The 70,662-nt window shown below is 49.7% G+C and overlaps 3 protein-coding genes and 1 long non-coding RNA gene across 8 annotated transcripts; all 4 read left to right on the top strand.

Annotated features, from left to right (window-relative positions):
• The first annotated feature begins 13,344 nt into the window (after nt 1-13,344).
• LOC122385142 (protein-L-histidine N-pros-methyltransferase-like) lies at nt 13,345-27,333 on the top strand. Of its 4 annotated transcripts, none has more exons than XM_043373189.1 (7): nt 13,345-13,481; nt 15,011-15,119; nt 15,521-15,711; nt 25,186-25,395; nt 25,677-25,858; nt 26,233-26,342; nt 26,697-27,333. In XM_043373189.1, the coding sequence occupies exons 2-7, from the start codon at nt 15,018-15,020 to the stop codon at nt 26,862-26,864; spliced, it is 963 nt and encodes a 320-aa protein (XP_043229124.1). In that variant the 5' UTR covers nt 13,345-13,481; nt 15,011-15,017; the 3' UTR covers nt 26,865-27,333. The 4 variants fall into 4 exon arrangements, with proteins under 4 accessions (XP_043229124.1, XP_043229125.1, XP_043229126.1 ...); XM_043373190.1 differs by having other exon boundaries at nt 13,385-13,638; XM_043373191.1 differs by having other exon boundaries at nt 13,413-13,481; nt 15,017-15,119.
• Nucleotides 27,334-28,318: 985 nt separating this feature from the next.
• On the top strand, nt 28,319-42,209 carry LOC122385163 (calpain-7-like). Its single transcript, XM_043373239.1, has 15 exons — nt 28,319-28,498; nt 29,552-29,794; nt 30,007-30,167; nt 30,489-30,738; nt 31,050-31,324; nt 31,796-31,942; nt 32,385-32,591; nt 33,774-33,896; nt 34,263-34,367; nt 34,687-34,931; nt 35,464-35,536; nt 36,132-36,261; nt 37,333-37,538; nt 37,958-38,104; nt 40,860-42,209. The coding sequence occupies exons 2-15, from the start codon at nt 29,566-29,568 to the stop codon at nt 41,082-41,084; spliced, it is 2,523 nt and encodes an 840-aa protein (XP_043229174.1). The 5' UTR covers nt 28,319-28,498; nt 29,552-29,565; the 3' UTR covers nt 41,085-42,209.
• A 435-nt stretch (nt 42,210-42,644) lies between these two features.
• On the top strand, nt 42,645-44,559 carry LOC122385162 (cubilin-like). 2 transcript variants are annotated; one of them, XM_043373238.1, is made up of 3 exons: nt 42,645-42,749; nt 42,939-43,768; nt 44,437-44,559. In XM_043373238.1, the coding sequence occupies exons 1-2, from the start codon at nt 42,671-42,673 to the stop codon at nt 43,718-43,720; spliced, it is 861 nt and encodes a 286-aa protein (XP_043229173.1). In that variant the 5' UTR covers nt 42,645-42,670; the 3' UTR covers nt 43,721-43,768; nt 44,437-44,559. The 2 variants fall into 2 exon arrangements, with proteins under 2 accessions (XP_043229173.1, XP_043229172.1); XM_043373237.1 differs by lacking the exon at nt 44,437-44,559 and having other exon boundaries at nt 42,939-43,891.
• Nucleotides 44,560-46,518: 1,959 nt separating this feature from the next.
• On the top strand, nt 46,519-48,565 carry LOC122385139. The gene is made up of 2 exons (XR_006257166.1): nt 46,519-46,718; nt 47,868-48,565. It is a non-coding gene; the product is annotated as an uncharacterized LOC122385139 (long non-coding RNA).
• The last annotated feature ends 22,097 nt before the right edge of the window (nt 48,566-70,662 follow it).

Here is a 70,662-nt window from a genome sequence, read left to right as displayed (position 1 = left end):
CTGATAGGAGACAGAGCGCTGCCGACCTAATTTCATGATGAGACGCCGTCTTCGTCGCGTTGCCCCGGGCGACATCTGGGAGAGCGAGCCACGCCTGATGCTCTTTAATATCGCGAACTGTTTTGGTAGGGATATTTTTCATTTGACGGCAGCGCTGCCGTTACTAGGCTATCTCAGCCGCTCTGTCGATTGGTGCGGTAGTGATGGTGGTGAGTGGTGACGGTGAAGATGGTGATGTCGATGGTGACGTTGGTGAAGGTGGTGGAAGCGATCCTTGAAGCGGTGTGAAAGGTGACGCTGTAGTGTGACAAACCTTGATGCTTTAGGGCCTTGGACAAACCCAAGACAAGCCTAAGAAAGAACGAATTTGAAGCGAAACCGCTGTTGATGCACGTGTCTTTATATTGCCTCAAAATACTTATATTTGAGAATACCTATTTTCTCACGGCTCTTTACACACATTTTCTCCGAACTATACTTTTCCGGTGATCGAAACACGTGCCAAATTATTTAAGCACTTTAAAACTTCGTTCTTTCTCAGGTTTGTCAGACTATAGAAGCGGGATCCTTATTAGCGGTCGGGACGGGCGCTAAGCGGTGCAGCCGTCGCCGGTGACACGGGAGGAGACGGTAGTCCATTAGGAACCGACTGCACCGCGGTGGCAAGACGACCGCTGGCTGTCCTGCCACACCCCTCGTCACCGCAGCGAGCACTCTCAGGCTGTCTGAGAAGCCGGCACACCTGGGCAGGGGCACACATTCCCTGGGGTCCGCAGTAGTTCACTTTTGGGCCGGCAAGTAATTCCTTTACATACCTGCAGTGTGTCAGCTACACTTATTGATTAAAGAAATGAATACCGATGAAATGTGTCCAATCAAATATATTGAACTAATTACAAAATAGCATATTACCTACGGACGTCATTTAATTGCGTCCCAGAAAAGCTATTTCTGGCACCTAAAAGCTGACTCGCCCCAAAATTGGTCCTCAGCACCTATTTGGTGGATACCAGCACCAATGATGGAAAATGACCTTAGTTAGCTGTTTCTGGCACCTATTCATCGGTACGCCTTACTCTTTTTTCTGAATCTGGCACCTAAATGCTGAGCGTAGCACCAATCTAGTAGAAAAATGAACTACTGGCTGGTAGAATCATGTTGTTCTGGTATAATGACCCCTGGAGTCTAGCCTAAAGGTTGTCAGTGCAGCTACACTCTAAGACAGCCCCGTAGTGATCTCAGCATTGTATATGACGTTTAAGTAAGCGAATAATATTGATTTGTTTGAAAAAAACAATGTCATTTAAATATTTTAAATTATTTATTTGCAATGCTTAAAGGGAAACATTTTTGTGAGTAATTGTCTCGATTTTGACCATTACAACGGGTATTGTATTTTTTGACGTCATCAAATAGCTCCAAAAAAGAAATGTAATGTTTTCATTCCGTTCAAGGCCGCTGAAGAAACGCGGGATCTTGCGTGGGACATTGTCCGTTGTTTGCCGCGCAGAGTTGTGCCGTGGTTGTGCCTTTTTCATCCGTTTCTTACTTATGTGTGCATGAAGCTTTGATTTTGTTTTTGGTTATTGTGTGGCCGGTCAGTCAAACGCCCCTGTAGAAACCGGATGCTGCGTTTGATCGAGATGGAGTCAGACGATGATTGCAGAAAGCTAATAATATTGAAAAGAGGGCCGGTTGCGTGGCATGTCTGTTCAGAGTTGACATTTTGCTTTACTCCAGTTTATGACCTGAGAGCCTGGCTGGAAGTGACGGATCCAAACTTTTCACGTTAAAATGGCTGAGGGTGCAATAATCTCTACATAGCGGGCTGGTATAGGAGCGTCTTGCTATGCTGCACCATAGCTGGCTAATGAATGATTCTCTTTTGGCTAGAAATGGCATTAATCATTATCTCCACTGGCGAAAATGGCACTTGACATCACCGAATGCAACGTTCATGTTTGTTAGGATACATAAAATCAGGAAGATTACGCGAATTAGGTAGGCAAACGTGGAATAAAATAGGTGCTGGATGTTTTGGTTTTGGTGCTGAATCAGCAAACAGCAAATACGGAGTTCAACTAGACGATCTGGCAACTTTAGGCTGTGTGGAAGCAATTAGGTGCCAGATTCAGATATTAGGGTCGAATAAGCATTTTGGGGCTGATCAGCAATTAGGTGCCAGAAACAGCTTTTTAGGGACCAGAAACAAATATTCCCCATTACCTACCTACCTTACAGGAGAGGGGAGGATAACGAACTACCTTCTCATACTCTGGCACCATCAAGGCGCCAAAACTTACCTTGGTAGTGTCGATCTCCTGCGTCCATATTCTATCGACATCCACCAGACCTGAAAAATAATAAAAATGGCGATCATCAGACTATCTGCCCCGCTACCGTCCGCCACCTACCGGCCCTATCGGGAACCACCGGAAGACTGCAGTTACGCATAGAAAGGTAACCCAAGTGTATTGCGGGACAGTCTACATCCGCAGTAAGGAGTTCAGCTCCAGTCCGTCAGGAAATCGTATATACGAAACAGTCCGAGGCCTGAGCCGTCTATCATCTACGCAAAACACTTGCTAGTTTCACGCACATTATGCATATATTGCATAAGTGTACAGCAAATCGTCTGCCGACATTTCCCTCAGTTTGAGACGCCATCGGTCGGGCAAAATATCGCATGAGCCGTCAGGAAGCATTCGAAATTGCCCATATGCAGGTGATGTGGACAATGAAACATAACGTCACTAATGGGAAGTTCGGCTTCCATTGAGCGGACAAGGAACAATGAACTAACGCTGTGACAGATAACTCAATGGAAATTGCAATGCGCTTACAATGATAGATGGAGGATTCTGCTCCAAATGAAGCAAGATCATGAAAGGCGATGACCAGAAATGGTGAATTAGGTACCTGGCACGAATACGGACACCGCGATGAGTGCCTTACATTTTGGGTAGAACCCCCACTGGCGGATCCAGGGGGGGGGGGGGCATTTGGGGCAAATGCTCCCGCAGCGCCCGAAATCGACAAAAATTTGTCGTTTTGAAGAATAAAATGAAAACTAAACAACTTTTATAAGGACAAGTTTGTCTTAAACTGCGCAGCAGTGCTTAAGGAATCAAAATCCGATCACTTTTTGGAATTTGGAGAAACTTTTTTGGGGTATGCCCCCCCCCCCCCTCCGCAGCGTCCAAGATTGTCTTTCTGGATCCACCAATGAGAATCCCTGCGCGGTAAGCCCATCTACCCTTTTATCTACCAAAAGTTTCAGAGAAGAAAGCAGGGAGAACAAGATGGGTCACAAAACACAGAGCAGAATATTATCAGCATTAGCATTATCTATATATTCATGCCTACCGAAACTGGAATGTGCAGGGAGTGGTGGTAATGGTCCATTAGCGATGGATTTTATTGAACGGGATGCAGAATGAGCCAGGTTTTTCCCAGACGTATGGTCAAAGTGCCTTACACTGAAATGATGTGAGCATAAAGGAAATTTACGAGCGTTAATTGATAGCAGGAAGAAATCTGAATCCTATGCACAAGATAGGTATATGCAGAAACTTTTAAAGACAATAGTTTCATAGTGTCACGCGGGAGTCAGACTTTGAACCCGGGAGTGAGCCACCGCGCTTCACGCTCCTTCACGCCTCCGGCCTCACGAGGTCGATTTTGGCTATCCCAACTGTCTCTTAATCAGATATAGAACGCAAGGCGCTTAGGCATAACAGTCTTAAATAAATATGTAATTGTCGCGAAACATCCGACCGGCTTTCGAGACGTCATCGATCACCCGTAAGTGTCCTCGCTACCATTGCCGCTGTTGCTGCGGTGCAGCCACCGTTTCCTCCTCAAATCCAGCGACCAGCTTTACCAGCTAGCGGTTCTACCTCAACCCCAGCTCCAACTTTTCGAGCTAGCAGGTTCTTCCAGAACTTCCACTGTACCGGTTCTACCCCAGTTACAACTTAGCTATCTACCGAGTTCTACCTCTACCCCAGCTCCAACTTAACCAGCTACCGGCTCTTCTTCGGTCTCCACCTTCACTCCGTCGCCGGTGACGCCGGTGGACAGATTGATGAGCTCAGTTACGGTGCCGTGGCCAGCACCGTGAAATCGACCGCCCGCTCCCCGGGGGCGGCCCGCCGCCGGCGTCACCCCGCCCGCCGCCGGCGAGGGGCGCCCGCGGACCGCCGCGACAGACCCAGTCGGAGCCGACACTGCACCGACGCCTGTAGGTGGCGCCAGTGTAGCGCCGGCGCCGCCTCGACGGTACGGCTCGCGGCGATCGCTGACGGTGGACTGGAGCCGAGGTTCATATATCAGAAGGGGTTTTTGTTGATTCACATTCGGATTCCTGCTCGGGATAGTTGAAGCTACGACAGATCTTGACGAAATGTTAAGCAAGTTTCGCATTTCGTTACATAGCGCATTGCAAGTCGGCGCATCGGTGCATCCTGCCATCGAATCGTTTATCGTGCCCTTTATGTAAACACCAGTGCCGTCTAGCAATTTTAGGCACTGTACTAATATGAGCATACGGTACTCACGAGTTAGGTAACACACGGGAACATCAGGGTTAGTTTTAGTCAAATTAGCGACCATCTTTTTATGCGCTGGCTCAGGGGACTGGCTAGATCAAACAGGTTTGCAATGATAAATCACTGCAAACATGCAAGCCTGCTATCTTACCGGCACCCATTCATTTATTGACTGCCCGCTCTCGACTAGCTGTCGCCCGCCGGCCGGCTGATACGAACTCTTCTGAAGAATCATTTCAGGATAAGTAATCCATCAGGATTTGCCGAGCAGGGCTGGCCGACCGGCAGACTCACCCTCACAATTTCAGGTAGGTAGTTAACAAAAGATGACCCAGCGGAAATCTTAAGCGGATTTGCATCCGATGTATCAATGCAATTGACATAATAAATTAGAGGCATGCCATCAATTAAGTGTCTTAATTGTTCAGTGTACAACAATAAGACTTTGACTGAAGTGCTAATAGAGTCAGTCACAGACTTCTCTAGGTATATATATATATATATATATATATATATATATATATATATATATATATATATATATATATATATATATATATATATATATATATATATATATATATATATATATATAGATTAGAGAGAGAGAGAGAGAGAGAGAGAGAGAGAGAGAGAGAGAGAGAGAGAGAGAGAGAGAGAGAGAGAGAGAGAGAGAGAGAGAGAGAGAGAGAGAGAGAGAGAGAGAGAGAGAGAGAGAGAGAGAGAGAGAGAGAGAGAGAGAGAGAGAGAGAGAGAGAGAGAGAGAGAGAGAGAGAGAGAGAGAGAGAGAGAGAGAGAGAGAGAGAGAGAGAGAGAGAGAGAGAGAGAAGTCTGTGAGCGAGTCAAACAAAACCGGAAACTTCTTACCGGATTTTAAGCACGTATGCATAGCAGGCAGGATGCACGTAACATAGGTATCCGGTCCCCAGGATGTTCCGGGTCTCAAGACCAAAAAGACAACCATCCTTCCTCTGATTGGTCCATGCCGATTGGCGAAGAGAGGGGAGCATTCATTCTGGCCAGGGTTCATAATGTCCAGGGTACGTTATGCCCAGTGTCGAAATGGCCAGTGCCTTAAATGGGCCAGAGTTCATAATGTCCAGGGATTGCATGGTCCAAATGCGGCCAACTGGCTGCAGAGGGTGCGTATTATTTAGGCCAGGGTTCATAATGTCCAGGGCACAATGTGTCCAGTGCTCGAATTGGCCAGTGCCTTGAATTGGCCAGTGTTCACATTGTCCAGGGATTACATGGTCTAAAAGTGGCCAACTGGCTGCAGATAGGGTAAATTCAAAGAGGCCAGGGTTCATAATGTCCAGGGCACGATGTGTCCAGTGTTCAAAATGGCCAGGGTTCATAATGTCCAGGGCACGATGTGTCCAGTGTTCGAAATGGCCAGGGTTCATAATGTCCAGGGCACGATGTGTCCAGTGTTCAAAATGACCAGTGCCTTGAATGGGCCAGAGTTCATAGCGTCCAGGGATTACATAGTCAACCCAACCCAACCAAACCTAACCTAACCTAACCTAACCTAACCTAACCTAACCTAACCTAACCTAAGGTAATGATGTTTGCCTACCAGGGATAAGGAAATAGTTTCTCGCATGAATAGATTGCAAGCAATAGTAAATCAAATATTTTTAGGTTAAGTGGTTATGCATCAGGCTTCAGGCCTTCGGCCTGAAGCCAGATACATAACCACTTAACCTAAAAATATTTGATTTACTATTGCCTGTAATCTCTCCTAAGGCATTGCCTTCGGCACTGCACTGCTTTGCATTGAGCCGATTCCGTGTTTTTTACATAATGACGTCACTTTCAGTGACTATGTAATCCCTGGACATTATGAACTCTGGCCCATTCAAGGCACTGGCCATTTTGAACACTGGACACATCGTGCCCTGGACATTATGAACCCTGGCCATTTCGAATACTGGACACATCGTGCCCTGGACATTATGAACCCTGGCCATTTTGAACACTGGACACATCGTGCCCTGGACATTATGAACCCTGGCCTCTTTGAATATACCCTATCTGGGGTGCGTATTATTTAGGCCAGGGTTCATAATGTCCAGGGCACAATGTGTCCAGTGCTCGAATTGGCCAGTGCCTTGAATTGGCCAGTGTTCACATTGTCCAGGGATTACATGGTCCAAAAGTGGCCAACTGGCTGCAGATAGAGTAAATTCAAAGAGGCCAGGGTTCATAATGTCCAGGGCACGATGTGTCCAGTGTTCAAAATGGCCAGGGTTCATAATGTCCAGGGCACGATGTGTCCAGTGTTCGAAATGGCCAGGGTTCATAATGTCCAGGGCACGATGTGTCCGGTGTTCAAAATGGCCAGTGCCTTGAATGGGCCAGAGTTCATACTGTCCAGGGATTACATAGTCAACCCAACCCAACCAAACCTAACCTAACCTTAACCTAACCTAACCTAACCTAACCTAACCTAACCTAACCTAACCTAACCTAACCTAACCTAACCTAACCTAACCTAACCTAACCTAACCTAACCTAAGGTAATGATGTTTGCCTACCAGGGATAAGGAAATAGTGTCTCGCATGAATAGATTGCAAGCAATAGTAAATCAAATATTTTTAGGTTAAGTGGTTATGCATCAGGCTTCAGGCCTTCGGCCTGAAGCCAGATACATAACCACTTAACCTAAAAATATTTGATTTACTATTGCCTGTAATCTCTCCTAAGGCATTGCCTTCGGCACTGCACTGCTTTGCATTGAGCTGATTCCGTGTTTTTTACATAATGACGTCACTTTCAGTGACTATGTAATCCCTGGACATTATGAACTCTGGCCCATTCAAGGCACTGGCCATTTTGAACACTGGACACATCGTGCCCTGGACATTATGAACCCTGGCCATTTCGAATACTGGACACATCGTGCCCTGGACATTATGAGCCCTGGCCATTTTGAACACTGGACACATCGTGCCCTGGACATTATGAACCCTGGCCTCTTTGAATATACCCTATCTGCAGCCAGTTGGCCACATTTGGACCATGTAATCCCCGTTAGGCGGCACGGGCGGACATCGATAGCAGCGCCTCTATCGGTCACTAGGGAAAGCTGGGCTGTAGGCGACGAAATACCGGCTGACTTGTCACAAGTTAAATAGGTTTATAGACATCCGTCTTGTGAAAATGTTGAACTTTTGCCTTCAATATTTCTACAGGCAATTTTAGAAGTGCTCTCACATAGATTACAAAACCGTTTAAATTATTTTATTCACTTCAAGCCTTCCCTATTGTTCTCGATGATGCGGGAACTATTTCTAATTAGTGTTTCTAGCTTAGTAAAAGAACATATTGTGCAAACGATGAAAAAAGCATAAATGGAAGATTTTAAATGCAATTTTCTGTAACAAATAATGGTAAATTCTCTACACATCAAGGAAAAGGTGCATGCTAACTGATAATTTAAAGTTCTTAGGGCCAGTTGGTTTCTTCTTTTCTTACGTCGCCCCAATGGCCGCGAATACACTTGTGATAACGCCTATCGCTGGACAATATGAACACTGGCCAATTCAAGGCACTGGCCATTTCGAGCACTGGACACATCATGCCCTGGACATTATGAACCCTGGCCTAAATAATACGCACCCCGAAGAGATTAGGGAGGACAAGTGGGTAGGCAGTCCTTGGAGTGGACACTGACCTGACCTGGCCCGGCTGACCTCACCAGCCTTGTCGGAACATGGCTTCGGACCGGGTCCAGGAGAATGACCGCGGATCGCATCGCGCTACCCTTCGGAGCTCCGAAGTCCCGAGTCCGAGCCAAACGTTTAGGTACCTAAGTTATGTGAGGAACAGTGGTAGCACTCTCTGCTGCCGGCATTACAATCGAGATCGTTCGCTCATAACCTTCATAGCGCCATACATAAAGCATTACATCGCATGTTGCTATTGATGTTCAAAACAGCAACTCGTGACTTGAAGCAAAACAGGCGGCTAATTTAGTAGGGCCTATAGCGAGCAACGCCACTGCTCCGCAGACGACACTCATGCTTCAATATCCGAAAGATCGTATTCGGTGATCCCTGACTTGACCTCGGCCTGACCTGATCCAGATCACCAAGGGGGAACGCTGGTCAAACGCTCCGACCCAAGGCTATATAGAGGAGAGTCCAGGCGCAAAGCAACATGGACATGTTCAACGGCACGGTGCACCCAGAAATAGGCCGACTATTCGAGCACCGAGAGTTGAATCACCATTCACCTGGCCTGGCCGATCTGCCCCGTGTCGGTGGGTGCAATGGTGGGACGATGATATTTATAAGGTAATGTCTCGGCACCGAACGTTTCATTTTCCAATCGATAAATACAGGGGCGTCGCCACGGATTTTTGAGTGGGGGGGTCGGGTTTCCGGTCTTCGTCTTGATGGGTAGGGGTGTTTTTAGCCACACTCCCGGTTTTTTCGTGTGCCCGGAGAAAAACCTCGGCGCGCAGCGCCGCGAAAGCAGCGGTATATCTTATTGCACATCAATTTTGCATCGTGCATAAAAATCAAGCAGAGATCACCTGAGGTCAGGTCACAATGTCATGTCAAGTTCAGTTTTAATGCCTCTTAAAACTGCAATCTTGTCATTCCTATAGATTATCTCCTGACTCCTATAAGTCTGAAATTTGGTGTAATGAATGGGATTATAAGTGCCAACAGTTCATGAATCTGGGATTTTACATCTGAGAAGCGAAGTCAGGTCAAATAGGTATGTGACCTCACCAATCATGATAAGATATGGGAAAAAGCACGATGCCCTCTGCTTTGAAAGAATATGCTAAAAACGCTAGATACTTTTGTAGCCATGGCACCTTGTTCATTTTAGAGATAAGGTGCAGCTAATGACCAGTGGTGACTGAAATGGTCAGTCATTAGGTCATCAAAGGTCTCTAACACATTTTCGACAACAACTTTTGATGGAGACGTTGTAGAGCGATGACAGCACCTGGAGTGTGTTCAGCTCAGTAACACAGATCGATCCATATGCAGCAGGTTCTTTCCGGTCAGGTCATGACCTTTACCTGATGTCAAGTTTTCTATTCAAGTTTTTAAGTTCAAATTGTGAGCCATTCGACGTGTTTCGACGAAACAAAAACGATGGTGATAACATGAATATCATACACATTCACTGAATCATGGGTTGTTACAGAACAAATGTTTCGGCAAAATCCGTCCGCTTAGCTGTTTGGACTCTATGGTACACAAGCCATAGACTCGAAGTCATATCTGAGGCGAAGTTGGCGAAAGAGCTTTAAAAAGCTATCGAATACGCTTTCTGTGTTGCTGTAGCTCTTATTCGTATTTTGCGGGTCGCTAAGGTAAAACGTTTACCAACGTAACGCATAAGGCATATGCTTTCGGCCCCTGATCGAGGTAGAGTTTCGCAGAAGAGCGAAAATGCTGCCCGTGATGAGTGAAAGCCGATGATGCCCAATTTCAAGGTCTTGGCCGGGTCATCTTAGGTCAACGCCCAAAAGTAGGGAAAATCTGGCCGCCTGCTAGAACTTAGTGAGCCGTAGCTGTTATCCGGGTCCCGAGTACGAGTTCGATGTTAGTCTTGAACAAAGATGATGACTCCATGCATTTTGGGTAGATCGGGTCGGGTCAGGTCAGGTCGACCAGCAGGCTTCCTGCCGGCCATCTAGAGTGGGTGACTGACAACCACCAACGATAGCTTCGTAGCATGTTACATAACCATCATTTATCAAAACTACTTCAAACGGTTCAAACGGGCGCTAAACTCGAAATCAGCCCCAAAAACCACACTTGAAAGTGGAAGCAAATAAAACTCAAAAAAGTTAACCAAGGTCATCCATATTCGAATCAGGGCCAATTTTTTTTTAGAATAGGTGTAAAATTCATTAACTCGAGGTCACTGGAAGTTTCGTTGCAATATACTCCTTTTTGCGCGTCTTATTAGGAAAGCCCCAGAGGGATCCACCATCTGACCCCATTTCCCCTATGCAGGCAGGTCCGAGGGTAGCAGGGCTGAGGCTAGCCAGGTACCTCGTAGTTTCTGATACGTCATCCGACGAATCGACTGCAACCATTATTTTGACAATCAGACGAACGCTTGGGTCAGTTTTGACGCGCTCGCTCATTTGAGGGATAAAAAGGGACTAAAATAATATTGTCATGCTGATGTTCTAGCCCACAGCTTATTGACCTATAAGCAATAGGGACTATAGGGAGCTCTTGAAGCGATTCTGAATCTGACGATGTATTTGTTGATGTTGCTGACGCCAACTTCCCTGACATGATAGCTAAAAAAAGCATACTCAGCATCGCCAAAAGTGGGGGGGTCGAACCCCCCGGTTTTGACGAGTGGGGGGGGGGGTCGCGACCCCCCCGACCCCCCGTCGGCGACGCCCCTGGATAAATAAGCTCAGTACAGTATGTAGGTACACTCGGGGGCAGATTGATGTTCTACAACTCTTTATCCACCGGGTTCCTATGCCTCAGCATTGGCAGCAGCCGCCTGGTACCGGTAGACTGTGCCGCTTCACTTACTTGTCAAGCGGCACAGGCTACCCACACCGTATGCCACCGGTCTGGGTCGGTGGCTGGAAGGCGATGTGGGCCGCCTGTGACGTCAGCGCAGCGGTGAGGGCCGAGCCCGGCCCGGAGGCATGGCTCGGGTCGGCGCGGCGCGGCGGCTGGCGAGGGCTGGCCCCAGCGCTGGGGAGTGAGGTGGGGTGGGAGCACGGACTTCGCGCGGCTGAGCGAGTGTAGTTAACTTTTGCGTCTCAAGGCGCCAATTATTCTACATAACAATTGTGCTAAAGCAGTTGTTAAAATGTCCTATCCCCAAGACAGCGCCTATCATCATACTTACCATGCACATTACGACACACTTAAGCGCGGCAATGGGACAGCCGATAGAACTTATGCCACTCGTGCCTCGAGGTGCGGAGCTATATTTTGTATAACATATTAGTATTAAGGCCTTGATTGAGCAGATTGTGTTTATTGTTTCGCACGGCAATCATCCAGAGACGTGGGAACTGGGGGCTATGAGTAGTGCCGCAGCCAACGCCCCAATTTAAAGCGATTATTTCTGTTGCTCTAAAGTCTAATATGTGGTCGCAGGCCGCAGCCCCCAATAGCAAACCGTTCCAACTAGGTGCCAAACAGTCGGCCACTCAGGGGGCTTCGAACCGGGCTTCTCCCACCGGCCAATTCACGACACGAGCGTTCATCCACTGAACTACCAAGAATGGTCCTCGTCTGCACAAAACAAAATGACATTCACCCGCTGATCGCCAATTACAGTATTGTGACATTTGATCGCGTTTGACCGCGGCGGGTGGTCGCTGGTTTCGGCAGCTCAGTGGATACACGCTTGCGTCGTAGGGTGACCGGTTGGAGAAACCCGGTTCGAACCGTCCCAGGTGCGCCGACTTATTTGTTCCTAGTTGGAACGGTTTGCTTTTGGTGGCTGCGACCACACATTAGAGGAACAGTAAGAGTTGCTTAAAGTTGGGACGCCGCGCTATCAAAAAACCCCAGTTCCCACGTCTCTGGACGATTGCTGTGCGAAATAATAGACACCAATGAGCTCAATCAAGGCCTTAATACTTCTGTTATAAACAATGTATAGCTCCGCAACTCGATGCACGTGTGATATAAATTCTATCGGCTGTCCCAATGCCACGTTTAAGCGTGTCGTAATGTGCATGGCAAGTATGATGATAGGCGCTGTCTTGGGGATAGGACATTTTAACAACTGCTTTAGCACAATTGTTATGTAGAATAATTGGCGCCTTGAGACACGAAAGTTAACTACACTCGCTCAGCCGCGCGATGTCCGTGCTCCCACCCCACCTCACTCCCCAGCGCTGGGGCCAGCCCTCGCCAGCCGCTGCGACACGCCGACCCGAGCCATGCCTCCGGGCTCGGCCCTCGCCGCTGCGCTGACGTCACAGGCGGCCCACATCGCCTTCCAGCCACCGACCCAGACCGGTGGCATACGGTGTGGGTAGGCTGTGCCGCTTGACAAGTAAGTGAAGCGGCACAGTCTACCGGTACCAGGCGGCTGCTGCCAATGCTGAGGCATAGGAACCCGGTGGATAAAGAGTTGTAGAACATCAATCTGCCCCCGAGTGTACCTACATCCCAATGCAGGTGATGACTAATGACCACTAGAAGCGGATCTAGCCGGGCTGAGAGCATACCTATTTTAAATTAGGATAAACGGTCATGGACGTAGGATCCCATTCCCTCCACTGGCTCCACTCGTCTCCAGCCCCCACCCGGCACCCCTAACCGGGCCCTAAGCGACGGTGAGTGGTGACCATGGTTGTTACTTGTGTAGTGGCCAATAGGTATCTGCGATGGCCGATGGCTGCAAGTTGGGGATGGACGTGAATGTGGCGGCACTGACCTGCACTGATCCAGTTGCCTTCATTTGTTCGGTAGGGCTTATTCTCCTCCTCCTACGAAACTCCAAAACACACAGCCCGCAGCAGCAAGGCGCAACCTGGGTCCTGGTGCAACCGAGCCCCGAAGCAAATGGCCCGACCCTTTCCAGATGTCAACCGGAAGTCAGAGACTTGAATCGGAAGCAGGCGGTGATCAAGACAGAAGCGTTGGCAAAGTGTTTTTATGGCGATATACACAAATGCTGGTTGATTTTTTGTAACATTTTATTTTGTTAGCATGATAAAAAATTGACGGCTTTCAATAGATCAAATGGGGTAGGAATACCGGTTAGTTCCTAAATTAGACAACAGATGGCAGGACCATACAGACCGGGAGTTTATCAGCTGATGGTGCTCTAAATCTCAAGACGGTTATGCCGCATTTGCGACAATTCTGGTGTTTACATTCCGCCAGTCTGCTTTTGCAATGCAATTAGATAAGTTTGCAGTTTTGCACGCTTTGCAAGCTCATATGCTATTTTAGCAGGTTGGCATTTGTGCTCATAATTTTGCTGATTATCTGCTTTATAAAGAGGGCAAGATCCCAGCTTGATTCCTTGAAACCCAGGCGCATTTAAGTTAAAGAATATGACCTTCCTAATCCCACAGTGTATATAAATACCTAATCCTATATTACGCAAAAGGTGAGGTGTAATGAGTTGAGCTTTGTCAAGTTATTTTGCCTTTTTTACATTTGTGCGTCTTTATATTTTGGTGACATGTAAGGATCATATCTTGATTAAGGATGTCAACTAATGGAAGAAAATGTAAAATTTACCTTTCATAATTGAGTCAATCCTGAGACCTGAAGTGAATATTTACCAAGCAGTGTGGGACGGACGCCGGTGAAAACAGGGCGCCGGAGGGCATATTAGTCACGTGACATTTGGAACTTCTCCCCCTTTGTCGGCCTTCTACATGCTAAACGTCACATGTGAATTTCACGAACCTTGATCAAATTGCCCCAGGCGCCCTGTTTTCACCGTCGTCCTGTGGGACGGGTCCTAGCAGGCACTGTGCTTAACTTGAACTGCCATGCTGGCGTACTTTTGTCCAAGAAATTGATGCATAAGAGACACAACAGGGCTAGCCAGGGAATAATTAGATTACAAGTTTGAGGTCTTGTTTGGTGAATACTGAGGGGTGGTACGGGTTTCCCGTCTCAGTCTAGTTGGTGTGGGCTGGTGCAGACTGCAGATCTTCCACCCTAGCTAGTGTGCCTTGTAAACTGCTGCCACACCTTGTGGTATGGTGCTCAGTGGCAAGACATTGTTTGAACTGAAGGCTTATCACATTGTAATAAGTACTTTCCAATACCTAATTGGTGTTGTCAAATGGTGTTTAATTGGCAAAATAATGCTAATCAATGAGAGGGTCTACTAATGTAACCCAAGCATATGGATGACTCCAGATTATTTAATGAAGTGATGTTTTTATAAGTTTGTTTGCATAACTTTTGTTTCACTTATGTCTAAAATTGATGTATGAATCCTCAGATTTTCAGAGCTTAGCTGGTTGATTTCAGTACCTAACTTTGAATTGATATTTTTCTGATAGGTGATTTCTAAGTGTAATCATTTTTTCAACCATGTGCCAATATTAACTATATTGTCTGGATCAATTCCAGATCTTCATCACTATTGACTTGACCTACCAGTTACCACCTTCACCTTTTCTGCTGCAAAGTATTCCTTGATAAATACTAAATAGGTCAACATAGTACAGATTACTGATGTCTTTAGCTCACTAATGTCCAAGTAAGGGGGACATGTGGTTGTTGCAATATATGATATGGCATTAAGACTTGCAGTGCTATGGTCCTGATTAACACTAAACATGTTTACAATTTTGTAAACCACACTTACTCACTCTAGCATTATAGGTACTCATTTGACTTGAACTATTCCTTAAAACTCTGCTTATACCTTTCTGTTAAAATGCTTACTCTCCACAGGACAAATCACTACACCATCTGAATATAAATGAGTATCCTAATTTAGCCTGACATTTGTTCAGTTTCAGGATGGCCTCTGGAGAAAGAGTCTACTTGAGAAGTACTCTCAGCAGAGCTCTTTATGATAGAATCAAAAGGGATGAGGAGCTGAAGACATTTGATAAAAGCCAGGTGAGTTTAGTTCTTCGAAGAGCTTCAAATAGCTCACTACACAGGTTGTATTAGTAGTCGCAGTGTCCAATAAATAATGCTACTTTGGATAATTGGATTAGTTGTTGTGTCAACACTGAGCAAACTGTCAATGCTACTTTGGGTAGGTCTTATCATTTAACACTGCCACAGTTTACAGCTGTGGCAGCACACTGGCTTGTGATGTGTCTTTTGTCAAATGGCTGACTGTCCTTAACTGTGCACTTTGGACAGTGAAAACAACAATAACTGTAATCCAACCGTCTGCGACCCTTCACTACTTTCAGAGGTAGCCTGTAAATGAGCACGACGAGCAGCAGCACTGCACACACAGCCACTGCACAGTAACCTTTAACACCATCGGACTCCTCCTTATCTTTCAGTGGTACCGAGTAGACATGACTCAGGTGAACCCAGAGCACTCTGCACTGTTCCTGCCGCTGTCGGCTGACTCCCAAACGGAGGAGTTTCTGGCGCAATGTCACGAGAAGTCCGACTGGCTCTTCACACAGCTGTGGCACACGCTGGTCAAGTCCATCCTCACGCTCTTTATGACCCAAACTTCAGTGAACGGGTGAGTACCGATTGGTGGGGTGAGTCTTGGTTCACTTACGCCGGCTTTGAATTATTTTATATATTTGTGGTCTCTGCCAAATTGGTCAGTGGTCAGTGGTCACGGATGTAAGATGTTATGATGGTCACGGAATGTTCCAGCTGACCTCTTTGGGACACGATGGGGGTTTTTGTTTCTGGGCATGTTGGATGAGTTTTGCGAGCATTGCAGCACGCTCGCTTTTCAAAGTCGACTCTGGGTCGGATCATTGCATGAACGATAACCCTGACCTGAAATGAGAGGACTGTAGGCTAGAACCGAACAGCACTGACAAACACTACAGTGAAATCCGATTCCGAAAGCAGTAGCACTATGGAGATCAGGAAGCTCTGCCCATTTTGAAGTAATTGTGTTAATTTTTACTCAGTTGCTCTTACTAGCTAAAGTGCATATTTGCCGGTGTTTTATTTTACGTAAGAACTTCGTTGTTAGGTATTGGTCTTGGCTGTGATCAGTTTCAGTCTCATCTTTGCCGTCACCGACTATCTGTGACTGTACACCGTCACCTAACGAGTTTTGTTGAGGAGGGTTCAATGCGGCCCCTGTTCCACGCCGAGTGGCCCCCGGCCACAGTGGAATCGCGCATTGATTCTACTGTGCGCAGAACAAACATATTAGCACCCCCCAGTCACGAAACCAGCCGACCGTAATGAATTTAGAATGTCCCCGGCCGCACCGCGGTGCCTATTAGAAACGCGACGCCAATAGCTTCCGAGCCCAATAGGAGTCCAACGGTGTCGTTGCGCGAGTGAAATAGCGTTTGCAGGGTTAATGAAGGAAGATAGACGGTCTGAAGGGGAGGATTTGTGATTGGTATGATGGAAACAGAAGTGAAGTACAGGGTGATTCATAGCCATGTGACCTATTTAGTTGATCTCTCTTGAGAAGAGGATTGCATATTTTCGTGTGAAATTTCACGTGCTAGTAGAAAATTTTATGAAGTTTTGTTCTATCTTGGTCTGGTCTGTGTGTATCGCTCAAGATGTACACAGCGCAGCAAAAAGTAAAAATGTGTAATTTGTATAGGTTAACGCAGTCCATCAAGCAAACACAAAGATGTTTCTGCACGTCTGAGGGCTTGCACCCAAGGGAAACTCCAAAGAAGATAACAAAGTCATAGAATCGTTAATCAATTCAAAGCAGAGGGCACGGTTCAATGTTAAACACGGCACAAAAAAAAATGGTAAGCGAACCCCGGAAAGTTGATTACAAAGAGCGCTGAGGTCAGGTGGGCGCCACGCTCGCCGGAGCTCAGCGTCGTGGAATTCTTCCTCTGGGGCTATGCAAAGTCCGAGGTCTATGAGGAGAGTCCCCAGGATATTCTCGGGCTGAAGGATGCCATTGGAAGCTGCTTTGGTTCTATTTCCTTAGAAATGTTGTGCGTCCGCGCCATCGCCAACTTTAGGCTCTGGCGCTGGAGTGCATCAGTCGCCGAGGTGGCCATTTTGAACATCTTGTTTAAAAGAAGCTTGTGAGAGTCGAACGAAAAGTATTTGTGACTGATGCTATACATGGATCAAAACTTCAGATTTGGCTGTTTGATATGGTACTTGGCAATGGCATGTAACACGAATGCATTTCCTGTAGTTTTCATTTATTTTCGGTCACACGGCTATGAATCACCCTGTACTAGGCTCCTTTGGCTTGGAGTGAGCATTAACCGCCACAGTCAGTGCACTCTATTTCATTGTTAGTCTTTTCGGGTGCCCAAGTCTCCATTAAGCCAGCTTCCCCTCATGCAGCGTCGCGTCTCGTTCTTTCTTCTTCCGTGAAGTGGATCACGAGGAGCGACAACATCCTAGTCTGGAACTAACGAAAGACAGTCGAATGCCGTGAATTACTCGTTGCACGGCTGGTTTTGTGCGCCCGGGGCGGCCGCTGTGACGGCCGTCGGTTCTGCTGACTCCTGCCCCCCTCCCCTCCCCCCCACCCCCTCCCCCTCACCCATCGGCAGCGCTTCTGGACGCCTCCAGGCGCGCGCCGAGCAGACACCCAGATTTGCGCCGGAATCAGTCGAGAGAGCGCTCTCAATAGATTTTTTAGCCGGGAGCGGGCGCGCTGAATAATCAATACGCTTGAGGCGGCGCTGCCGCCGGCGGAGACGCCCGATGGAGAGCAAGAGGTGCGGCTGAGGTGGCGAGTGAGCCCGCGGCGGCACGAGCGGGGCCCGTCTGGGAGACGGACGGTCGGCCGGAGTCGGCGGGCCGCAGCCCGGGTGCTAACTATACCCCAATCACGGGCGGTTCGCCGACAAGTCCAGGGTTGATTGATGACAACAAGTTTTAGTTGAAGCAGGATTACTGGGACATTACTAGCAAGATTACTAGCGTTTTGACGTCATGCTTCTGCGATTGTGTCGTTTCTTTGGCGTAGTATTGCGAGACAGCAGTAGGTATCTATAATATCTTAATATGCAGCATATTTTTGTACCTATTGCTTTGGTCCCGCAACACCATAGCAACGGTAGCACATATGATTGTAGTTAGATGGCTTCTGTCGTCCACAATACCATATTGGAAGTTGCCTTCCCGATATAACTTACCTCGTGACTCTTCAGCCAATGTTTTGCCTTTTGCCCAATATTCGGTTGGGCAAAAGGCAAAACATAACCAAAACATAATATATCGTACGACGTACATCTACTATGCACGATACTTTGTGGAAGTGGAAGGGAATATAATTCATCTCCAAATGACGATGGACTATGGAGGGGGACTATCAATGAACGGTGCGATAATAACGGAGTAATCCTCCGTCTGAATGTGTCCGCTTTGCACACCGTTTTTCCTTGTTTTTGTGTATTTGCCAGTACCTCATTGTTCCGCCTCCCGTCACGAGTATCTCCCATGCCCGTCTCCCGCACTTCCGTTGCCCCATCTCCTGTTTCTCCGTCTCCCCGTCCGCACCTCCCATGCTCGTCTGCCGTGCCAGTCTGCTTCTCTGTTTTCCCGTCTGTATAAACCTACCTCCCATGCTCTTCTCCAGTACCAGTCCGCTCCTCCATTTGATAATTAGCGTCGGCTCGCCCAAACGGCCCAGCCCGTGATTCATCGCCCGGCCGAGAATTATCATCCCCGACGTCGGTGGGAACCGATCGCAAATGAACAAATTATACATGCGGCCATTTTTGCTTAATACGGCGTAAGAGGCACCCGCGGCGCGCGGCGGCCGCGTGCCGTCGACCGATACGTCTTGGCCGCCCCCCGCCGGCCGGGACGAGCCGGCGAGGGGCGCGCGAGCACCGGACTCGGACGGTCAGCTCGTGGCCGGACTGGGTGCGGGTGGTCGAGCCGAGGGTGGGGTGAGATTGTGTGTTTGTTTTGGTGAATAGTGAGGATGAGATCTGAGGAAGGGCTATGAGCGCTGGTGTTGGTGGGGTTTGTGACATTTCATAAGAGTGAACGCTTAATGGAATTGACTGCGGGATATATTGTTACTTGTCCAACATTTACCTTCCGAGAATCGTTTCCATGTGTTCTGGATTAGCTGTTTTAACCCTGTATCGTGTGTCATCTGACACTGTCTTTTTTCTAACTATTTGGAATTAAAATGCGGTTTCTTATTTGGACGAGATTAAAGTACGCCACACACGGAAGCTCGTTTCCACGTCACAGACGTAACATTCCAGTGGGATGTTCACACCATTGCGCTGAGCACAACACGCATTTTTATGCAGATCAACATGTATGAGGCGGGTTGTGAATATGCATTTCTCAGCGAACCAGCATGGAGCGGAGAACAGGATCCATCGTTCATCAGCGGCTAAAGCACCGGAAAATTTCTCTGGCGTCCGGGCAGCGTCAACAACTAGCCCAGCACTCGGGTTATGCGGGATACTCAGGAAGGGAGCTGCCGAAAGAACGCGATATATGCCCTCAATAGTAACGAAAGTGTTCATGTAAAAATACATCCACGTCCCTAATTTTAACTAATTTCCCACGTTTTTTTATGTAGGTAGTATTTGGCCTCGGGCACTCGGTCGTATCCCGACATGCTTGACATGACATATTTTGCCCGCTATACTGCGATGAGCTGTCAATAACGATCGGCATTTTACCGGATCAGCATCTACCACTATTTTAGTAGCATCTTTTTTCCTCTCTCTCCCTTCCTTACCCCTCTCTCCCGTTGACTTTCTGATCACGTTCTGCTGGCGCTCCCCGGCCAACTCAAGCTCCTTTGGTTCCTAGACGCCTTTCATATTCACTCCTTAGCAAACATTTCTATATTTTTTCTCCAATTTTCCGCAGCTCCCAATTTAATTTCTGCGGCGTCGGGGCCTGATGGAATGGCAGAGGCGCGCTCAAAAGGGCAGGTTGGGTGGGTAACGAAGCTTTCTTCACATACGTCTTCGTAAAACTGTCCGTTCTGTCTTTTTCTCATTCATGGGTGACATGGTCGTCCCGATTCAGAGCAGATATCTGCCTCCCGACACTTTGTCCTGGGACCGCCACTGCTCGGCCCGCTTGGTATCGACCGATGCCGTCGCGGCGTGTGTTCAACCCTTTCTTTCTGCGTCTGTTTAGCATTCCTAACTGTATAACGATTCGCGCGCGCCAGCCAGAGCCGACGGCGGCCCATCGGAGCCGACAGCCGCCATTAGGTCCGAGAGAGGGGGCGACAACCGACGGAGGGGGGGGGGGGGACGGGCCGAGAGCGGCGCTGCTGCGAATAACCGCGCTGAAGGCGTTTGTGGAGTTTGGGGGATTTGTGTTTGTGTTGGCCCCATATATAGGTGAACCAGTTGATTATACATGCACTATACAGCAATGAATGTTTTCATGAGCTAATTGCACGGTGATTGCGGGATTCATCAAAGCTTAGTTACATTACTTTCCCAAATTGATACGCAATGCAGTATAATTTGGAGGGAGAACTTTGGGAAGATCTGTGGCTTTCGGCAAGTTTGCTATTACAAACTCGGAGGGATGTTTGCTTTTTCTGATTAGCCTTCCTGTTGATTTTCAAATCAACCAGCCGCTTCCACTGGTTTGGCTTGTGCGCTGCTTAATTCAAACTTTGAAACTTCTGATGAAAATTTCCGCGAAACTCGTTCGGCTCATATTGGATCGTAAACACGAACTACCGCCTGTGTTGGCTTCCACTTGACAAATCACAATTTCCCGCGATGTCGGACGGCTAGTTTTGATGACACGGTGAATGACTGGGCGCGTCTGTCTCGTGCAGTGGCGTGTCTCCGCTGTACGGAGGACGAGGACGGCAGATACAGGCGCTCCGGCACCTCTCAGTGGGAGGATTGCGGCGCGAGCTGATGTTGAGAACGTTGCAAAAGTTGCGGGAGCCTTTGTCCTATTCCTGATGAAGCATCGAACTGCGAAAGAATGTGCCGACAACGTTTTTAAATATTATTCATTGTTGCTTTGAAAATACGATATCGACGTCCAATATGTCGGCAAACACGTTCGGTTCCAAGATATCAAAACAACAAACTATCCTTCTTAAAAGCTGAAACTCTGCTTGAGGCTCATAATGAATAATAATAATATAAGAATAACCAGTCCTCATAATATAAATCAGAAAAAGGGGCCAAAAAGTTTTATTTAAAATTATCCAATATTTCGCTTTTGGAGCTTTGTCAGCGATAATTACAGAAAAAAATAACCTCATAATTTATATTATGAGGTTACTGGTTATTCTTATATTAACAAACTATTCTCCCGATACACATTCATACTGAAAAGTACTCTTCCGACCATCTTCCGACCAATTGCAACCTCGTAATAAATATTATCAAGCTTCCCAGCTATGAGGATACTCTGCTTACTGCTGATATTTGAGATGCGTCCCAACTGGCCACCCTGCTCCCTCATTTGTAGCCGGCACGTGCCTGGAGGGCCTCGGCTGACCACGAGCTCAGCTGGACAGGCTGTTCGGGAGTATTGTTTTAATTCGTCCCACAGAACAGCCCCCGGCTCGGCTCACTTGGAGCACGGAGTTATAGCCGTGGGAGGACTTCGTTGGATGGCTTATACAAACGGATATGATGTTATTGCAAGCGTGTTTAAGACATTTTGAACTAATCTGCATGAGTTGCAGTGCATTATATGCCACGTGAACTTGAACAATGAAGTTGCAGAGCTTTGGATGTGGTCATTAGGTACCTATCATGGTCATGATTAACTATAATTCTGACAAAGAGAAGCATGATGCTCAAGTGGACTGTGCGTTTTATAAGGCGCAGAAGCTTCCAGGCGGTCCGCGGAACACCTACACCCCAGTGATGCCCGTCCTTTGTGTCGGTCGGGGTCTACCGTAGAACACAGCGGTTCGTCAATAGGTACTCCCGTCTTACCGCGGCCCGGGGGCAAAGTGGATAAGACAAATTATCTCGGCGTCAACACGATCAACACCTTGTTTGTTGTAGCTATTATAAATCTTAAAAAACTGCTTCGTTTGTAATGACAGGAATTCAAGTTACGGATTCGTCCAGCGCCAATACACTGTCGAATATCCAATGTCGTCTGCCTAAAAAGAATGCAGTTTTCGAGCATCTGCGTCCACGTCCATTGTTGCTCACACCCAGGTCCGACGGTTCCTTCCAAGTGATGGAATAGACGTCACGATGTCACCTGGTTTGTTTCGGATTACCCACCACCACCCCTTTGTGTCTGGCTCGGGTGCCGGGCTGGGACCTCCTCCGTCCGCCCCCTCGAGCCGACCGCTGACTGGTGAGACACGTTCTCACCGGTCGAACCGCCGACCGGCGCGACCACCGCCAGCGGATATCGCATTCATTACCACCCAACTCCTCCAGATAAATGGCCCAATCTATATTGAAAGCGCGGACGGGCTGACATTAAATCTGTATAAAATTCCCCTTAGCGGCGGTGTCCCGCTGCTCGGACCGCCGTCTAGCACTGGCTAATTGCCGCCGGTGAAATGGGTGCTGATAGCGGCGAGCTGGGTTCGAGCGGCGGGTGGGGCCCGCTCCCCCGGACGGAGCAGCGCCCGGCGATTTATGGAGGAGATGCCGCCACGGCCGCCACGGCCAATACCTAACTAATTGACCTCCTTGTCGATGAATGACGGGGCGAGGCGGGCTCTTCCCATGTCCCGAGCTATGTTCGCGGTGGGACCGCCGCACTGTAGGCCGGCAGCCTGAAAAAGCGCTAGAAATTCCCCCAAACTGACTGTCCGCAATATGAACAAAATAGGTATTATTTGATCCCAAATTGATCAAAGAATACGATTCCGATGCTAGTTTTGCCGTAAGGTCAAAATTGAGGTCGTCAGTTGTCACCAAACACAAGACAATTTAGAGTTTAGACTCTCTATAGGCCACCACATTTACCGATTTTAATGATGAACTTTAGTGGTAATTTATTAGTTGACCAATCGTCGTTTTGAACGAAATTTCCTGTCAGACTAGTTCAGGGCACTGTTGTTCACTGTGCCAACATCATTCTGGCATATTGCATCGCTTTTCTGCAAGATAAGCTAGCTGTTTGCAAGCAGCTGCAAGACGTAATTTAAAATCATATCCAATTTTTTAATTAGACTTTTATAAAAACGTTATTTCGAGCGGCTAAAAATGAACATTTTATACTAGCCTCTGATTACTCATCTTTTGTTCCATATAGGTGCTTTGCTGCTTTTCCCTGCTACTTTTCGAGATATGCGCCAGTAAACCACATGATGTAGGGGCAATTGTCACCTCGCCGCTCTACTGAAGGCCCGGCGCTCTTTAAAACGCTGGAAGTTGTGAAAAACAAACGCTTATAATCTAAATAAAATATATGTCCCTGAGCTCAGAATTGATCAACGCACACAATGCTGTCAACATTTCTGGGCCAAACTCAAAAATTCAGTCATTATTAACCCCTAAACACAAGTCAGTGATAATCAACAACAACTTGCTCTTTAGTTAGACTTTTTGAGAAATGTTATTTCGAGCCGCTAAAAATGGCCATGCCATACAAACCACCAATCATCTTTCTGTCATGCCCTACTCGCAATTTTTGCTAATGCCTGCTACTCTTCGAGGTCACGTGACCTCACCATTAAAAGTGAATGGGGAAATAAGGAAACTGTTGTTTTTGCGCATGGAATGATTTCAAACTATCTCAAGCACACGGAATCGTGATTTCGTGCACTCCTTGCAAGATCCGTTGCTTTACTTTTGCATTTTTTACCTTCCGTGACGTCATTTATGACGTCACACCGGTCATAGGAGTTTCTCGTCAATAACTCATGATCAAATTGAGCCAGCGACTCGGGAAAGCCACCAATGGACTCGGGAAGACCTCCCGAATCGAATGATATGCTCCTTCGATTAAGTTCGTGGCCTGATGGGCTCTGAACTGACCTTGACTCGAGGTCAATACCTTAAGTTGACCTCACCCGAACAAAAAGTATACCATTCGACGCGCCTGAGCCAGGCGAACACGATAGTGCCAAAATCGCTGCTCTACGGCCATTTTTTGCGAAATTGTTTGCCAAAAACCAAACCCTACCTTGGGCTTTTTGACTTCACCTCAGAGGTTACCGGTTGACCTGGGACCTTAAAATCGGGTATCAATCGTTTCGCCTTGAAACGGCGCACACGCTTGTTTTTTCCGCGAGGCTCTAGCTCCATTAGGGGCGAAACGGCAAAAAGGGGTCGTACCAACCCTCCCCCCTCGGCCGGCCGAGGGGGTAGGGGGTCCGACAATAGGTCCGGCGAGGGTTAAGCAGCCCCACTTCGTTTTTAGCATGTTTGCTTGTCACTGAGATCAACAACTCAATCACAAATAATTTCTAGCACTTTTCCGGACCCCCGGCCCAGTGTGCGCCGTATCGGGTGTCGTGGAATTTGCTAGGGCTGCCAGGTGAACGTATAAACTTCACCAGCGTTAGATCCGGCGTGTTTTTTTTTTGTGAGAGGGGAGCAACTGTAGAAGCGTTTGCTTCTTTCCATTCATGAACATTTACAATTGCACCTTTCGGGGGACGATTCCGGGCTCCTCTTGATCGTCCAGTGGCTGAAAGTGAGCAATTTGTGTTGGACGGTACCGAGGTGCGTTAGTGAGCGCGCTGCTATCTTTTGCTCAGTGACAATCCTTATTCCGTTATGTGCTAAATCCTGACCTTTCAGTTCCGTTTGCCAGCTCACGGCGGCTTCAGGTATTCTTACCTTCCGGTCTCGTACTTTCTCCGACATCCGATTTGCTGACACGTTGTTTGCAGTGTCGGTGTCTTCATCTTCCCTCTAACCTCCACCCCCCCCCCCCATCTTCTGTGCCAATGTACTGCACTGTGAGTTGTGACACTGCAAGCAATGTGTTCTTATCTATGCTCAAACCTCCCCCCCCCCCAGCCTGCTGCGGCGCGGCTCCATGTTCAATTCCATTCTAACCTCCCCCTCCCCCCCAAGCCTGCTGCGGCGTGCTCCATGTTCATATGTTGTGTGTTCCATTCTATTCTTACCTCCCCCAGCCTGCTGCGGCGCGGCTCCATGTTCGTATTCTCCCGGGAGCAGTTTGTGCGCCTGCTGGGTGTCTCCAGCTCGTGGCGCGCCGACCGACTGCTGGACCTGGGCGCTGGAGACGGCCGGGTCACAGAGGTCATGGCCGGTCACTTTGGCCGGGTCAGCGCCACTGAGGTGTCCGGCACCATGCAGAGCATACTCAGAGACAAAGGATACAGGTGGGAACGGGGAAATGGCAGATGAGCTGTGGTGGTAGGCGCCGGGGATAAAGCGGGAGTAAAGGTGGTACGCGCCCGGGGATATAGTGGAAGTAAAGGTGGTAGGCGCTCGGGGTCATAGTGGGAGTAAATATGCATCGTGAGTGTGACCGAACATTCTGTGAAAGCGTCAGGGGAGGAAGCATGATTAGTGGGCTCTTTCATGGCGTGCGCACGCCTGTTACAATGATAAGCTAGCGTCCCTCTCCGCGCCCTGATCACCCCGTGCCTCCCGCTGGCAGTGTGCTGGACGTGGCCACGTGGCACGAGTCGGAGACGCTCTACGACGTCGTCACGTGTCTGAACGTGCTGGACCGGTGTGACCGTCCGCTGACGCTGCTGCGGCAAATGCGGCGCGTGCTCCGACCGGACGGCCTGCTGGTGGTGGCCCTCGTGCTGCCACTGTCACCCTACGTCGAACACGGTGGGTTAGAGGGGACGGGCAGCTCCATAGGGATGAGGGAGTTATGGGAGAGGGATAGATGACTGACAGTTCAAAGTGAAAGGCCTTGTGCTCAAGGAATGGCGAGTGGTCGTAAGGTGCCGTGTATTGGATGAGGTGGTGTGCCGTGACGTTGCATTGATCTAGCGTCGGCATGCAAATTTGATGTATTTTCTTTAGAAAAGCGCGATTGGCCTTAGCATCGTGTGAATTTTATTAAACCTGTTACTGCCTAGCCAAGAAATATTGACCTAAAATAGATCCTGGTAGCGATGGATAGGATGCAAGGATTGGATGGATGGATGCATTTTCCCACCACGATTGACGTTTCGCGTCGCTCGCCCTGCCCCCTGTAGGCGAGAACCGGAACCACCGTCCGGTGGAGGAGATGTCGCCAGGTGGCAGCACCTTCTCCGGTCAGATCTCGGGCGTCATAGACACCGTGTTCCGACCGGCGGGACTGGAGGTGAGCGCTGGACGAGGGTTGTTCGACCACGGGCGTAGAACGTGGGATGGGGTATGTGGGATTTGTGCTTGTTCTAGTCTGGGGCTATCGAAGTGTTTTGATTGCCACAATTATTACTTCGCACCAGAAGCTAGGCGGCCAGTCAACCGCGGCTGGATGCAGAGCGTGCTTTTATTTTAATTCTAGCATTTCATGGATGATTCACCTTAAAACCTTTTATTGAAATATCAGAAATCCAGGTTTCACCTTTTCATAACCACTCAGCAGCTATTTTGATGCATTTCTCTGACAATCTCTGAGAGTCTGGTTGTGAATCTCTTCACTGTCCCGCCTGTTTTCTCTCGTGCCCGCCAGGTGGTGCGGTGGTCGCGGCTGCCGTACCTCTGCGAGGGGGACCTGGAGCAGGCCTTCTACTGGCTCAGTGACGCCGTGTTCGTGCTGAGGCCAGTCTCCGACGGCGCAGAGGAGGCTCCGACCGGCTCGTGTCCGGAGGAGGGGGGTTCTGAGGGGGGCTGCAGCTAGCCAAGGACTGGACGAGAATGAGACTGAGAGGATTCCGTGGGTTGGGGAGTGTGAATAATGTTATGGTCGCACCAGTGAGCGTTGGTGACTAGTGTTGAAGAGCGTGGTCTGTGATTGTTTTGAGGCACATTGTTCAACATGAAAGAGGGGATAGGGACCAATTATGTAAAGCTAAGCGATGGCAAGCTCTGTTGGGAAGGTAAGCGCACTGTGGGTTTAGCGACTGGCCGGTGTTTAACATCGGTAAAAGGCATATCGCCATCGCATTTCCGTCGTTAACGCGCGGCCGATCAGTACAGCTTTTTGATGAAAAGTATTATGTTTTGTGTTGACATTTGATAGGGCATTTCACTTTGGTGTGTAACAGCTGTTTGTCGAATATCCGTAACATAAGTGTCCTGTGATGCTTGTACCAGCAAATGAAATATATATGGGCAACTCGCGTCTCGCGACCTTGTCTTCAAATATATATTGATTGAAAATGTCTGGATGGAACATGTGCAAGAAGCTAGCAAACCGAATATTCATATATCACGGTATTAGCGTGTAATGAACATTGAACTTGAAGTATATAGGAGGCCATATATACCTACAATAAGTACTGAGCTGATTAATCGGTTTGCAGGAAAGTGCTCTCGATCTTTTCCTTTTTTAAGACTAGCGGACGTGAGAATGAGAGGAAAAAGAAAAATTAAAGGGACACTCCCACCTTAACATTAGTTTTGAGTTGAGATAGCCAAATTGGTGGCCATGGCCTGCAAATACCGGTTTGGGCACTCACAACATCGACAAATGCTTTAATTCGGAGATATGGAATTTCAAACTTGCAGTTTTCGGATTCTAAGGGGCTAGTGCATTGGTATGCCCCCTTAGAATTTGTGACGTCAGCGGAGATCTAACGATTTTTAAATCTTTTACTAAAACGTTTGGTAGCACGCGGTGGTATATGCTGCTTTGCGCGCAACAAATGCCACACTTTCAAATAAAGTCGCTAGGAACAGCGGAGATCCCAAAAAGTAAACAAAAGTAAAAGTCTAATATCTTGAAAACAGGTGAATATTTTTCGATGAAATTTTATAGATATTCGTTTTCGCTCTTTCTGAACCGAGCGACATCACTTTCATGCCAATTCATTAACTTTTTTGAAGGTGGGAGGGTCCCTTTAAGGCATCGTTTCTGTGCATTTATCAATTTGGTAAGCCACACACCAGCCAAAAATAGGCCCCAAAGCCCGAGGAATACGCCCAATGTTTGACATAGGTTCACGTAAATAATTCAGTAGCCGCATCCTCCGTCGATTACGCCTCAAAAGCTCCAGTAAATATGTGTTCAGAAATGCATAGCATCATAAAAAGTTGCTGCTAGCAAAGTTCAGTGTCGGTAAAGGTCGCGTTTCATTGGTCAACAGCGGTAGTTGCTAATGCAAAACACGCCGCTGAGAACGGATATGTTTATGTTTGCCGAATCAGCTGCAAAAAAGGGCACAGCGCACGGGAGGCACACAATACCGAGGCTATTATTATACATTTTGGAGAAATTCGGTGACAATTTTCGAGGGTTGGTGGTTGGAATTTGGTTGGAATGAAATATTGAGTCAAGTTTTTTTGGAGGTTCTTCCGCTGTCTGTTTATCAGGTAGGTACTGTAACTTTTTTCTAGATAAATTCTTTGCTCCTTTTTAAATGTTAAAGAAAATCCATGTTATCTATGTTAGACGAAAAATGAGATGCTAAAAGTACGAACAGAATGTGCACCATATGCTGTCTGATGTTAGTTTCAATTTTGTTCCATTATATAGTTTTTACGCATGTACTTTGGTGCCAATAATTTTGCGGTGCATGTAATTGGTACCTACGAGCTGTGGTAGGTACTGGTGCCTGCTCATGCTACATCCGCCGTACCTATACAATACCTAATAGTCTAGGGGGATGCTAATGGCATGCTGCCTCTTCTCATTGTTTTATGGCAGTCATATTTGTTTTTGAGTGGGTTGATGTTTGGACTGCTTGTAACACATGCTCGGGAGTTTAAAAAACTATTAGCTTGCATGTTTGAATGGATTTGAATTTGAGCTCACATGTTTGAATTACAGGTAATAGGAAAATGTATATGCCAAAGGCTAACCTGCCTCTGAAAGCTGGCCATGGCCTATCTCAATCTGACTCAAGAGTTCAAGAATCGATGCCATTAGTTCTTCAATTGACCTTAAATAAAAAAAAATATAATGTTTGTACATTGTGCAGTGCATGCCTTGGCTCTTGCAGTCTGAGGCATGGGTGCATGTTCTTTCCCTGTTTGCACTGGTCTCCAGTTTCAGAAACCTTTCTCAAGCATTCACCTTGTCATGTCCATGGACCAGCTTATAGAGCCCAATCAAGCCTCCCCTGATCCTCTGATCTGCCAGTGTTGTCAGTTTATCCCGCACCATCCTGGTGGTCTGGGTTTTTCCTGCAGTGCTTGGGAGGGGTGTTTTCACACCCCTATCTAACTCTGCTCCTATGTTTCATAGCAACATGCAGTAAGTAGCACTTGAAACAGCATAAAAAATAATGTGGACAGTACTTTTGCCATTTTATAGGTTAGGTCAAAGGTCAGCTCTCCTAGCAAAGTGTGCCGTACCTCTCTACCCCTCTCGCAGAGCCCCTGTGACAGAAACTACCTAGCTCTGTCCCCTGTTCCCTTTCACAGACTGAGCGGCCGCCATGTCCAGCCCGGCCGGTGACGAGGGCCGCCAGCTGTTTGAGCGCGCCGCCGAGTTGGCGTCACGCGCCGTGGCCTTTGACCGGTCGGGTCACCAGGAGGCAGCTGTCTACCACTACGTGCAGGCGGCCGGAGCGCTGCTCGAGGCGCGCAAAACGGGCGCCACCATCGCCCACCTGGAAAAGCGCGCCAACGACTACCTGTCGCGTGCCGAACAGCTCTCCGAGAAGGGTGAGTCCGCCGCGCAGCGCGCTAGTCCGCTGGCCAGCACTATTAACTCATTTTAACATAGATCGTACAGTTGCCGAAACCCGGGAATAACCAACGCTCACAACTTGATCGCAAGAGATAGGTAGTTCTTCAGAAGATTTGATTTGATGATCAAAGTTCCCAATCGCCCATTGCCCTCAGATTCCTCACCCTCTGACTCTCTCCTGTGACAGCGGCGAAGGCGGTGCCGGTGCACGCGCCGGCGGCCGACGGGCGGGCCGAGATGGAGCGCGTCTTCTTCCTGATGTCGCAGGCACTGGACGAGGACGAGGCGGGCAACGCCAGGGAGGCGCTACAACTCTACGGACAGGCCGTGGAGCTCTGCCTCGAGGCGGTGAGGGTAGAGGAGAAATGAGGATAAATTGCGGGCGAAGGGCTATGAAATGGAAGCTACGGAAAGCTATGAAAGCTGCGGAAAGGCCGTGGAACTTTGCCTCGATCCAGGAAGACTGCGGTGGGGGACAGCGATGGGGGTGATGATTTAAGGATGTGAATGGCGATTAAGCAATGAAAAGGTGAACTATTGCCTTGGTATTGAAATGTAGCAAAAACCTCACTAAATACGACCGACAAATAAACATTGGAATATCTCAGCAACCACCACTCAGTAACACTCTAACCAACATTGCCCTCTGCCCTGTCGTTCCACCCACAGAACAAGAAGTTCCCGAGTCCGCGGTTCACGGAGGCTGCTGAGCAGGCGCTTGGTCGGGCCGAGCGGCTCAAGGCCAGCCTGGGCGCCTCGCTGGAGTCGCTGCCGCCGCCGCTGCCGGAGCTGGACGACCTGCCGGAGCTGGAGCTGGAGGAACCGTCAGCACCGCCCGCCGAGACGCCGCCGCCGCCGGCCGGCCGCGCCAGCGGCGGCGGTGGAACCGCCCGGCCGCCGGCCAGGTCACCGAGGAACGGTGCGTACGAACGGGATAGAAGGATGGAGAGGGAAGTCTGGGAAGGGAAGTAAGGGGAGGCGGGATTGAGTCTGGAGACGGCAGGGTAGCGTTGGACTGGAGAGGAGAGGCCGAAAGGAGACTGTCAAACGCCCGCCTCCTCTATGGGAACGTGTTACAGTGGCAATACACTTTTTCGTATATCTTTACGACGGTTGTGTCCGGAATATTATTTAGTTTGCTTTCGGCTCAGCCTTTTAAATTTCACCTAGTAGTCGGCTGTCAGTTTTCTTCAATCTCAATTCGCCCTCCATATTCCTTCCTCTCCGCAGACAAGGCGCCGCTGCACCGCGGGTTCAGCTCGGGTCTGCTGGTGTCCGGCTCGGACGCCTACTCCAAGGACGAGCTGCGCGTGCTGGCTGCCACGTCCCGCATCAACGACAACGTCTACGTGCCGTTCATGGCTGCCGACCTGCGCGAGCGGTTCGCCTCGCCGCTGCCGTTCACCGACCGGGCGGGGCCGCTGGCGCTGTCACCCAAACAGCGGCGCGACTTCAGCCGCTGGGCCCGGCCCGAGGAGCTCTCCGACCAGCCGTGCATGATTCAGGTACGGGGTACATGAATCGTATAGTACTTTACTACAGGGCGTACAGAGTTCTCCGACCAGCCGTGCATGATTTAGGTACGGGGCACATGTATCATAGTACTGTTCTAGAAGGTGTGGTACAGAGCTCCCCCACCAGCCGTGGTTGATTCAGGTACGTGGCCGAGGCCACCCGTATTATTCTGATTGCGACACTCATTCTCTTTTTGAGCACGTCACAATAACGCTGAGTAGTAACAGACATAAAATAATTTATTTCGCCGATAAACAGCTACTCCATTTTACACGATCAAATTATGCTCCTTAATTTTTAGTGAATTTCTAGTGGCCACGCATCCAGTTCAGCCTCCTTCAGCACATTAGCGCCATTTACACCGTAACCTCTGTCTTCCCTCTGTGTTCTGACGCCCCATCTACACCGTAACCTCCGTCTTCCCTCCGTGTTCTGACGCCCCTCTGCGGTCGATCCGGCAGAAAATCGACTGTTTCTCCATCAAGCAGACGTGCATCTCGGACTGTTCGTTCGTGGCGTCTCTGGCCGTGAGCGCACTCTACGAGAAGCGCTTCAACAAGCCGCTCATCACCAGTATCATTTATCCGAGAAACAGGAACAACCAGCCGGTGAGCGGAGCGGCGACGGAATGAAAACGGCAGCGATGGGAATGTGTGGATATTTTCGGTGATTAGTGAAAGCTGGGGTCAGCTTGGTGTGTAGGGATCGGTATCCTCTCATGTTTAATTTACTTGGCTCTGCAGAAATTTGGTGGATTTGGCGGCTTTATGTTTAGATACTGATTTTATCGTTCAGCCGGTCACCTCTTCATTTTTAACTGTGGCCTGACAATCATCCCATTGATGAGTCATCACTTCCTCTTTATTTAAAGGTACTGACCTTTAAACCAACTTCCTTGTGTTTCCCTCGTCCCGTGTCGGCATCTTCTACCACGCTACGAATCTCCGCGGCATCAGGCCATAAGGGTACCTCACCTCTCCCCATGATAGTGCCGAACCCGCGCGACAAGCCATCACATCACCTCCCCCCCCCCCCCCCGCCGTCCGCCAGGTGTACAACCCTTGCGGCAAGTACATGGTGCGTCTGCACATTAACGGCGTGCCGCGGAAGGTGGTCATTGACGACCAGTTGCCGGTGGACCGGCACGGCCGGCTGCTCTGCTCCTACTCCGCCGACCGCAGAGAGCTGTGGGTGTCACTACTGGAGAAGGCCTATATGAAGGTCATGGGCGGCTACGACTTCCCCGGCTCAAATAGTGTGAGTGGTGGGAGGTGGCGGTGGTTGGGAGGGGGAGAGCGGGGAGGTTTGGGAAGAATGGGAAGGTGTGTGAGAGAGCGGAAGAGGTGTGGGGGAGACCTAGGAAGTTTGGGAAGATTGTGCAAGGTGTGTTCTCCGCCTGACCGATTGTGGAAAGGTGCTGTGACTCATGTGAGTGTTTGGAACGGGTCTGGTGGTGCACGGGTGGAAACCGCTGAGTCACCGGTGTTGATGTGATACTGATGAATGAAGCCGTGTCGCAACTGCTATACGCGCTCTATCACTTTGTTGATTGTATACCTTGCAGACACGTGCATCTTCCTTGCAGACACGTGCACTGACAAATATTGCAGTTCTGAGAGACGGAAAACCATAAGCGTGAGACTGACTACGTGGGCGTCGGCTCTCCATCTGCGTTCTCCACAGTTCCTCAATCATGTGTCAGCTCCCACCGCGCATCATGTGTCTTGCATCTGGATTGGCTACAGTCCTATTATGAACACACACGCGCGTCGCACACGGTTCATTTGTTCGCAGCTGCAGTGGTGTCCCTACAGTGAGGAGCGTGATTCAGTCAGTTTCTCACCGTCACTCCATTAAACCACCGTGCTTTACCGGAACACTGCTCATTTCCCGCGGGTGGAGTCGCCACTGTGAAATGGCCTCGTATTTTACCCACGGGACATACACACATTACATCCGTGCGTGCTGCCCGCGAATAAGGATGAGAGCTGACAGCCCATTCGTGACTCAGTCCGTGGAACAGAGAATGACGAACTGCTGGTAAATCCAAGGCAGTCGAGCAGCTTGTACACATATGCACCTTGTATAGGCATTTCTTTGAAGCCAGAGTCAGCTCTGACGTAAAAAATGCTTGCGATGTTTACCTTCATGATGTTTCTTGGCCACTCGTGTAATTGGCGTGTTTCCCATCTCACGTGGTTCGTACGGGACTAAGCACCACATGTTGCCACCTGAGGGTTGAACCAAGATTACTTGGTTGAACTGCTTCTTGACGTCCTTCATCCCCCTGTCCGAACGGGAATAGGCAGGTGGATTGCGACCCGACCCTCATTCTCTGAATGTTTCCCTGTTTCCACAAAACATCAACCTGTGTCCGCTCTTCCTCAGAGACTTGTAGGACTGTCTAGGGCATTGACATCCATCCCCTTTCTTCCACAGAATATCGACCTGTACGCGCTGACGGGCTGGATTCCGGAGCGGCAGTCGATCCGGCCCGGTGACCCCGAGTTTAACGCCGACGCCCTGTTCCGGCGGCTGCACGACTGCCACCAGAAGGGACAGGTCAGGTCACTCGGAGGTGTGTCACCAGCGGACAGGTCAGGTCATAGGGAGACTGAGGGGACACTGGAAGGAAAGTCGCTTAGAGGTTTGTCACTGGGAAAGGTCGACTGACCGGAACATTGTAGCGCTATGGGATTTGTCAGATTCAAGGACGACCAAGGTAGAGAAGTTTTAGGTAGAGAGATCCCACGACACCGGTAGAGAATCCCTAACCCACAGGGAGCCTGTCTGTGACCCCACATGACCTCTGCCCCAAGTGCTGAGCACTGGGAGCTCCAAGTACAGGGACAGGTTTGTGACCTGACCTGACCCGACCTGACCTCTGTTCAGTGACAGGTCCGTGACCTGACCCGACCTCTGTCCCAGGTGCTGATCACGGTGGCCACGGGTGAGATGTCTGAACAGGCGGCCGACCGGGCCGGCCTGGTGCCCACCCACGCCTACGCAGTGCTCGACATCCGGGAGGTGCAGGTAAGAGTCACGCATGGGCGCAAAATGACCTCTGCAGTCGGCGCGCCCTAAAGCCCCAATAAACAAACAAGGTAAGAGTCACGCTGTTTGGTCGGGTAAGGGTCGCGCTGTCCGCCAGTACAGAAGAGGGCGGAATACGCATAGGTCGGGCCGCATCGGTCGTCAGGTAGATACACAGAAAACGTGACAAGCGGTTGGCAGTCGCGTGTGTGCTTGTTACGTTATCATTACTTACTCGACGCAGTGCAGACATCGGGGCGCGTATGTTCCATATATCCACCCTCTTTACCACGAGACCTCCCCTTCCCCCATTCCTCAGGGCCAGCGGCTGTTGCTGCTCAAGAACCCGTGGTCGCACCTGCGCTGGAAGGGCAACTTCTCCGAGATGGATCAGCGCCACTGGACGCCCTCGCTGCGGGCGGCGCTCTCCTACGATCCCCAGTCGGCGCAGCAGTTCGACAACGGCGTGTTCTGGATCGACTACGACAGTCTGTGCCGGTTCTTCGATGTGTTCTACATGAGCTGGAACCCGCAGCTGTTCTCGCATACCTTCTGCCATCATCAGTGAGTGGGAGGAGACGGGAATCGTCGATAAAGTGCCCGGGGATTGGCTACAGGATGCAGGTGGGCGAAGGACTGTTATAAGTACTTATTAATTAATGATCTAACCTTGCTAGGGCCATTCGTTCTTCTTGGTGCTTCTACTGTTTTCTTTTTTCAAATGAGATGAGCATTGAGACGTGTGTTAAATATCACATGGGTAAAATTTCAAATGGGAATCATTTAGCCGTGCTGTGCCATGAATTGACTACACGCTATGAAAATCCAAAATCAAACGTGTCAACCGATCATGCCAGCCCATCTTGTTTAGGGCTTTTGGTACTAAGGACGTCTATGTCTATCAATTCAGCAGTATCGATAACCTATCAATCATAACCTATTCATCTGCAGACACAACTACTAATTCCTTTCGGCTTTGACTGGTCACGTTTGCCTTGTGTATCAGCGCGTAACAACGTGCTAGTCTTTCAATATTTACTACCTGCGTTCACGAGCGTATTGTCTGACCGCTGATTGTTTCCTCTGTGCGTTTCAGGACGTGGCTGGCGGGCCAGGGTCCGATCCGAGACATGTACAACATCGGAGAGAACCCCCAGTACCGGCTCGAGGTAAGCGCTTTAACGTATTGGTCAATATTGAGTGCGACCGGCCCGGCGCCCGCGAGACCTATTTGAGGGCTCATCATGACGGTTCCACTCAGTCTCCAGGGAGAACCTATTCCTGTCCATCGTTCACAGGCCGCGGTAATTAAATGGCCCGGTCGGTGCGGTATTGCACTGTCGGGTCGATTCGGCCCATGAGTCACGAGTTTGGGGCCCCAGCGCTCCTTTTTTGGTGGGATGGGATCGTCATCTAAGTCGGTGTAAATATTATATTTTAACGCGCGCTAACGTTTGACCCGTGGCTACTCCAGCATGTTCCACCTCTCCTCCCCCATTTACTTACCCCTCTCGTCTATTTCGCGGTCTGTCCATGATATGAGTCTATCCTAAAATAGCCTCCATTAAGTTGTCGCCATTGTAAGTCATGCTGGTACGAATCGATTGCCCTTCATAAATCGTCCTTATCAACTTTAGTCACCCAGCTAACTCGGTCAATGACAGCGTCGCCGCCGTCTCCGGCCACTTCAAACTGCATTCAGTCAGACTGCATTCATCCAGCCCCGGTGACCTGACCTGACCTGGCCTGTGACCCGGCCGTCAGGTGCGCGGTCCGACCGTGGTCTGGGTGCTGCTCAGTCGACACATCACCGAAATCGAGGACTTTCGGAACAACAAGGAGTACATCACCGTGGCCGTGTACCGAACCGACGGCTCCCGTGTCTACTACCCTAGTAGGAGTGGAGGGGAGCGAGGGGGAGGGGTCCTAGAATAGGACGGACGGCTCCCGTGTCTACTACCCTAGTAAGAGTGGAGGGAGGGAGGGGGTCCCAGGGCCGGATCGACGGCTCCCGCGTCTACTACCCCAGTAAGAGGGGAGGGAGGGAGGGGGTCCTAGAATACGAACGACGGCCCTGCGTCTACTACCCCAGTAAGAGTGGAGGGAGGGAGGGGGTCCCAGGGCCGGACCGACAGCTCGCGCGTCTACTACCCCAGTAAGTAGGAGAGGGGAGGGAGGAGTCGGGGGTCTTTGGATAGGACCGACGGCTCCCGCGTCTACTACCTCAGTAAGAGTGGAGGGGAGGGAAGGGGTGGCTGCCAGGGGGGAAGATGGTCTGTGTGACTAGGAGGGAGTGATGAGCTACCTTGTGTTTGAGAAATAGTTTGCCTTGTGGCTGGGAGGGTGGTGGTCCCTGTATTCTGATGTGGAGTGGAGGTATGTTCGGTACTGTTTCTTTCTGTTTAGGGCGTAAGCAAAGGACAGGTGTTTCTAATACGCCGTTTCTAAAACGTAAGCCCCAATAAACAAACAATAACAAACAAGGTCTAACTGGTCTTTCACCTGAGTAAGGTGCATTTGCCGTATAAATATACGACTAAATTTGCTACTTCCTAGTCCATTGAATATGTCGACACTTTTTTTTAAACCCTACATTTGTTCTCCCGTGAAGTTCAGACAAGTTGTCTAGAAACCTTCAAAAAAGCTACAGTCACTCGATTTTTCTCAAGTTTGTATGTCTTGGCAGATCAAGCAATGCCAGAGCAAGCTTACGAACACACAAATTTGATCAGGATCGGACGATTGGACACTTCTAAAAAGAGATCTTTCGTGCTTCCCGGAAATTCACCGGAGAACAGATGTGGGGTTTAAAAAAGGTGTCGATGTATCCCATAGGTATCTGATATTTGTTTTCCTATGACGCCGCTGACACGTTCTCTCTCACCGAACCCGAGCCCACCCCTCCCCTCCGTGAATTCTATCCCCCTCTGAAATCTGACGACATCCCTCTCCTTCCATTCCACAGACGACCCTGAGCCTTACATGGACGGTGTGCGCATCAACTCGCCTCACTACCTGTGCAAGCTGACGCTCAAGGAGCCGGGCAACTACACCTTTACGTTCGTGATCGCCCAGTACGAGAAGCTGAACACGATCCACTACACGCTGCGCGCGTACAGCGCCAGCTCGTTCTCGCTGAGGAAGCTCGGATGGCTCCCGACGCAACACTCGGTACGGAGGGAGAGGAGAGGGGCGGGGTTGGGAGAGGGTGGGAGGAAGGAGGGGTGGGAGACGGTTGACCGGAGAACGGTAGATGGCCATGTTGCTGGCGCGGCACGGCACGGCATTGCTGAGTAGTGAGTTACCTACCATATGGCGTGATAGGGGTACCTAACAAACCAAGCCATTGAAAACATAAACTTTGCATTTAATACACTTTTTGGAGCTTCCTGATCAGTTTTAGTTAGCTGGTGTATGGGTCACAATGGAATGAGCGCGAAAGAATCGCTCACAAACTCCGACGCCTCGCGTAGTAGGTATGTATCCTGTGGTGTCTCGTATCACAGGCTCCCCTGTGAACGGTAACGATCCTGAGTCATGAGTGACGCTTGTGTATCTCCCCCGTGACGCCGCCCTGTGACGTTCTGCAGGTGACTGGTGAATGGAAGGGCGTGACGGCCGGCGGGTGCACCAACCACCCCCAGACGTACCCCAACAACCCGATCTACCAGCTGCAGCTGGCTGGCCCGGGCGCCGCCAACATCACACTCCAGCTGAAGGGGCCGCGCGTCTACCAGGTGAGCGACGAACCTGGACGGAAGAGGGACAGATCTGATGGTTGGGGGACGGATCTATTGGGTGAGGGACAGACCGGGGCGGGAGAGGGACAGATCTAATAGGTGAGGGACAGACCCACCGGATGGAGGACGGACAGACCCACCACGTGACGACCGTCGTTGTCGCGTCTGTTAGGTGAAAACAGACGGGGACGGCTCGGGAGGCGAGTCTGGCCGCGTGGCAATCAGGTGGCTACACGCGGCTGAACATACTATAGCTATGTAGCCTTTGTCATGCGACGTAGCAACGAAAATGAATTTGTTATCTTCTATTGATATCGAGTATTTGTATTGCTTTTAAAGTTAATCACGAATTATAGATAAGGGATCGCTACTTTTGATCGAGTACTTCTTGGTATATCGGTAAAATGTTTACCAACACCAGATCAAAACGAATTGATGTGCCGCACAGAAATATAGACCGCTATTCCGTATCGTCATTCCGTATGTAGCGTTCATCACCGCGCCAGTGGCTGCCACATCTGCCGGGCGTGTTGTTTTGTCTCGGTGGAAGGTCTGTAGTTTGACACGCAACACCTGGGGGCGTTGCGCCGTGACAGAATGGCAGACGGCCGTTACGGGCTCATGGGGAGGGACAGGTCACTGTCGTATTGGGGGTGGGGGAGGGCGATGACGGATAACCCTCAGAGATCTTGAGGCGGGGGGGGGGGGTACAACGGTGGTGCTCAAAGCTTCAGTTCGCGGCTAGGGGGAGGAAGAATGGCGAGGGTGTAGTGTTTCTTTACTCCTTAGATGTGTCTCATGTTTTCTGGGAAGACACCACCGAAAACAGCGGAAATATTTTGCCGCCATATGATGTTATTACGAGCGAGCGCAGCGAGCGAAGTGAGTCTTTTCAATACCAGTAAAACGCCTTTTGGGCGAAGGACGAGCGAGCGAGATAGTGAGCCCTGCACGTGCGGAAGGGCGAGAGGGTACTTCCAACGGACTTGTGCAAAGCACCGTTCTAACCGGTCGCTAGCGGTGTGCCAAATTTGAACGCAATCAGCCCAGCCGTTTCTGAGATCTGGAAGCGGCATTCTGCACGTGCGCACGTGCAAACGGGGTCCAAACTGACTTTTGCACGGCACCCTCCTAACCGGTCCCCAACCGTGTACCAAATTTGAGCGCAATCGGCCCAGCCTTTCTCGAGATCTGGAAGCGCCCCCTGGCCCTGCACGTGCGCACGTGCAGTAGCACCCTAACCGCAACACATGGGAATGCATTGCCTGGTGGGTGTCTACCTGTATGCCAACTTTCAGCGAAATCGACCCAGTAATTACCGAGTTATTGAAATGGGAACAAATTTGACACCTCTTATTGTTGTATTTTGCACGTGCACTGGGGGTCACTCACATAGATCAAGAGTATCCGACCTTTGGTAGAAGGGATGCAGCTACCCTATAAAAATTACCGCAAGACAATCGCTCAAGCCGCTGCTGAGATATGGGCCTCTCAAAATCACTACTTTTGCAAAACTGCTTGAACAGTGAACACCCTTGACTTTTCACGTGGCACGTGCCACGACGGTCACTGAGATGTATCAAAAGTAGTCAATTACGGGTTAGAAGGGATGGGGCTACCCAGCAAAAAAGACCGCAGGGCAATCGGTCCAACGGTTGCTGAGATATAAGCCTCTCAAAAGCGTTACAGGCCGGGCCGGGCCGGGCCGGGCCGCTCATACTGAGATTTTTCCCTTATATTGAAAAGACTTCGCTTCGCTCGCTGCGCTCGCTCGCTCGTAATAACGGAAAAATCTCAGTATGAGCGGCCCGGCCCGGCCTGTAACGCTTTTGAGAGGCTTATATCTAAGCAACCGCTGGACCGATTGGCCTGCGGTATTTTTTTGCTGGGTAGCCCCATCCCTTCTACCCCGTAATTGACTACTTTTTAAACATCTCAGTGACCGTCGTGGCACGTGCCACGTGAAAAGTCTAGGGTGTTCAAGCAGTTTCGCAAAAATAGTGATTTTGAGAGGCTCATATCTCAGCAGCCGCTTGGGCGATTGTCTTGCGGTAATTTTTGTAGGGTAGCTGCATCCCTTCTACCAAAGGTCGGATACTCTTGATTTATGTGAGTGACCCCCACTGCACGTGCAAAATACAAAAAGAAGAGGTGCCAAATTTGTTCCCATTTTAATAACTCGGTAATTACTGGAGTGATTTCGCTGAAACTTGGCATACAGGTAGGCACCCACCAGGCAATGCATTCTCATGTGTTGCGGTTAGGGTGCTACTGCACGTGCGCACGTGCAGGGGGCGTTTCCAGATCTCGAGAACGGCTGGGCCGATTGCGCTCAAATTTGGTACACGGTTGGGGACCGGTTAGTAGGGTGCCGTGCAAAAGTCAGCTTGGACCCCGTTTGCACGTGCGCACGTGCAGAATGCCGCTTCCAGATCTCAGGAACGGCTGGGCCGATTGCGTTCAAACTTGGCACACCGCTATAGTGACCGGCTAGGAGGGTGCTTTGCACAAGCCTGTTGGAAGTACCCTCTCTCCCTTCTGCACGTGCAGGGCTCACTTTCTCGCTCGCTCGTCCTTCGCCCAAAAGGCGTTGTACTGGTGCTATCTCAGAGGAATTAAAAAAACTGTCACCCATTTTCCTCTGCTACTTATACTCGTTCAATCTCCCGGCTCTTCAGTCGATGGGCTTATCCCAAACCCAGCACCCTCCCCTGCCGAGTCTGACCGCCGGCTCCCCTCTCTTCTCCCACAGATGGGTATGGACGTGACCTGTGTGGAGGCCGCCTCGGACGCGCCCGGCTACTTCCGTCGGCGCAGCTCCGGTGCCTATCGGTCCGGGTTTGTGGTACTGGCACTCGAGAATGTGCCACGGGGCGTGTACAACATCGTGCCGAGCACCTACCTGCCCGGCCAGGAGGGGCCCTTCATCCTCAGTCTGCTGGCAGCCGAACCGGCCAAACTGGTTAGAATCAAATAGTGGACCAAAGTTAGATCGAACCAGTCTCCTGACTAGGACTGGAGATGTCGGTTCTGGAGGGAAGGGGGGGGGGGGATTTTTTGATAACGAGTGCAGAATGTGGTCTGCGCTGGTCCTTACAGAATGACTGAGGGTGAGTTGTGGAGTGGGGGGTTGAGGGATAGTGCACGAGGAAGGGATCGGGCGATGGCTTCCCCGCTGTCGAGGCGAGGGCCGTGGATGGAGCCCGAGTGGAATGACGTTTTAGGATGTGTTCGTGTGTCCATCTGTGTCTTATGCTGGGTGGCTGCACAGTGCGCAACGTACAAAGGATCTAACTGCCAGGAATTGTTCTATTCAGCTTGGTGCGGTTCACGCTCTGGCAATTCCTTGCCAGGAACGCTTTACTAGGTACTTATTAACTCTAGCCAGTAATTATTGTAACATCCTTTCGCTCAAGGTGCTCTCTTCTTGCGAACTCATTCGCGCGAAAACAACGAGCGATATTCACCGTTACGGTCGGGAGCCACAAGTAAATGGCCTTGAGTAAATGAGTCTGAGTCAAGGCCATAGTCTGAGTGAAGTAGCTCGCTCGGTGGCAGCGAATGCAGTGACTCTCGTGCTGTTGTCCGCCGACGCACCTGTGATACGGAGCGCCCGGGACGGCGTCATGAGGTGATGATATGCGGTTTGTGGGGGGTGGGTGACGGTCTCTCCCTGCCAGAGATAGTCTCAGATGTGATGGAGTGCGGCGACGTACTACAAATGCCTGACTGTCGATCGTCCCAGCAGTGCGCAGCTGCTCCGTAGGATCATTTATCAGAGTGGGCGCCAGCCAATCCTTGAGACGTGTAATTGTGGAATTCGTGTCCCTGGCAATCGTAACACTTTGCAGCATGCGTGTGCAAAATGTGTTACTACGAAATGTTTGCAGTTGAGCTGGCAGGAGAACTAACTGTGAAATGTTTTGCTTTGTGACGAAATAATGTGATATTGAACGATAACATGACGTATCGTGAATCTGCTGAATGCATTGCGAGTGTTATTATGTAGGCTTCGGATGATGACATTTGTGATAGTGCTTTAAACATGATGGGGTGCTTGGTTGCTTTTCAATCGATTCAAATATATGTATACATTTTGAAGCAAAAGTCAGGGTGTTGCTGTCGCTTTCTTTGTTGATCCTGTCAGGGGATATTGCAGCACTGCTCTTTTATTTCATGCACAAGGGTCTAAGCGTTTTGGCGTCCAACTAACTAAGCTCTACAACGGTGCAAAGTTGTTGCGTGGTAAGCCACACACTATACAGCGCACATAGTCAGGAATTATTACATTAGATTCGCATGTTGTGAAACGATACAACTGCTGTTTTCGTCATAATATATTAGTGGAGTTTCCAATGAAGCTACAAGTGTCACTGCAAGATGGCACTTCGAAAACATGTTTTGACCGCCCCGGTAACACAAAACAACTGCACCGAGTCACCGCCAAGTGTTCATGTTTGTCGCGGTGTTTCCGATCGGTGACAGACCACTTCATTAGCACACCTCTAACCCACCTATATAAGACGGTTACAGTCGTCAGACCACACCCAGCAGTTCGCCGACATGCGTCCCTCTCAGCAACTGGTCTGCCTTCTGGCAGTCGCACTGACTGCCGTATCGGCTGCAACGATTACTTCAAAAGGTAAGCCGGGTGCAACGACTACTTCCAAAATGTATGCTGGGTGCAACTTTCTTTCTAAAAGTATGCGTACCACATTCATAAAGTTTAAAGACAGTCTACGATATTCTACGATCTGGCCATTGCAGTCATGCAGACGTGTCGAAAAAAATATCACTGTTGAACTTCCAAACTGAAGCTGTCCTTTTCCAGATGCAAGCGGGCAGCACTCAGCAATCGCAGCTCAGCGTATGATCGACCAACGGTCTCTGGACAAGGCTACACTTCTCCAATGTGACCAGGGCAAACAGCATCTGCTTCCGGGTGTGTACTACATGCAGTCGCCAAACTATAAACAAGACGATCCTGGCAATTACACCAATGACTACTCCTGCAACTACGACCTGACAGCGGCGGACGACAATGGCATACTGCGCTTCGACTGTTTCTTTTTTCAACTGGAAGATAGCGACGCGGGCTGCAGCAAAGACAGCTTTGGAATTTATACCGAGGACATGTTTGAAGTATTTTGTGGAACCGATTCACCCAAAACGAGGTTTGTCAAAAGCATTGGTGTTCATTTCAAAACGGACGCGTCCGTTACCGACAAGGGTTTCTTCTGCACGGTGATGTCCAAAGAGGCGGTGGCCGGCTGCGACAGCCTTCCTTGCGGCAAGCGTTACCTTGCACCGGGAACGTACAGCCTCCTCAGTCAGAACTATCCCGAGAACTACGGAAACAACATCTACTGCAAGTGGGAGCTGGTGGCCAGCGATCCGTCAAACACAGTGGACTTCAGCTGCAGCAGCTTTGACATGATCTCCTGGGACAACTCCTGCGAGTGGGACTGGATGAAGGTTGACGGCGTCCGCCACTGCAACAACAACAAGCCCGCTCCGCAGCAGTTCACAGGCGGCGTCACTGTGGAGTACTCCACACCGAACTTACCCCACAAAACAAGAAAGGGATTCAAATGCACTGTTACGGTAAACTAAAGCCGAAATCAACACACGATTTCGGGATGATCCCATAAAGAAAATGACATGACTATGCAGATGTTAAATGTGTGGTTTAATTATTTTGGCATTGGTTCCATTCGGATTTCGAAAAATTTTGCATTGCATTATTTTTTTCAGTTCTGATAATAAATTTGAGTGACGGGCAGACACGATTTTTTATCTGAGTCGCCCAGTTTATCGTTCTAGTTAGTCGGCCGGGATCTAACGAATCTTCATCGCAGCAGAGTGTTGATCATGACTATAAAGTATCTAGTAGGTATGTCTCCGTGAAATCGATAAAAACACTAGAAGAACAAAGCCTGAAACAGACTCTTTCCGCAGTCAGGAAATCGCATGCGAGAGCCTATTCAAATACATGGAAGCTCGCTCGCATCAATCGCACGCACCTCCAGCATGCGATTGAGGCGGGCAAAATTATAATGTATTTGAATAGTCTCTCGCATGCGATTTCCTGAATGCGGAAAGAGTCTGTTTCAGCCTTGACGGGTTGAACGTTGCCCGAGATAGACGGTACTCGCCGCGTATTACCTCATTTTCTCTTTCCATCGCACTCCATTCGAAAGATCATCGAGCTGCAAGTGCCTGTAAGAGCCGATAACGCATCACTTTTCAAGACAACGTTCTCATCCCGAAACCAAATACGAAAGACGTAATCGGGCCAGACTAAAAAACACAGGGCGACAGAAAATGACATGACTATGCAGATGTTAAATGTGTGGTTTAATTATTTTGGCATTGGTTCCATTCGGATTTCGAAAAATTTTGCATTGCATTATTTTTTTCAGTTCTGATAATAAATTTGAGTGACGGGCAGACACGATTTTTTATCTGAGTCGCCCAGTTTATCGTTCTAGTTAGTCGGCCGGGATCTAACGAATCTTCATCGCAGCAGAGTGTTGATCATGACTATAAAGTATCTAGTAGGTATGTCTCCGTGAAATCGATAAAAACACTAGAAGAACAAAGCCTGAAACAGACTCTTTCCGCAGTCAGGAAATCGCATGCGAGAGCCTATTCAAATACATGGAAGCTCGCTCGCATCAATCGCACGCACCTCCAGCATGCGATTGAGGCGGGCAAAATTATAATGTATTTGAATAGTCTCTCGCATGCGATTTCCTGAATGCGGAAAGAGTCTGTTTCAGCCTTGACGGGTTGAACGTTGCCCGAGATAGACGGTACTCGCCGCGTATTACCTCATTTTCTCTTTCCATCGCACTCCATTCGAAAGATCATCGAGCTGCAAGTGCCTGTAAGAGCCGATAACGCATCACTTTTCAAGACAACGTTCTCATCCCGAAACCAAATACGAAAGACGTAATCGGGCCAGACTAAAAAACACAGGGCGATTTTACCAGTAGACAAAAACAAACAGTGTCAGGTCTTCACTCGCAGTTGTAGGCTAGAGCTATTGGCTATATTCGCTCGCGCCGGGGAGAGGATGTCGGTCGGGTCCACTCCCTGGTGACACTCGGGTGGGTGACAACTAAAGCTGGGGCTCGGACGCAGGGCCGCCGCGCACCACAGCCAAGGCCACAGCTGGCCCCCACAAGAACTGAACCGCCGTGCCCGGCGCGGCGGACGGAAACGGACGGAGACGGCTCGCTAAACAAATTACTCGGACGCTGAAAGACAGTCGGACAGCGAATCGCAGTGGGATAGCACATAATAAATCAGGAACTCGCAGCAAAGGTGACATTTTTAAAGTAAATGGAAAATCGTGACAGATGTGTACGGCACACTGCCTCCTGCCCGAGTTCCAGGCGTTATCAACTCACTCGTCAAATTATATCCAGTCCCGCACGGCCCGGCCGGGCGGCTCGTGCGCCGCGCAGTCCACTGCCGTTGGCTGCAGGCGCAGGCTCTCTCATATGCATGCATGCGATCAAAGCGGTCAAAGCTGAGGTCTCGGCCGTCGGAGCTGAGGCCCTGGTCAGAGCGATCACTGGTGACGCCGCGGCGAGACATTGCATGCAGCAGGCGCCGGCCCCGTGCCCGATCCGCGGGGGATCGCCGCATGCCGCGCGACGTCAGGCGGAACAGTCCATGATGGTGATTTATCGACAAAAATACTCGGCATTTCTTACCAAAGCAGTCATGAATGCAATACCATAAGAGTTTGCAATTTCATTTACCTTCGTCTTGGTGCAAGGACTGAAGAGGGGCGATTTCGAGCTCACTAGTTTTATTGTATTGCCTGTGTAGAGAGTCGCGGCGCGTGGAGCTTAGAAAATAGGGTGCCTACTTCGCACATCCATTTTGCATCGCAATGTAAAATTTTGACCTCAATTCACTGCACAGTGCACCTAGTAACCAGGTCACCCTGTATCCATGATCATTTTGGGACATACCTATTTGCGAATAGGAAGCGTGTTTCATATAAGCCACTATAAGAAAAAGTTACAATCAACGAACATCCGACGTGACAACATTCAAAGTCGATCCCACCTCCGTTTTGCGTTTCTCCCCGTTCCCGATCTCCGTGAACTCTTTCGCAGCCCTCGGCGAGGTACTGCCACCTTGCATGACCTCATCGGCCCACCTCTGAGCTCAAATGACCTCACCTGCGTGAAACCGTAATCCAGCTTCAGCCCGTTCAGGTGGTACGGTGCCTGCAGGCGACTTCCCTCTCCCTCTCCCCTCCGACCGGTCACCCCGGCGTCGGGTTGACCGGTCGCCAGGGCGCCAGAGGGCTGTTCACGGGCCCTGTGTGCGGTCGGACCGCACACAGCCTCGAAGCTCCGCCCACTGCGTCCCTACGTCATGGATGAAGTAGTACCTGGATCGGCAACTCCTCGATGTTTGTGACCACCGCTAGGTGGCAGTGGTGTCGAGCGCTAAGGACGCGGGGGAGCGGGTGCTATTCAAAACAATGGTCGGCGTCGCGTCGTAGGATCGTTTGCCTTGTTTTTTGAAAAGTTAAGCCCCTTTGGAGCAGATTGGAAGGTTTCAGAAGATGGAGGAAGATGGCAAGGTAAGATTGGTAAGGTTTTTTTGTGGTTGGAGGGTCTGAGTGGCCTAAAATATGACTGTAAAGAGCGGCTGTTGACGATACTGGCGCACATTGCTTCTCGCCATATGTCGTTAAAAATCGTATAATTTCCGTAATTGAATGGTTAATCACTTATTTATATGTTTAATTTTATGTTTTTATATGTTTGTTATATGTTTGACACGTCATATCTCAAGCTTATACATGCCGCTGATATAGCCATGGTTTTGCTTGTGATACAATTTCGGTCTTGGCAGCGCATGATAGGTGGTGGATGATGCATTGTTAGTTGTGAATTGCTTAAGTTTTTGTTAAGTTTTTAGTTTAGCAAAATCAGTTAGTGTGCCATTATTTTTTAACTCAATATTTGTTCAACTATTGAAAATGGTTTCTGTTTTATATTGTGTAGTGCCAATACCTACCTATAAATTGGTCAACTGCTCACTGTTCAGACTCACTGCTCACCCATATCAGTTTCCTACGTATTTCTCTGAACGGCTGACTAGAGTGCAACACACTAGGAGCAGTTGACTGGCATCATGTCATTTCAGCTAATTTTTATAACCTGCTTGCCAATGCCCTGATTTCATAAATAGTTGAATGATATTGAATAAAAAAAACACATTTAAATAAATCATGTTCTCAGCCTGAAAAACTGAACCATTTGACAGTAAAAAGAAAGCCTAATGGCAGCCAGTGCCATTGTCAACCACAAATGACAAAAGAGTGCCGACCCTGGTCCCTGACATCAGCTTCCTTCTTTTCTCAAAGCCAAAAGGTCCAGAGTAGTACGAAGAAGTTTGTGAGTTTCCCTCTATTGAATGATATATAACAATCACCTTTTTAGAACGAGTGCTAGCCAAACTGTGTGTAGATAGCAGATAGATTTAAGTAAGATAAAGCCATTTTAAACTATGTAAGCCTAGCAGATAAGGTGTTAAGCTTTTGGGTACTTTTGTTTGGGAGTATCTTGTCAAGGTATTATTTATTTTATTTTTTGCCAACATCATCGCAATGTAAAATACTTTTTGTGATGTTGTGGGGAAACAGTTTGCCTTGGAATGCCCTCACTCTCCATTTCATTACGGTATGCTCAGGTATCTAATTTCCCTCTCTCACTCTTCGTTTCAGATCAAAGAGATGGGTTCAGTTTCCACGGTGTGCTGACTTGAATTGGCATCCTGTGATTTGTGATGTGAATTATGATGCACGCACTCGCAGGTGCACGCCCACTGCGGACACGTGTGACGTGACGGCAGCAGGCAGCCGGGGTGTGAACTGTGAACTGGCTCGGCCGAAAATGTTTAAGGTATTACAGCGTTTGTAACTGACTAACATACCCACTACGGGCATACCCATTGAGCGGATAATGCGTTCGTGTGCATCGTGTTTGCATTTATTCCCGATATACTCTGGTGGTAGGTGTGAATTGGAAACCAGCTTGGTGCTACGACACCGTTTAGTAGGCATGTGGCACGTCGTTTCTCGAAACCTACCTATCAGTCTATGCAATAATATGCATTGTATACATTGTGTGTCATCGTTCACAGTTGTCATTGAACCTGTGTTAAATTCTGAACTTCAGGCCGAGACAGACTATTTCCACCGTCAGGAAATCGCACACGAGAACCTATTCAAATCCATTAAGTTGCAATAGCATCAATCGCACGCAAGGAGGTGCGTGTTATGGATGCGAGTGCGACCGGGGTTTATTTGAATAGGCTCTCGGTCTCGCACATGATTTCTGACTGCGGAAAGAATCGGTTTCAGCCTGTACTCAGTAGGCAATTCGCTCATGCGACGGCAAATATAAGTTCAATATGGAAACAGTTTTTTAACGAAACGGTGTATGGTAAGCTTATAATCATGGAATGCTTCTTGATAGAAATTGTCAGTGGTGCAGATATTCGTTAATCGATATGACAGCATTTGTCTTGATCTTTATAAGTCAGTCAAAATGGCTGTAGCAATGATTTGGATGTTTCACGGCGGACGGCACATTTCCTCTGCGGTCTACCGACGACTGAGTTGGAATGCTCAAGTTGATCAGGGGCAACCCGAGTGATAGACAAAGTCGTTTGATCGAAGGTATTTTCAGGCAGCTGGCAGAAGGCGCCTGGCCTGGCCATGAGAGCTAACAATACGACGTGCTGAGGTAAAATCGGCCAGTCGCGCTCGGTAAACGACCCACCACACCATTCTTTCCAAAACGATACATAGTCTATGGAACCGCCCTGGACCGCTCTTCCGGAACCCGACACTGTTGGCCTATGCCAAACTTAGCCGCGGCTGGTTCAGGCCATGTAACTTGCCGGTCATTTTCGGACTTTGCTGGTATTGGCCGCTGCCTGACTGGGCGGCGGCGGCGGGCTGTCCTTAGCAGGGATCAGTCTGCCCGATAGGTGGCAGCACTTTCGGGCGGTCGCGCAATACAATGGGAATTCCGCGGAGTTGCCGATCCAGGTAGTAGGTAATCCATGCCTACGTCAGCCTTCCGTCACCGCACACAGCGATCGCTGTGGCCGGTCCCACAGCGGACCGTCCACCGCACGCAGCCGTGACGTCAGAACCGCCTACCCATCCCCTACCCCCACGCCTGCTGGACGCACCGCACACACCGCACGCAGCGGTGTGTGCGGTGCCCGAGAACACCCCTCAGGTACGCAGGGGACGCCGAACGGCGGCGGCGGCAGGGGCGGCAGTAGTCTGCGAGAAGCCACGAGGTGAGGACGCGCTCCCAGACGGGCACAGCGGACGGTGGGCAGTGGCTAGTGCCGCTGGTCTGACAAACCTCCATCAGTCACACACGCTAGCTGCCATGTCTGAGAAGAGCGCCTGTCTGTGTTTCGACCTGCGGAGCGGCTCGATCGCTATCGGCATCACGTTGCTGGTACTCGGCACATACACATACGGCACATACTGTGGATTCATCTCCATTGGCGCGCTGGCGCTGGGCCGCGCGAAGATCGTGGTGCCCTTCGTGGATATGGAGATATACTGCAGTGCGTAGCTGCCAGTGGGATCTTGCTCGTGATCTTTAACAGCCTGCTAATTTACGGAGTGGTGAAGAAGAGAACAGGCATGCTACTCGCATGGCTGATCTACTACGGAATATTCTGTTCTATCAAAACCGTGGTCGGTATAACCAGTCTTGTATTCGCCATGTTAAGTGGAAAAACATTGCCAGTAGCTGGAGCTTGTGTCGAGCTTCTGGTGGCCGTCCTGTTTTGGAGATATGAAGGTTTCCATCGATATCAGTATGACGAATTGAAGATAATGCTGCTGTACCAAGCAGTCATCGGGATTTTGTTCTTGATCTTCAACAGTCTACTGATCCACGGAGTGAGAAAGAGGAAGACGGGCATGGTGCTCGCGTGGTTGATTTACCACGGAGTATACAGCTCTATCAAAACCGTGGCCCTGATGATTGGCCTTGCATTTGCCATGGCAAGTGGAAAACCCTCGCAAAAAGTTGGAGTCGCTGTTGGGTTTCTGGAAACCATCCTGTTTTGGATGTTGCTTCTATTCGTGCGCCGTTATCGCACGTCACTGAAGCAGCAAACCGGTGAGTCACACATGCCACAGAAGGACGAAGATGTAGAAAACATGACGAAGGTGCAAGTGTGAGGTGAAACCAAGGATACCCGTTCAGAACAAATAATTTATCCAGGAAGGTCTCATCCATTGGTTGGAAAAATGGCCCATCGAATGTCATCAACTCGGAACAAAGTTGAAGATATGCGCGAGTTGATCAACCTCGCTAGAATTATGTACATACCAGAACTCGTTAAACTTCGTCAAATTGGGGAAAATTGTTGGGCAAAAAGACTTTCTTCAGAAAATTCTTAGCTGACCATAGCATGAGATGGAGATACAACATTTGGTCTTTTTAGTCCGTAGACATTTCGCATTTTCACCACTGTAAATTTTAATATTTTCCACGCCGAGCGTTGTGTACTGCGCGCGTGTCCTGTGTCGTGGCCAGCGACTGTGTGACACCGACGCGCTACATTTTTTACTGTACTGACTTTCTTCACAACCGAGTTTGTGTAATATACGTTATATATATATATATATATATATATATATATATATATATATATATATATATATATATATATATATATATATATATATATATATATATATATATATATATATATATATATATATATATATATATATATATATATATATATATATATATATATATATATATGTCGTGCTTATCATCGCCGGCGGCGTGCTTACTGCTGGTTACTGGGCAACGGACGCCCGGCCGAGGTTGAGTTGTCGGAAAGGGCTATGAGTTGAGTGGCAGGTCATATTCTTACGGACGTTTTCCAAAGCGGATATACTCTTTCAAAATACTTTTCTTACTGGACATGTTTTTCCCAGACACGTTGCCGAAAAATCGCTATTCTTACGGTAATTTTCTATCGGAGGCAATTTCTATCGGAGGCAAAGACGAGAAGTGTCGCCCTCAACTACCGTGCGGCTGACTTCGTGGGTCTGCGGACGGCGTTGCGTCTTCTGCCGTGGATCACCTTACGTTCTTTGAGCGTGAACGAAGCAACGGAGCTTTTTTACGACTGGACACAGGCGGCAGTTAGGGATTTTATCCCCACTGTGGCACTGCGCAGTCGTTTCCCGCCATGGTTTACTCGTCCTGTAAGAGATGCTTTGCGCCTCAAGGAAGCAAGCTATCGGCGCAAGCGCTCTCAACCGTCCGAGGAAAGTGACCGCATGTTCTCCGAGGCTCGGCGACGGTTCAAGGCTGCGGCGAACGCCGAGTATCGGTCGTACCTTGTGGGCCTGGTGGGTGATTTTCAGACCAACTCTAAAAGACTCTGGTCATTTCTCAAGTCTCTTAAATCTTCTCGCCACTGCTCTAGTAACCTGACTTATGAAGGACATGTTTACGACACGGATGTCGATAAGGCCAACTGTTTCAATCTGTGCTTTTCTAGAAAGTTTTCTGTTCCTGGTGCTGACTACCTCCCAGCGGCCCCTGAGCTTGTTTCCGAGACGCTGCGTCGTTTCGAGTTTGCAGATGGCGCTGTGGAGCGATTGTTGCTTGAACTGAGCCCGCACAAGGCATGTGGCCCTGATGGCCTCAGCGCGCGTATTATGAGGGAGTGCGCTCGTGAGCTTGCCGTCCCGATAGAAATACTGTGCCGCATGTCTATCGAACAGGGTGTCTTTCCCGATGCGTGGAAGCATGCGAACGTGGTACCCGTCCACAAGAAGGGTAACAAGTGCTCCCCCGACAACTACCGCCCGGTGTCGCTGTTGCCACTATGCTCCAAGGTCCTGGAAAGGCTCGTCTATGACTCGCTGCTGTCTCACTGTCTGCCTGGTCTTCCTGACAGTCAGCACGGCTCCTGAGGAGACGCTCTTGCGCCAGCAACTTAGCCTGCTTTCTCTCCCACGCATGGGATTCTATTGCTGCTGGCTCGCAGACGGACACAGTTTACACCGATTTTAGCTCTGCTTTTACTTCAGTAAACCATCAGCTGCTTTTGCACAAACTGAGAACATCGTTTAGTGTTTCTGACAAAGCGTATGCCTGGCTCGCATCTTATCTGTCCAATAGGCGCCAGCGCGTAGTGCTGAACGGCGTGACCTCTGACTGGACTTCTGTCAAGTCTGGGGTGCCAGAAGGCAGCATCTGTGGACCTTTGTTTTTTATCTGCTACACTGCTGACATTCCATCTATCATCAACACAAACTGTATCATGTACGCGGATGATTTGAAACTTTTCAATCGTGTAACCTCTAACGACGACGCCGCCGTCCTGCAGGCCGACCTTGGTCGGCTGGTGCGATGGTCTGAGGCATGGCAGCTAAAATTGAACCCAGTCAAATGTTTTGTTATTTCGTACACGCTCAAAACCCGGCCAGTTACATTTGATTACCAGATCACTCATGTTTCACTGCAGCGCAAGGTAGAGGCACGTGATCTCGGAGTGATACTGGACAGCAAGCTAACATTCGCGCGTCACATAGACACTGTTGTGGCGAAGTCCAGACGCATGCTCGGGTTGTTCATTCGGGGTATGCAGCAGCCTCGCAACCTGCGCGGCGGGGCCCTTGACGTCAGAGCATTGCGTACTGCCTACTTTGCGCATGTCCGATCACTCCTGGAGTATTGTAGTGTCGTCTGGGCCGGCGCTGCAGTGACCCACATGAAACGACTAGACCGTGTGCAACACAAGTTCCTCATTTGGCTCGCATCTCGTTCGGACCATCCCACAAACTGCCTGGATTACGAACATCTACTGTCTCACTTTCAGGTTCCATCCATCAAATCGAGATTTCATCAACACGACCTCATGTTTTTATTCAAGATTTTCCATGGTCAGATTGACTGTCCGCAACTAGTCACAAGGTTCTCACTCTCAGCACCTAGTAGAAGGGTACGCAACATCAGGCTGTGGAATATCCCACCAGCACGAGTCAATACTGTCAAAAACTCTATGTTCGGGCGAATTCCAAACAGCTGTAACGCCCTCGTAGCCGCGAACAGTACAGTTGACTTTTTCACGGCAACACTTGGAGCCTTCAGAACTGCTGCATATTCATTCGGTCAGGCCGCCGGTGTGTACTAGCATGTTTCCTTTTAGTGTATACTTTTAGCTTGTTTTCTTTTTAGTGTTGCTTATAGTAGATACCTACCTATGTTATGCCGTGCTTTTAACTACAGTGTTGTGAATCGTTTGTGTTTTCACCTCATCTTGTTTATGATTTTATGTACTGTTTTGACTGCACCTGTTAAAAGGGCGTTTGCCTGTGGGTGCTTGTAGTAAATACAATACAATACAAATTCTTACACAGCTTTAATGAAATTAATTTAAAGTTTCTTTAATTTAAGTTTTTTCCCATGATTATAAGCAATTTTCAAGGTTCTATGAACATAAATATTTTATGTTCTATAATGTTCAAGATTCAAAGGCAATTTTCAATGATTTAACCCTCGCATGTGTGCGGCGTTTGCCACTTGCCAGCGTCTAACGTGTCGGTTGGACCCCCTGCCATTCGGCCCCTGATCGAGCTAGAGCTTCGTGGAAAAAAAAAACGAACGTGTTGGCCGTGACGAGAGGAAGCCGATGATAACCAATTTTAAGGTCCTAGGTCATTGGTTGACCTTCAAGGCTGGGTCAGGGGTGAAAAATTGCATCGTTTTGTCGTTGTCGACGACAACCGAGAAGGCGAGCTTATGGCGACCACGCACAGCGTCTGTCCTTATGAAGTCCTTCCTCTTTGTGCGTTTAGAAGCGTTCCATCCCTTCGCCTCTACCCACGCCACCCATTCTCTGCGGTCCCCTCCCCATCGAAACGACTCGCAGTCCGCGGGTCCGATGCCTCCCGCTCGCGTCGGCATCCCCGTGGAAAATTTTCTGGTAGCTACAGGCATATTCCGACTCCCCGGAACTATTTAGTATATGCTGCGTCGTTCGACCATCGTTCGGACGGCCGACCGGCGACCCTAATATGACGACCAATGGCATACCAAGTGGTCACCGTGGCTGTCCGCTGGCAACACGTGTCTGGCAAATCTAGTACCTTCCAGAATCACCCAAACCACGGTCCCGACAGCACTGTACAGATGGGCAGGCCGGCCCCTGCCCACACCCTTCAGCGCCGTCCCCGGTTGGCGGCCAGGGTAGCGTCCCCTCCAGTCCGCCGGGACCCGGGCCCACCCGGCCGGCGGCGCCTGAGGGTAGGTCGCGGCAGTGGGACCGCGTCGGTGCCGGTAACGTTTTGATGCGGGGTGAGGACGCGCCATGTCATGTCCATGAGCTGACTGCTGACCTGACAGCTAACTGCTGAGCGCTCTCAACTACAAAAAGGAGAGGAATTAGGTAAAGGATATGTTTATTCCCTTGCACGATCCGTGACGCCTGCATGACGTCAATTGCATCTACCAGTACTAACTTGAGATTGCTTTGGTCAAAGGTGAGTGGAAGTCAACCAGTGGCACCGTCAAAGGGTCACCGAAAGGGTTAAAATGGCTATCGAATCCTCGATTATTTTGCGCTGCGCTGTAGCTCTGCATGATTGGTTCCCAAGTTGTGTGCCAGTGTTTCGAAAAATGTTGTCAAATGCAATGTTTTACATTGAATGACCTCAGGTCAACTGACCTTTGACTTGACCTATAAGATAATTGACATTTTTCGTTCTTATTTTGGACATTCCACCGAATACCCTTCACTGCTTGTCACTACGTGGCCCAGGGTCCAATTTTACCAAATGCCTGGAATAGTGACGGCATTTGGTAACATTCAAAACTATTCCGCGGCATTTATTTATTCCTTCAGGCAACAATCACAATCATTCATGCCATTACAATCATTCGACGAAATTGGCTGATCGTAAATAACAATAATGTACTGTTGATATTATTGCCGGTAACTCCGGCCAGTGCTGTCATATCCTATTCACGGCATTGGTAAGCTTGGGCACAGGATCCGAGTCAGTATAAGGGTTCTTAGATCACCCCCATCCCACCCTATCAGGGCGCGGAAATCCAAAATCGTCAACGGGGTTAAACGGGGTTAAACATATTGAGTCGACAACCATACAAGCCCTTTTTCCCTCGGACGACAACCACCGAATCACTTTTTCAGCCCTGGGTTAGGTCAATGACCCAAAATTCGGGAAAATCGGGACCTGAGGTGAATTTTACCAACAGAAAAATAGCCGCCCGCCGGATTTTTTTTTTTTTTAACTTAAGACCGCTTCACATACCTACGGAGCGTAAATGCGATGGGCACGTAAGCGGATAGGGCTTTACATTTTACGCTCCGTATGTGAAGCGGTCTTGAGGCAAAAAAAATCCGGCAGGCGGCTATTTTTTCTGTTGGTAAAACTGGCCTCTGTTAGAATTTCGCATAGTGAAGCTTTTGCGGGTTATTTCGGGGTGCTGATCACGTATTTCATGTTAGTTTTGATCACAGATGATGTCTTTATGTATTTACGCCAGGTCGGGTCAGGTCAAGTCAGGTCAACCAGTAGGCGTCCTACCCGCTATCCATAGACCTTCAACTACCACTGACGGCGTCGTAAAATGTTACGAAGGCACTAAAACTACTTCTTAAATGTTCAAGTGGATGCTAAATTCGAAATCAGACCAAAGAATTACCACCAGAAACATGTAAAACTCGAAAAAGTGAACCAGTCATCAAAGGTCAATAACCTTGACCTGACCTTTGACACCCACCGTAATGCATGAGGAGAAAAACATCATTTCACATGTTTGGGCGTTTACAATCACAAAAAGACTGGAAACGCGCGGATAATAATATGAGCTGACATACCCTGAATCGAGATTCCGGCCAAACCTGAGGGGTGTTCACGGGCACCGCACACTGCTGCGTGCGGTGTGTGCGGTGCGTCCAGCAGGCGTGGGGGTAGGGGATGGGTAGGCGGCTCTGACGTCACGGCTGCGTGCGGTGGACGGTCCGCTGTGGCCAGTCCCGACCGGCCACAGCGATCGCTGTGTGCGTTGACGGAAGGCTGACGTAGGGACGCAGTCAGAACGACCCCGCGGACCGCGAATTCCAAAGGATGCTGCCGGCGCGTGACGAGAAGCTGGCTGGTGAACGGGGAGGACCGCCGCGGATTGGGGCTCAGGGGCGGTGGGAGACGGACTGGGGGGGGGGACGCACCCAAGGACCGACCAACAGGGTCCACCAGGGCCTGGAGGCGTCTCTGCCAACCGGGGAACAGTAGCACTGCACTGTTTGGGTCGGACAGCAGGGAGCGACAACCGAACCACCGTCCAGGGGAGCCGGCGGAGAGGAGACGGCACAGGCCGGATGGCTCGGGGGGGGGGGGTGGGGGCGAGGGAGCGGGTCAATAAATAGGGCAGGGAGTGTACACATTTGTAATGTTGTGTTGTGGCGCGTCGGCGGCCGCCGGGTAGCCGCAGACGACGCTTGCTCGGAGTTGTCCTGGAACGGGTCGGCGCGATGTTTTTGTGCGGGTAAGGGAGGCGCATAGCAGGCCAGCGTGGCCAGATCCGTGCGCCACTGTCTTTATTCCGTGACCATGACCTTGCCCTTGACCTTTGACCTTCAAGGTCAAATTTGAGGTCAAAGGGCGGGGTACTGGATAACGTCTCGAATTTATGGAAGGAGCGGGCTAAAAACGGTCCCAAACGACGGCCAGCCTCGTTGGCTAGCCTCCGCTACCCTGACCTTGGATCTAGCCCTTGACCTTCAAGGGCAATGGTCACGGAGGTTGCCCACGGTAACAAGCTATCATGTATGACCACTTTTGGTCCTCTTGCGCCCATAATTCGGGACGTTATCCGGTACCCCGTCCTTTGACCTCAAATTTGACCTTGAAGGTCAAACATTAGGGTCAAGGTCAAGGAGAATAAAATGTAGCCCTAGTTGCCAAGCATCCACTGGCATGGTTGTTTGAGACGTGGCAGATCAACTTTTTCACATTTCGCCCTACTCTTTCTTTGGGATATGGTGCCTATCTTTGACCTGGTGTTTGACCCTGAAGGTCAAGGGCTAGATCCAAGGTCAGGGTAGCGGAGGCTAGCCAACGAGGCTGGCCGTCGTTTTGGGCCGTTTTTAGCCCGTTGCTTCCATAAATTCGAGACGTTATCCGGTGCCCTGTCGTTTGACCTCAAATTTGACCTTGAAGGTCAAAGGTCAAGGTCAAGGTCATGGTCACGGAGGTTGCCCACGGTGACGAGCTATCATGTATGACCACTTTTGGTCCTCTTGCGCCCATAATTCGGGACGTTATACGGTACCCCGTCCTTTGACCTCAAATTTGACCCTGAAGATGACCTTGAAAATGTGTTTCATGTCCATTTTTGGAACCAGCTTGTCGTACTTGACCTTATATCGTGTTTTTAGCGAATTCTGAATCCGACGCTGAATCAGTCGCTGAAAACGTCGCTATCTTCACGCACGTAAAAACTTCACGAAAAGTAAATTCAGCTTGCCTAAAACGCAATTACCTATTTTAGATGACCTAGGTTGACCTTGACCCTGACCTTGACATCTGTACATCGTCGAACATGTTCCAAGATAGGTGGGAGGCAAGACTGGCAAAAAAGGCCGAAATCAAGGTGTCAAAAGCTCACAAGGCCCATAGCGAACGCAAGATGTTGAGAATTGGTCATTTGGGTCATGACATGACCTGAAAAACAATGTCATATCTCCGAAACCAAAAAACACAGAAACTTGAAATTTTCAGTGGACATCAAGAAAGGATAGAGGAGCAGCTATACGAAAAATCAGGCTTCTAGCTCTAAAAATGTTGAGTGCAGAGCAGAAGAACTACCTGGGGGGGGGGGGGGGTGGCGGCAATACACCCTCCCCTGCCCATGTGCGGGCGAGGGTTAATATAGGGAGAACTCTACAGTTATAAAAGAGGGAAATGACCCCTGCAAGGCACACTTTCCTCAGCAAGGCCCTTTTTTCTTTTTTCGGGACGAAAAATGGAATATCTTCGCCTAGGGTGATCGTTGGGCCGTAAAAGCTCCTTATTTGTGCTTGTCTCAGCTCAAGTTACGGAACTGCTATTCCACTTTAAAACCATATGTTAAAAGTGAACTATTTCCTTTAGCCACATTTGAACGCATATTAACCATTATTTGAACGACAATCACCAGTCCACACACGCCACCGTTTCGCCGTCCATGCGTGGCTGTCGCGGCTCACGGCTCGGCGTGCCGGCGGAGGGTGGGCGGAGCCAGGCGGCTGACGTCACCCAAGCATGACGCACGCAGCAGATGCATGCTGCAATAACCTCAGCTTTCGAACGAACTGAGCCCCGGTCGATAATTCCAGCCCCTCCCCGTCTCCCCGGTGGGGACGTCCGAACGCCGAGCGGCGCCAGAAGTGCAGGCGGGAAGGGCGGCGCGCGCGGCGGTGTGGACACGCTCTGAGCCGGACACTGCGCACGGTGGTCGGTGGACGGTGGACGGTGGACGGTGGACAGTGGACGGTGGATGGTGGACGGTGGACGGTGGACGGTGACAAGTGCTGTCGGTTCCCAGTCTGACAAACCTTCGCCCCATGACCATCAGTCACACACGCCAGCCACCATGTCTGAGAAGAGCTCCTGTCTGTGTTTCGACCTGCGGAGCGGCTCGCTCGCTATCGGCATCACGTTGGCGGTTGTCGGTGGCCTGATTACCGTCTCGTCATTGATCTACATCGGCGAGCTGCAGCAGGATCGGGATTATGAAGGTTTCCATCGATATCAGAACTATGACGAATTGAAGGTAATGCTGCTGTACCAAGCTGTCATCGGGATTTTGTTCTTGATCTTCAACAGCCTACTGATCCACGGAGTGAGAAAGAGGAAGACGGGCATGGTGCTCGCGTGGTTGATTTACCACGGAGTATACAGCTCTATCAAAACCGTGGCCCTGATGATCGGCCTTGCATTTGCCATGGCAAGTGGAAAACGCTCGCAAAAAGTTGGAGTCGCTGTTGGGTTTCTGGAAACCATCCTGTTTTGGAGGTTGCTTCTATTCGTGTTCCGTTATCATACGTCACTGAAGCAACAAATGGGTGAGTCACACATGCCACAGAAGGATGAAGATGTAGAAAACATGACGAAGGTGCAAGTGTGAGGTGAAACCGAGGATATCCGTTCGGAACAATTATTTATCCAGCAAGGTCTCATCCATTGGGCGGGAAAATGACCCATCGTGTCATCAATTCAGGACAAAGTTGAAAAGAAAAGCGTGAGCTGACAAACCTCGCTAGAACTATGGACCACAAATCGTTCCATTCCGTCTAATTATCCGAAAACATTTGCTTCTACATACCAACATGTTTCATATCTGCCAATAAAATGAAAACGAGATGCAACTTGTTGGCTTTTGGCCCGTAATTTTCGTGTTTTCACCAATGTAAGAGAGCAGGCGAGCGCTGTGTTCTGTGCGCGTGTCCTGTGTTGCGACTGTGTGATGCTGAGGCGACACGTTATATGCCGTCCTTCTTCACGGCGGAGCTTGTAGGTACATACCATGTAGGTACCATGGCAAATATTTTATTACGTATACATGACTATTATATTACACGTTATATTTTATTTTATTACGTTATTTGCCAAATCATACATGACTGATTTGATTGATTTTTTTTTTCTTGCATAAACCTGCGCCGTGCTGGCAGCTGGGGGGGGGGGCGGAAGGAGGGTACGCCCTCCCCCTCAGGTTTTTCGCGAATATCTCAAAAAACGGCAGCGCGCAGCCTTCAAGGGAGAAGTGAGAGAAAATTGAAATGCGCCTCTTTTGGACGAATGTCGTTCTAAACCTTCTCAAACGTCGGTTCGTTCAAGGTCAGGTCACCAGGGTCACGTCAAGTGACCTTACCTCAGAAAAGTTCAAAGACTCGCTATAGCTACACCGACTGAACGATCACTTTGAAACTTTCAGCAATTGATAAGATTAGCAGTACATATGTATAAAATGTATATCTCGGATTATTTTGTATCTGCGACCTAAGGTCAGGTCAATTTTGCGACCTCTCCAGTTAGTCAATGGGAGAAAATTGAAATGCGCCTCTTTTGGACGAATGTCGTTCTAAACCTTCTCAAACATCGGTTCGTTCAAGGTCAGGTCACCCGGGTCACGTCAAATGACCTTACCTCAGAAAAAGTTCAAAGACTCGCTATAGCTACACCGACTGAACGATCACTTTGAAACTTTCAGCAATTGATAAGATTAGCAGTACATATGTATAAAATGTATATCTCGGATTATTTTGTATCTGCGACCTAAGGTCAGGTCAATTTTGCGACCTCTCCAGTTAGTCAATGGGAGAAAATTGAAATGCGCCTCTTTTGGACGAATGTCGTTCTAAACCTTCTCAAACATCGGTTCGTTCAAGGTCAGGTCACCCGGGTCACGTCAAATGACCTTACCTCAGAAAAAGTTCAAAGACTTGCTATAGCTACACCGACTGAACGATCACTTTGAAACTTTCAGCAATTGATAAGATTAGCAGTATGTATAAAATGTATATCTCGGATTATTTTGTATCTGCGACCTAAGGTCAGGTCAATTTTGCGACCTCTCCAGTTAGTCAATGGGAGAAAATTGAAATGCGCCTCTTTTGGATGAATGTCGTTCTAAGCCTTCTCAAACATCGGTTCATAGGTAAACATGACACACTGAATCGGAAAAATGCACCTGTGACCCCTCTGTGTACCCCTGAGGTCATCTCAGGTCATGAAAGGTCACCAGCGTTTTCTTACTATAAATAGTTTTGATAGAGACGTGCAAGAGCGGTGAAAACACGTCAGGTGTGCTCAGCTCGACGATACGGATCGACAATTATGCAACATGACCCTTTCCAGTCAGGTCATAACCTTGACCTTTGGTCAATTTTTCAAAATGACTTTTTAAGGTCAACGTATACGGTTCATTCGGCGCGTCTCGACGAGAGGAACACGATGCTGACAATATTAATGTCATGGCTCTCTTGCGTCAAAAGTTATTACCGAAAAACATGCTTCGTAAAAATGTCTTTTTTTTTAGTTTTGCCCTCTGGAGGCTAAACCGTTGACCTGAGGTCAAATCTGAAAACAATAACCAGAAAGGTCTGTAAAAGTGCTATCGAATGCGCTTTTCCGCGGCGCTGTAGCTCTATTGGTTCCCGAGGTAGCTCTTGGCAGTTTCCAAAATTACTGAAATGGACTAACTTTGAACTTTGATGACCTCTGGCGAGCTGACCTTTGACCTGATCTAAAAACTTCCAAGTGTTTCCGTCATTATTTTTGACGCTCTTTCGATTGCTGCTTACCGCGTGTCGCTACTTAGACGGGGGGAGCGTTTTCACGCCCCCCCCCCCCCCAGCACGACACAAAAAACGCAGGGCATCAGCACGGCGCGGATTAACGTCTTTTGTATACGCAATGGCATAACGTAGTAGCGGGTGCTTGGAAACAGGGGTGCGGAGCCGGAGCCGTCAAAGAGGGGGGCGATTCCGGCTCTTTTTTAAGAGGAAAAAATGATTGACATAATTAATTGCAATTAATAACATAGGTACCTAATAATGAATTGACCTAGTTAGTAGTTCGGTTTGACAGTACAAGGCAGTAAGGAAAACATGTGGTACGTCATGGGCCATCACGTGAATGAAAAAAGCTGAATACGTGTCCCCAGTGTCCCACAGGCCACAGTACGCAATCAACCTCCTGTCTGCTCCTCCCTCCCCACATCTACTGTATCCCCAGAACCTGAGGACCGGTCATCAGGTGACGGTAATTGTTTTGAAGCCAGTGCAGTGGACTGCGAGCATTTCTTTCCGAGAAAGATACCTATACATAACATTCCGCCACGTGCTTATATACCCTGTTCGCTGATTATATGTGCTGTTGAGAAAATAGCCTTGTTATGCAAATACAGAAGCAACATGTACCAATCAAATTGCTTTTTTCTTCCACCCGTATTTAATTGATCGCATAGGGAATGTACTGAGTCGGAGCCGGAGCCGGAGCCGGAGCCGCCAGGACATTTCAACCGGAGCCGTAGCTGATTTTTTTTCTCCGGAGCCGGAGCTGGAGCCGGAGCCGTCTGCAATTTCTACGGCTCCGCATCCATGCATGGAAAGCCTAAGAGCCCTAAGACTTTGGTATCAACACGGCGCAGATTAACGTCTTTTGTACTATATGCAATGGCATAACGTAGTACCGAAAGCGAGTGCTTGGAATTTTGGAAAGCCTCAAGACATTGGTATTACGCTGCTTTTAGCTCCCGTTTGATTTTACCTGTCCGCTATTTCTGGGGTCAATTGGGACGGACATATCTATTGTTGACAATGGCATACGTCCCTGTTCATAATGTCGGTGACTTGGAAGACACTTGTAAGTTATAAGTGATCTAAATTCGATAAGCATGGGATGTCACTGATTGACCCACGGGTAACAGAATCAACAAACGCATATGTCCTGTCAAATGAGCCCTCTCCCTCACGGTATACCGTGGCGTATAGTGTATACCATCGCCGGCCTGGGGGCCGCCAGTGGGCTCAATCAAAGGACGACGCCGGCCGGCGGCCGTGCCTGGCTCGGCTCAGCGGTATGGTGTTAGTGCCGACCGTCCGACCGCCCGACCGCCGACCGTCCGACCCCCGACCGCCCGACCGCCGACCGCCCGACCGCAGCGGCGGCGGCGGCACTGCGCAGGCGCACATCGACCGCCGAGTGGATGACATGCCCGGCCGGCCCTGTGGCGCGCCAGTTGCCGAGAGTTGTTCAGTGGGTGGGTCTCGCCGCGCTCGATATCCACCGCACCTTTGTGACATTTTGCGGAGGACTGGTGGCATTTGTGCGTCGCTTCTAGCACCGTCCAGCACAACTTGGCCAAGATGAGTCGCCTGACAGGCTGCTGCGGCTGTTTCGACCTGCGTGACGGCTCGCGGGCTATCGGCATCACGCTGCTGGTGCTGGGCAGCCTGGGCCTGGTCAGCGAGGTTGCCGGCACCATACAGCTCTCCCAGCAGGAGAACACGCAGATGAACTCGGCGGTCATTGTACAGATCGTGTTCCAGTTCGTGTTCTGCATCCTGCACCTGGTGATGAACGCTTTGCTGGTTCACGGCGTCAACAACAGCCGGCGCGGAATGCTGCTGGCCTGGCTCATCTACACGGGTATTGTCACTGGTCTGCAGAGCATCGGCGTGGCCATCGGCTTCATCGTGGCGTGTGTGACGGGCGTCTGGTGGCTGATCCTGCTGGTGGTCGCCGTGGCCGGCCTGATCGCCGTCTTCTGGTACTGGTTCGTCGTGGTGCTGCACTACTACCAGGAGATGCAGGAGAAGAACGGCTTCGTCTACGGCAAGCAGGCCAACGACGCGCTGTGAGGTGAAGGAGTTGATCTGTGAAGATGTTGGCCTGTGACGCGCTGATGATTTGTGTTTGTAAAATGTGCACCGCGGCCTGTCTGTGTTTGTAAAATGTGTAGGTATGCGCGACGCTGTGACCTCTGGGAAGAGACTTTTAAGGATGACCTCAGCTGGGTGTGTTCGGAAGTGTCCTTGCTGACCTGCTGGTCGATGTCACTGAGGCAGTCCGTTTCCCCGTAACAGGTCGTGCAGGAGGTGTCCACTCACAACGCGGAAGGAAGAAGACAATGAGAACGTTGTGCCTTGGCACTTAAAAGCTTCATTCTTTTGTAACCACTGTTTTACAGTGCATCAATGTGAACTTTTTGGTAGATATGTTGTAATGCTGAAGCTTCTTCGATCAGCCGTGCTGGATCTATTACTCCACCATGGGTGGACGAGTATTAAATAGAGGCGTGGGTAATGACTGGGATATTGGCCTGGGGTTATGACTCTTGCCGAGGGCGTCAGAACATTTGTGGCCTACCGCGGGATGTATAAGATCTGCTATTTTGTAATAAATGCTCTGATGTAACGACTCGAATGTGAAACTGATACGAGGGTACTGACAGATCTGCGTGATCATGGATATAATCGAAAAACCACGCCGACCGAATGAACGACCCTGGAAATTAATTAGCACCAGATAATAGATAACCAGTAAACCATACCCTTTTCCGAGTCTTTGCGCTTGCTCAACTGATCGCTGTTAGCTTTTAGGTCCTTATGGCCGGTGAAAAGCCCTTTGAAATGTTCCAACTAGCTTTAAAAAAAACGACATTTCATGCAAATTAATACCATCGCCATTACCTAACAATAATCACTTGAAACGCGCAAGATCGCTGCGGGCACGCTCATTCGGTGGATCAACAGACAACTGGCGCATGCATGCGGCACACGCACTTCTGCACGGAGCGTTTAGGAATGTGTCGCCCCCCCCCCCCCCATTCCACAGTCCACATAGCACGGTCTGGTCCACCGCGCCTGGGAATTCCAGCCGCCAGCTCAGTCTACCACGGCCCGGCACGGTGAGGCCGACCTCCCCCCGCCCCGCCAGACTGCAACTGCGCAGTGGCCCCTCCCCACTGCCGGCGCCGCCTGCTTGGCACGCCGCGCCCGGCCGGACCGGCACCGTCAAAATAAACCCCTCCTCGCCGCCACGCCGTGCCTAAGTGTATACGGAGCGACAGTAGCGAGAAAAAAAAAACTGGGCTCCAGCGAGCGACAGTAGAGGCAGGCGACGCCGCGGGGGAGGTACAGAGCCTCAAAACCTGCGGTTTTATTGGGACGATATCATACATAATAGTAATCTTTTCCATATTATCCGTTTATACCCCGAACTAGCGGTAGTTAACGAGCCACAGGTAAAACATAGAGCTCTGTATGGTCGCGGCTTTACAGCGCAGGACGCTTTACCCAGATTGTCCACCGTCGTTCAGCACGCGATCATCGATCAGGCCCCGCCCGCGTGACGTGACCGAATCCTCAGCACCAAAACAGAGGTTTCGCTCTTTGTTAAAAGAAAAAGAAAAACGGTCTGCGGCCCATCGGTGTTATTTGTTGGACAAACAGACCAACACCATCACACTTGCAATCGCATACCACACACGAACATCAGTTCCAACTTCCAATTTATAAGTTATAACCAATATGTACGCCGACCATGGGTTTCGTGGTGCGACAATGCAGCACCTCTATTCGAGGTCTGGTAAGAGCGGGGTGCACTGGGTCCGGGCCCGGGGCGGCGGCCCGACCGCGGCGCCGGGCCGGGACGGGGGGGGGGGAGGTGAGGGATGCCGCGTTTCGGACGTGACGTCACCGGTCCGGGGCACGGCGCAGCTGCAGCTGGCACGGAGCCGGGCCGTGCCGACCGGCCGGAGTGGCGAGCTGGAACAGGCCGGCCCAGCGCCCGGCTGCAGGCTGGCCGTTCCAAGTACCGGCGGAGGCGGCGGCTGAGATACAGCGGCCGATACAGATGGGAGGTGGATGTAGGGTTTTAGGTAGAAATCACCCCCCCCCCCCCTTCTGCGCACAAGCGTTTTAGCTTAGGTAGGTATTCGAAACGAAGCGTCCAGTAGGCAGGGTTGTGCTCGACTCAAAAAAAATTGCCGACTCGACTCATCATTCAACTTCAGAAAGCCCTGACTCAACTCTGACTCAAACAAGGAGCTGATTTTTTCCCTTGACTCGACTCATGACTCAAGCGGCTCAATGAAAATATGAGTCGACTCAAACTTGACTTGTTGAGTCAAGTAAGTTGACTCAAAATTGACTCAGATAAAAAAGTTGTTGAGCGGGGCGGGGGTGAAAAAAAAAATCCGGCATCAGGGCCAGGGCAAAGTTGTTAAGCGGGGTGTGGGGATGAAAAGCTTGTTTCTAGAAAGTTGAGTCAGCTGACTCTTTGTTTGACTCAACTCGATGTCAAAATTATTTTACTGACTCAACTCTGACTCAACTCAACGCCTTAATGTTTTTGTCCGACTCAACTCTGACTCAACTCAACAGCTCAACATTTTATCCGACTCGACTCAAATCTGACTCATTTGAGTCAGAGTTGAGTCAAATTTCTGACTCGACTCATGAGTCAAGCACAACCCTGCCAGTAGGTACTAGTACACGTGTACCTATACACATAACATAAATTAAAATTAGATACGCAAGACGTAGGACGTAAGGGTTCACCTAAAAAAAAATCTTTCTATCTGCAATCCCTCAGAAATCTCAGAGTGCATCTTTATGTCATTCAGGCGCTGCCGCAGTTTCGCAGGGATAATGGGGACAAGGAAATTCCGAAGAATGTGTGACGTCACATGGTCGCTCTCCCTCGTGGTCTGTCTCACAGGGGAACCCCCGGGAGCACGCTGCAGGGCCGCTCTCCCAGGCGGTCGGCGCCGCGCGGTGACGTGCGAGTTGCGACAGCCACGCGGACAACTGACAAGCCGCCAGACGACGGCGAGTCTGTTTGTATAATTATATGCACCGCGGGTGAATCCAAGATTCTCAGATAGATCAACGCATTCGACCGCCGCGCCGCCGCCAGGACGATGGAGAAACCCACCACGGCGTAACGCGATGCATGTCAGGTGTGCTGTTCAGATTGCCGTGCATACAATACGAGTATGCATTGTGTGGCATTGTGCATGCAGTGGCAGTTATGGTGGGATAGGGTGACCGGGCTGGTTGTTATTGGGTAGAGTGGCCCCTGTCCCGGGAACAGCGCCTGGTGAGCGGGCTGGGGAGGGGGGAGGGGATTCCCGGAGGACCGGACGGGACGCCGGACACAAAGGGTAGCTCGGTGCGGCCCTCCTGGCGTCCCCTGTCCCCATTTACGGCTCCGGGCCGCCCCTCCGTCACAGGACCCATCTCGGATGTAGGATATGGGTACCTGAGGCGTGGGGAGACCCCAGACGGGCTCACAAACAGGGGTCTGAAATATCACTAAAGCCTCCCAGGTATCCCGGGAAAACCCAGAAAGTGGCATACCAGAGGTGGAATTGTCAAGGCAATGAGGATCCTCTGTTCCCCTGCTATAGGCCTATGAAGAAATGTTGAGCTACAATGCATTTTGTACCTTTTGTACAGCCTAAAGGCGACGTCCCCCCCCCCCCAAAGCTTATGCGAGAGGAAGAACACTGGCTCCATATTCTGAGCCAGCGCTGCTGCAGCTTCTTCAAAGTCCTATAATGCTGTCTTATCCAACTGTAAAAAGCTAGTGGTAAGGCAACTGAGATCATATTTAAAACATGACGATGTTTTGCAAGCTATGTGAAAAGATGTTTAGTTGGCATTGCTGGGCGTAAGCGTCTAAAAGAACGGTTGCTGCAGTGAAAATAAAACTTCTTGGGGCCGTCTGCCACATGTAAATATGGTACCTTTTAATTCACGATCAAAGTCGTGCTTCTCTTTATCGTCTTGTTACCTTCTCATCAGTGACTCGTGTAAAGTTACCTTCGACCAAGACCGAATGCATCCACAAGCACAGCCCGACAGGAGCTCGAGAAGACCGAATGCTAAAAGCTATAAAAAATAAAAATTTCTTTCTGAATCCATAGTAACTGGCGTAAGTAGCTTGTTATGTTGGCATTTATCTTAACGTTCAAAAATATGCGTTACAAACAAGCTGCCATTAGTGCCGACTATGTGAAAGGTCACGATGTCAACATGCGGGCGAATGTCCTGTCAGTCTGTGCGACGCAGGTCCGCAGGTCCTTGAGGTCACGCGGGTAGTGTGCGGGCCTGTTTAGACTCGGCGTCACATGGCAGTGCAGATTTGTTTGACCTCTGGGTGCAGAGCCGCGGGCCATATTTAGCCCTGCAGCCCTCTGGGACGCTCGTCGCTCCTGAGCTGACGTGGGACGGCTAACCACGCTGATGTGCTCCGCCATCCGGGCAGTTGGGCGGTCGGCGGGTGGCGCCGAGCTGAGGTCACCAGCCACCCGATGAACCCGCGGCCATTCGCGACCAATGGTCCTGATCTGTGATCACGCTACATCAAAGAACGGGTAGGAATGAGCACAAAGATTTAGACTACCTTACTTGCAAGAAATGCACTTTGCAGAACACTAGAAAAGTCACTTGATAGAATCACCGAATCACCGATCGGTTCGCCACTCGGTCCTTCTAGCGGAGCTGCAGGCGTTCCAGCATTTCGGCCGCTGCATTGCATGCATGCATCGTCACACTTTCTCGCGACCAGTGAGATCCTGCTACAGACAATTACGAGTCATGGCTCACAGACGAAACCTGTTGCATTCGCTGCAGCCCAGTCACAGATAAGAGCGACACTTTAGAAATTAACTCTAGTGACGATGAAAGCTAAGATCAAACGATGCCACGATAGCCGCGGGCTATCTGAGAATCACAACATGCCCGGTGACGTCACCTCCACGAATTATGACGTCAACCACAAGCTGCCCTTCCGCGGCGTTCCTGGAGCCGCAACAGCCGCCCCCTGGCGGAGGGTACGCTGCTGAGGTGGTGCAACTGCAACCCGAGCGGAGAGAGCAGCGCCACGCCGCGCCTCCGGGACCGGTTATGACGCCAGAGGTGGTCTGCGGGGTCGGGGAGTCCCCGCAGTGCGAGACTCTCCATAAACAGGCTGCGTGCCGTGCAGGTGAATCAGGTGAATAGCCGGTCAGCAGTTCTACGCAGTTATAGCGGAAGGTCGTATCTGCGATGTCGGAACATATGCCCGAACATTAGAGAAGTACCTACCTAAGTACCTACCTTACTGCGCCACGCACAATCACATACCTGATGCCAACATAACTTTACTGATATTCCTGATAAGTAGCCTGATTCCTAGAATGAGCAGAAGTAGCAAAATTCGACGCATATGTGCTGCTCCTCCTTCCCGTCGTTTCCATCCTCGGGATTGTCAAATCCTTCTACTCCACACCTCAACCGGCTCAACCCCTCATCTGCGCTGAGCGGTCAGGGTCACCTTCATCCCACAAGGATAGCTCCATGGCCCACTCCATATGCCCACTATGCCCAAAGTATCGTTGTAATGCCCACTTGTTTGTGCTTGTCGGGTGAAACGAAAATAAATAAATAAAATAAATATCATGAGCACCGAGCACCGAGCGAGAGCAGGCCGTGGTCGGGCGTGGTGCAGTGAGAAAACGATTTGAGAACATTCCTCGGAGCTTCTCTGTGAAGCCCGGTGCTCGTTCTCAAAGGTTTCGGAAACAGCAATGTTCGATCTCATGCTAAACCTTGTTTTAGACAAACTCTCTTGAAGCCGGACAAATTGCTAGCGGGGCTGGGTGGCCTGTCCATGTGATGGACTCAGTCCTGGCGGAACACCAGGGTGTCCGACCAAACCAATGTCTCCCCCTAATTCCTAACATGGCTTTGCAATGGTCTCGTCAGACCGAAAGGATTTAACCCGAGGAAACAAATAATAATAAAAATATGTGCTCCTTAGTTCGGTACTGAACACACACACTACGCACTTACATACGCCCCTTCCTATATTCTTACACAATTTCTATAGAACGGATACCTAATCGTTTTTTCAGCAGATCATGGGTACTAGTTAATACCTTTGATTGCTTCTGACTCTGCCTTGCACAATCCCAGCCATAGGTCGTCTAATGCAGACTGTTGCAGGCTCCAGATTAGACGCATTGATCGCTGCAACTCAGCAGTATAGGCCTGAGCTCCGATAGAGCCGAACCGAACGAGAAAGCAGACAAGTGCTGCAGGTAACCAAAGGTTTGTTATCAATAGTTAAAACACTACCTATTTTATATAATTGTCTTTTTCTATTGAAAAACAACTCTGAGTGCCCCGACAATTGTGCAAAAGCTGCCTGAGATCATGCCATCTTGATGCTCGAGAAAACGGCAGCTTCAAAAATTCTGATTTTTTCAGGATTTCTAGTGGATCAGGTGATCTAGGTTCTGGTATAGTTGGTCTCTCCCAGTGAAGATGTCGATTGAATCAGTGACCGACCGTTCAAACGGTCAGCCAGCCCGGAGAAGCATGCTCCTGTTGACCCGGCCCTCTCCCCGATTACCTATGGGTGGGGGGACGGTGACCTGAGGCAGCTGACCGTCAGCTCGGAGCAGGGAGGTGTTAGAACGATGGGTGGTGCCCCGCCCCGGGCATTGAGAGCATGGAAAGGACGGATGGCGTTCGGGAGAGAAGACGAGTTCCCGATAATGACTTCCGAAGGCTCCCATGCCAGGTAAGACCCCGCACGATGGGCCTGAGTACCACCTCACCTGAGCGACCTCTATTCGATGCTGGCACACCTGTAGCTGCCGATCACAGCGTGTAGATGGCAGTACCAGGTGCAATGGGATCCATGTAGCACTCGGAGTCGGCATAGCGAATGAATGCCGAATACAATAGTTACAGTAGCTGTAGTTACAATAGCTCGCTAGACATTATGGGCATTTTGTGCATAATTAAAAGTTTAGCAGTGCAAAATGCTGAAATGTGTTGAAAATTGTTCAGAGTCAGAGACAATGTCCATATGGCTAGTGGTTTTAATATTCTGAAGCTGAACGAAGCTGTCCCGGCAGCAAAAGCTTTTGTTATGCTCC

This window comes from Amphibalanus amphitrite, unplaced genomic scaffold (genome assembly GCF_019059575.1).
Source record: "Amphibalanus amphitrite isolate SeventyFive unplaced genomic scaffold, NRLGWU_Aamphi_draft 000210F_arrow, whole genome shotgun sequence".
NCBI lineage: Eukaryota > Metazoa > Arthropoda > Thecostraca > Balanomorpha > Balanidae > Amphibalanus > Amphibalanus amphitrite.
The sequence above is the reverse complement of the archived record's forward strand: the minus strand, read 5'-3'. Positions and strand labels throughout refer to the sequence as shown.

Coding starts and splice junctions, on each gene's coding strand:
- LOC122385142 (XM_043373189.1), top strand. CDS start 15,018: ATGGCCTCTGGAGAAAGAGTCTACTTGAGAAGTACTCTCAGCAGAGCT. Junction 15,712..25,185: donor ACCCAAACTTCAGTGAACGG/GTGAGTACCGAT, acceptor TACCTCCCCCAG/CCTGCTGCGGCGCGGCTCCA. Junction 25,396..25,676: donor CTCAGAGACAAAGGATACAG/GTGGGAACGGGG, acceptor TCCCGCTGGCAG/TGTGCTGGACGTGGCCACGT.
- LOC122385163 (XM_043373239.1), top strand. CDS start 29,566: ATGTCCAGCCCGGCCGGTGACGAGGGCCGCCAGCTGTTTGAGCGCGCC. Junction 30,739..31,049: donor GGCCAGGTCACCGAGGAACG/GTGCGTACGAAC, acceptor TCCTCTCCGCAG/ACAAGGCGCCGCTGCACCGC. Junction 35,537..36,131: donor ACCCCCAGTACCGGCTCGAG/GTAAGCGCTTTA, acceptor CCCGGCCGTCAG/GTGCGCGGTCCGACCGTGGT.
- LOC122385162 (XM_043373238.1), top strand. CDS start 42,671: ATGCGTCCCTCTCAGCAACTGGTCTGCCTTCTGGCAGTCGCACTGACT. Junction 42,750..42,938: donor TGCAACGATTACTTCAAAAG/GTAAGCCGGGTG, acceptor GTCCTTTTCCAG/ATGCAAGCGGGCAGCACTCA.